This window comes from Aquarana catesbeiana, linkage group LG04, assembly GCF_042186555.1.
Source record: "Aquarana catesbeiana isolate 2022-GZ linkage group LG04, ASM4218655v1, whole genome shotgun sequence".
NCBI lineage: Eukaryota > Metazoa > Chordata > Amphibia > Anura > Ranidae > Aquarana > Aquarana catesbeiana.
In genome coordinates this window covers 91,748,627-91,820,715 of record NC_133327.1, presented here as the reverse complement: position 1 = coordinate 91,820,715, position 72,089 = coordinate 91,748,627, and the positions used below count along the sequence as shown (strand labels likewise).

General features: G+C 43.6%; 1 protein-coding gene across 1 annotated transcript; it reads right to left on the bottom strand.

Annotated features, from left to right (window-relative positions):
* Positions 1 to 31,767: 31,767 nt before the first annotated feature.
* On the bottom strand, positions 31,768 to 62,074 carry E2F6 (E2F transcription factor 6). The gene is made up of 7 exons (XM_073625370.1): positions 61,918 to 62,074; positions 58,327 to 58,378; positions 49,421 to 49,637; positions 40,251 to 40,409; positions 39,747 to 39,861; positions 37,036 to 37,183; positions 31,768 to 34,569 (listed from the first exon to the last, which is right to left on the bottom strand). Exons 1-7 carry the CDS (start codon positions 61,987 to 61,989, stop codon positions 34,565 to 34,567), a joined length of 768 nt encoding a protein of 255 aa, XP_073481471.1. The 5' UTR covers positions 61,990 to 62,074; the 3' UTR covers positions 31,768 to 34,564.
* Between the last annotated feature and the right edge of the window lie 10,015 nt (positions 62,075 to 72,089).

Below are 72,089 nucleotides of genomic sequence, written 5' to 3'. Positions count from 1 at the left end.
ACATAACATCCTTCACCATAACAAAATCCTATAACTAAATATCAATGTGATAATAAATTATTGAACACAATAAAAAAGAGAAAAAAAAAGATGAGATATATTAATGTGATGAACCACAGTGCACAGATATCTCAATAGGACAGCATACTGCTGTGAAGAAATATAACGTCTTTGCTGATTGATGAATATAGACAGATTTCAATGAGTAATCCCCAGTGATAGATGGCTTGCTCATATATTCAGCTGCTCATTAGCATGGGCTGGCTTCTGGCTTTCAAAGAACTTCCACAGTATGAAACAACAAAAAAAGAGACCATTGTGCAGGTATTGTAATATGTAATCCCTATAAACTAAGGGTAAAACTTCACTCACACTTTTCAGCAGAATAAAGCGCAAATGGTAAAGTCAGTTGCATACAGCTAACAGCTGGGATCTCCTCACACGCCTGTTTTACCTACAGAACTGGAAAAACAAGGGCAACATAGGAAATTATACTTGCCCAAATGAAGTGTGTGATAACAAAACCCTGCTTGTTAAATTTGAAGAGATCCTCACTGGATGTGGTATAAAACCTATAAGGCTCCTTTTACATGGGGCTGTCCGTTTTGACGGACTCCGCTTTACTCAGCGGGGGATCGATCCGTTGATCTCCGCTGAGCAGCCAGATAACAGGTCAGTCTCCGCTCACTGTGCAGAGACAGACCTGTCAGAGCCCCGCTCTCCTCTATGGGAGATCAGATGAAAACGGATCTGCCTGTCCGTTTTCATCCAATTCGATCAATAGATGGAAAATAGGGTGTTCATCCATCTGGATTTGGCGGACCGGCTTGGCTAGCCACGGATGTCAGCGAACATGTCACCCAGAGCTGCTGTTAGAAATTATGGGGCCCCGTATAGCCTTCTGTAAAGGACCCCGCAACCCGGCCTCCACCCCCCTGAGGTGCAACATAGCAGCACTGACTTTATCCACCTATGCCCCGAAAAATAAAAAGTCCCTCCTCTGCTTCCACCTTCCGGAGCCACTCAGTTGATGTTTTAAAGCGGGGTTCCACCCAAATTTTGAACAATATCTGTATGTATTCTCTTCCTTGCCTAGATGCTGACATGCCGTTTAAAAAAATTTAAATCGCCGTAATTACCTTTTATTTTTCTATTCTTCTTTGCACTTCCTGGTTCTCCTCCCGTGGGAGTAGGCGTGTTTCTAGCCTCTCCCAGACTCCTGGGAGCTAGTCTCAGGCTTCCCAGGATGCCACTGAGCATGTGCGGGAATGAGCGGTGAATGCTGGGAGCACAGCATTCACCACATCCAGGAAATAAATGCTTGTGGGCTTCAAATGCCCACAATGAAGATGGAAACCGCCTGCAGTGAATAATAGTTATTCTTTCCGACGAAATCTGACACAGGCGGACATATTACACACAATATGTGAGTATGTAATGCTGAGAAGAAAAGTTTGTGAATGAACTCAAAAAAAAAAAAACGATAGATAGGTGGACCCCCGCTTTAAGTCATGGTAAGCACGTAGGAGCGGGGTGTGGCCTAGTAAAATCAATTTAGGCAGAAATGAACAATAAAGCTGCCTTGGGCTCCCCTGTTTAGCTGATGATGCCTTGGCTTAGTACAACAGGACCAGTTGTACTGCCTTACCAGCGACCCTGATGTCAATGCTGACATCCGTCGCTCCATAGAGGTGAATGGAGCATCCGATCAGGTCCGCCTTCAAAACAGACAGGCGTACCTGATCGGACAGCATGTGTGAAAGGGGCCTTATGGTAAGCCTTAAGTATAGCTAGTGTTTATTTCACCTATGTTCACAAGAAGAAATCCCTACATGTTCTGCTGGTGAGGGCAGGTTTGTAAATCTATAAGGTAGGCAGTCTCATGTTTTGCTCTTTGTGCATGTCTGATCCCCTCCTGACCTGCATGCTGCCTAATGGCCCATACACACGATCCGAATATCGTACGAAAACGGTCATCCGAGGAAGGATCATAAGATTTTCGGATCGTGTGTACACTACTTTCAACAGCCAATCATGACCGTTCATCCGATCTTATTCGATCGGGCATGCACGAAAATTTTCCTCGTACAATTCCAGATCATACGATTTTCTGTTAGTCAGTATAGTTGTCGTCCGAAAATTCAATACAAATACATTACAACGCATGACATCACTTCCGATTTTTTTTTCTGTCGTACGAGAATTTTCGTGACTTTATTTAGCTATTCAATTTATACTTGCGACTATTAAGTGAAAACAGTTGTATGATCGATCGTACGATATTCGGATTGTGTGTACGGGCCATAAGTGCTTGTCCCACAATACACGTGATAGGATACTCTTATAGGCCGGACACACGATCCGAAGATCGTAATTTGTTGGTGTTTCATCAATTCTGTACCTCTTGGACCTAATTGACAGGTAGGTGTTGATTTAAGAATTTTCTTGGTCCAGCCAATGAATGGATGTAGTAAAATGTCCATCATGGTTCCAATCAGCTGCTGGCCTCAGCCAATAAAAAGATGTAGTGAAAAATTCAGCGCAGATCTGATTATCTTCCTGATCCACACAAATGTAGTTTGAGATCCAATATGGATCAGAGCATCTTCCTGATCCAGGAAATGAATGGACGTAGTGTATGGTCCAGACTGGATGTGATTATCTACCTTAAACAGCCAATGAATGTGAAAGGTCCAGTGTTAATCTGATCATTGTCCTGCCCCAGTCAATCAACGAATGCAGTAAAAGGTTTGTTTCCTTTCTCTACCTACATAAGCTGCGGGTATATCAATAACATTCTGCATATGACATGTGTTCATATAAGGCAATACTTTTGATACGTTAGTCCTACCTTGGGACCATACTGCATACGAGGGTTCTTCAAGAAGTCTCCACCCATTTTTTTTTTTTTTTTATTTCGCAGCCATCTTTACCACAGTGTGAAAATTCTATACTAAAGGTCAGAAACTTTTTGAAGACCCCTCGTATGATACCGTATTTAGAAATCATACTGCCCTAATTCAGAAACACCTGAATGGTGATGCCTTTTAGAGATCTCCCCAATGGGAAAAAAAAACTGATGGTTTATAACCTTCAACCAAAATGAAGGAAAAAAAAAACCCACAAGTTTTGCCTTTATAGTTACATTTTAAAGAAAGGACTTGTGTTGTGGTGTCACAAGAGGGTAGCAAGATCGGTGGTGAGAACAGCAGAGGCAAGCAAGAAATCACAACTGAAAGAGCCACGATGGTTAAACCCATGACTGCAGATTAAGTTAAAGTAATAAAAGTTTTGGTGTTTCAAAGATTTAATTTTTAAAAGATAAATTAACTAGGGGCAGGATAGAAACCCCACACACTGTCAGCATCATCCTCATTTGGAAACAAGGATGTTGGAATAGACATGGATACACTTCATTGCAATGCCCCACCATGCAGCAGCTGGCTAAGCACTTGTACTTATGGGTCCATAGAAAATTCTCAGCTGCCTATGAGCCTTGGGATACAAAATGCACATTGGTTTCAGTGAAATAGTTATCAGCGTTGAAGTGAAGAGAAGGGGCATGACAAGCTGACAAACTACATGATGATGAAGTGCTTGATTAGCAGTTCAGCCTTTAATTACTTCACCAACTATCAGTCATCAGCTGAGACCAGCACTGTCTGTTCAGGGCATAACAGAGAAAGTTCCCTGGACAGTTATCTCTTTCCTGTCCCTGGAGAGAAAAAGGGGATTCTACGAAACTATTATTAGCCTCAGTCCCTAACACTCTGCATTCTTCTCCTCTCCAAGACCCAGGGGCCTAATGCCTGAATCAGAAGACATTCCAGCTCATATGTAATGTGGCCGTCACGTTTCACTAGACAGGAGAACAATATTCCTTTTTCACTCCTAAGCAAGAACACTACATGACTGTTGTAAAGCTGACCCCATTCACACCTAGCTTTTTGGAATCACAGGCGGGATAAGCACTATTTTGCCCACAATTCGAAATTGTGCTAAAATTAGGGAAAAACGCCCAATGCATGCTTGGGTGTCATTCATTCTTAATGGCACCCCAAACGCAGAGAGATTTTGCTGCGATTGGCGCAAGGCAAAATGTGACTGAAATCAGGCAAAGCTCATAATCCAAAAAAGGTGCAGGAGCTTCTTTTTGTAGGACAAACATATTTGTTTGAATTGGGCTGCCCTATGCAGGACACGAGGAAATATGTGTAAATCACCCCAAAAATCTTCCACTACTTGAAGTGTGAATAGAGCCCAATAGATTTTTGTACAAACATTTAGTCTAGGTTTACTCCTAAGCGGCTGCGCTTGATGCCTTTTTTAAGGCACGTTTTGCGTTTTTAAACCCTCGTTTATGCATGCGTTTTTTTTTTTTCTCTTTAAACACACTGTATATAGCTGGTTGCTAAGGAGGGGGCTGGGAGGCAGCCTCCACGTCCTTAACAACCAATGAGTCATCAGCTGTCAGCGGGATCTTTCCAAAATCCATTCCAGAACCTTATCCGAGCACGTAGCCCGGCAGGTCAGGAAACAAGCATGCACACCCCTCCTCCTGAACAATACCAGTCCACATGCCCTCAAAAAGCAGTGAAATGTTGTCAAACTTTTGTTGACTTTTTTAAGAAGCTGGTGCTGCCTTCTCCCTGAGCAGACTTCTCCCTCCCCGCCAGTTACCCGCCTAAAAACAAAAAAAGACCGCTCTTCTTCTCAGGCTGTCTTCCTCCGTTGTGTTGTCGCCCGCTGTCGGGCATCTCTTATATAGCCATGGGGCGTGACCAACCGACAACATGACCTCCGCCCCTTGTGAGTGCATGTGTCATCACAAGGTTATATAAGAAATGCCAGACAGCGGGCGACAACACAACGGAGGAAGACAGCCTGAGAAGAGCGGTCTTTTTTTTTGTTTTTACCGGGTAACTGGCGGCGAGGGAGAAGACTGCTCGGGGAAAAGGCAGCTTGAGGTTTCTTAATAAAGGACTTAAAAAAGTCAACAAAAGTTTGACAACATTTTACTGCTTTTTGGGGTCAATGGGTAGGGGTACGATGTACCCGATACCCATTCACATTGGGGGGGGGGGGGCAGGATCTAGTGGCCCCCTTGTCGAAGGGGGCTTCCAGATTCCGATAAGCCCCCCGCAGACACCGGCAACCACAGCCCAGGGTTGTGGGGAAGATGTTCATGTTGAGGGCATGCAGCCTGGTATGGTTTTGGGGGGGCACTCCCTTTCCTGCCCTTCCGGGCTGCATGCTCAGATAAGGGTCCAGTATGGATTTCGGGGGGGACCCCACTCTTTTATCTGGTGTGGGGGGTCCCCCCCCCGAATCCATACTAGACCTGAAAGGCTTGGTATGGACATGGGGGGGGGCCACACATGTTTTTTTTCCCCAGATTTTTTGTCTTTACATTCAGCTTTTAGCGGGGAAGTCCGCTGACAGCTTATAACTCATCAGTTGTTAAGGACGCGGTGGCCGGCTTCCCGGCCCCCTCCATAGCAACCAACTATACAGTGTTTTCAACAGAAGAATAAAAACCACAAAACACATCAATAATCGCATCACAAGCACAACACTTGCATTTCTGATGCAATTCCATTCAAGTCTATTACATGGAAGACGCGGGAAAAGAGTCCCCAACCCTTTCCAAAAACATACCAGCCACAAAATGCATAGATGTGAACGTGTACCATAGGAAACCATGTTAAATGGACTGTAGTGCGTTTCTGCAAACTGCAAAACACACTAAAAAGACGCATAGGTGTGAACCTAGCCTGGGTTCACACATATTCGATGCGGGAACCAGCGCTGGTTCCCGCATTACATCTCCCCACAGGCAGTTCACACTGCCCTCTACGAACCGCTGCGAGTGTCAATACAAAGTTAATGACACCGCCAGGTCAGTTCACAGACCGCAGTGTGCACCGTTAATTCATACAAGAATCAGATGGCATGGGTGTTAACCCATGCCATTCAATGTTAACCCATGCCATTCAATTCCAGTGCGGGAAAAAAAAGGTTCCCGCACCTTTTTTTGTGCAAATCCAATGCGAGTTCAGCCACACAAACTGTATGGTTGAACTCACATTGCATAGACATTGCATGTGATCGGCACAGGAATGCGGGTGCGAATCACATGCAATGTCTGTGTCCGCATGTGTGAATACAGGCTGAATGTACTGAGAATTTCTGTCAATGGCTTGAAGGCTGTTGAAAATTGCTTTGCTTTGGAACAAATGGAGCACACGAACCCGGAAGGAAGTCCGGGTAAAGATGGAAGCCCTGTCAGTGATGACAGCACTCCACTGGAGGGCTTCATTCTAAAAAGGTAAGCATTTCATAATGTGCTAGTATGCAATGCCTAGCACATTATGGCACTGTCTTGTAGGTTTTTTTTCTTTTCTTTAACCACTTGAGCCCCGGACCATTATGCTGCCTAAGGACCAGAGGTCTTTTTCCAATTTGGCACTGCGTCGCTTTAACTGCTAATTGCGCGGTCATGCAATGCTGTACCCAAACGAAATTTGCGTCCTTTTCTTCCCACAAATAGAGCTTTCTTTTGATGGTATTTGATCACCTCTGCAGTTTTTATTTTTTGCGCTATAAACGGAAAAAGACCGAAAATTTTGAAAAAAAATGATATTTTCTACTTTTTGTTATATAAAAAATCCAATAAACTAAATTTTAGTCATACATTTAGGCCAAAATTTATTCGGCCACATGTCTTTGGTAAAAAAAATGTCAATAAGCATATATTTATTGGTTTGCGCAAAAGTTATAGCGTCTACAAACTAGGGTACATTTTCTGTAATTTACACAGCTTTTAGTTTATGACTGCCTATGTCATTTCTTGAGGTGCTAAAATGGCAGGGCAGTACAAAACCCCCCCAAATGACCCCATTTTGGAAAGTAGACACCCCAAGGAAATTGCTGAGAGGCATGTTGAACCCATTGAATATTTATTTTTTTTGTCCCAAGTGATTGAATAATGACAAAAAAAAAAAAAAAAAAAAATATTTACAAAAAGTTGTCACTAAATGATATATTGCTCACACAGGCCATGGGCCTATGTGGAATTGCACCCCAAAATACATTCAGCTGCTTCTCCTGAGTATGGGGATACCACATGTGTGGGACTTTTTGGGAGCTTAGCCGCGTACGGGGCCCCGAAAACCAAGCACCGCCTTCAGGATTTCTAAGGGTGTAAATTTTTGATTTCACTCTTCACTGCCTATCACAGTTTCGGAGGCCATGGAATGCCCAGGTGGCACAAAACCCCCCCAAATGACCCCATTTTGGAAAGTAGACACCCCAAGCTATTTGCTGAGAGGCATATTGAGTCCATGGAATATTTTATATTTTGACACAAGTTGTGGGAAAGTGACACTTTTTTTTTTTTGCACAAAGTTGTCACTAAATGATATATTGCTCACACAGGCCATGGGCCTATGTGGAATTGCACCCCAAAATACATTTAGCTGCTTCTCCTGAGTACGGGGATACCACATGTGTGGGACTTTTTGGGAGCCTAGCCGCGTACGGGGCCCCGAAAACCAAGCACCGCCTTCAGGATTTCTAAGGGTGAAAATTTTTGATTTCACTCTTCACTGCCTATCACAGTTTCAGAGGCCATGGAATGCCCAGGTGGCACAAAACCTCCCCAAATGACCCCATTTTGGAAAGTAGACACCCCAAGATATTTGCTGAGAGGCATGGTGAGTATTTTGCAGCTCTCATTTGTTTTTGAAAATGAAGAAAGACAAGAAAAAACTTTTTTTTTTTCTTTTTTCAATTTTCAAAACTTTGTGACAAAAAGTGAGGTCTGCAAAATACTCACTATACCTCTCAGCAAATAGCTTTGGGTGTCTACTTTCCAAAATGGGGTCATTTGGGGGGGTTTTGAACTATCCTGGCATTTTATGCACAACATTTAGAAGCTTATGTCACACATCACCAACTCTTCTAACCACTTGAAGACAAAGCCCTTTCTGACACTTTTTGATTACATAAAAAAATATTTTTTTTTTGCAAAAAAATTACTTTGAACCCCCAAACATTATATATTTTTTTAAAGCAAATGCCCTACAGATTAAAATGGTGGGTGTTTCATTTTTTTTTTTCACACAGTATTTGCGCAGCGATTTTTCAAACGCATTTTTTGGGGAAAAAACACACTTTTTTAAATTTTAATGCACTAAAACACACTATATTGCCCAAATGTTTGATGAAATAAAAAAGATGATCTTAGGCCGAGTACATGGATACCAAACATGACATGCTTTAAAATTGCGCACAAACGTGCAGTGGCAACAAAATAAATGCATTTTTAAAAGCCTTTAAAAGCCTTTACAGGTTACCACTTTAGATTTACAGAGGAGGTCTACTGCAAAAATTACTGCCCTCGATCTGACCTTCGCGGCGATACCTCACATGCATGGTGCAATTGCTGTTTACGTTTGACGACAGACCGCCGTTTGCGTTCGCCTTAGCGCGAGAGCAGGGGGCGACAGGGGTGCTTTTTTTTTTTTTTTTTTTTTCTTTATTATTTTTTTGCTTTTTTATCTTATTTTTAAACTGTTCCTTTCATTTTTTTTTTTTTTTAAATCATTTTTATTGTTATCTCGGGGAATGTAAATATCCCCTATGATAGCAATAGGTAGTGACAGGTACTCTTTTTTGAAAAAATTGGGGTCTATTAGACCCTAGATCTCTCCTCTGCCCTCAAAGCATCTGATGACACCAAGATCGGTGTGATAAAATGCTTCCCCAATTTCCCAATGGCGCTATTTACATCCGGCGAAATCTAAGTCATAAAATGCTCGTAGCTTCCGGTTTCTTAGGCCATAGAGATGTTTGGAGCCACTCTGGTCTCTGATCAGCTCTATGGTCAGCTGGCTGAATCACCGGCTGCATTCTCAGGTTCCCTGTTGAGACAGGAGAGCCAGAGAAAAACACGGAAGACGGTGGGGGGGGCATTCCCTCCCACGGCTTGTAAAAGCAGTCTAAAGGCTAATTAGCCACTAGGATTGCTTTTAAATGAAAGCCGACCGCTGGCTGAAAAGAATGATACCAAGATGATACCTAAACCTGCAGGCATCATTCTGGTATAACCATTCAAAGTCCTGAATGGCGTACCTGAAGACAAAAAAATGGTTAACAATAAAGCACAGTAAACGGTAAAGTATAAAAAATTGCATACCTGAAAAGCAAACATGATCAAACATAATAACAATAAAACATTGCAGAATAGAATACAGTAAAAAAGAGCAGAACAAGAGAGAGAGAATAGAGAGAGAGAGAACAATAAAACGACAACTATTTTTTTTTATTTTATATATATATTTTTTTTTTTTACACTTTTTTTGTAACTAACTTTTATAACGGTAACCGGTTCCAGGTTCGGGTCTCTCAAAATGCGATGGCATCTTGGGAGACCCTGTGAAAGTGTGCCTAGTCTGTGCAATGCTGTACCCTACGCTAATACTCAACTAATGAATGGTAGCGTTCAAAACATTCACCAATGCAAAGACCAGGATTGTCAGGACAGGAGGGACAATAATAGTGGGTGTCACGTCTATATCCGCGCTTGCTGCAGACACAACATCTTTTTTGGGGGGGTTCGTTGGGTAGGGGTACTCGGGAGGACATAAAGAAAATGCCTCTCATGCAGCCGACTGCATTTGGTTGGGGATGTGAATGGGGGGAAGTACGGGCGCTGCAGAAGTGGTGGGTTCCCAATTAGGATTGGCGAATGCAGCAGGAAGGGCACTATGGGCACGACGGGCCTGTGTTTGTCTTCTTGGTGGCAGCGGGACACTACTTGTGCTTGCCACCTCAACAGCTTGAACTGCACTTATGGGACTCGCCACGTCACCAAGTGTTACTGTAGTGCTGGTTTGACTACGACCGGGGTGTACTAGGCTGCTGGTGCTTGACAATTCAATAAAAAGCTACCAAAAAAACTGTTAGCGATCGCAGGGATCAGGCCTGACTCTGCGAACGCTGCAGTTATGCGTTTAGTGTTTTGTAAGTGTCAGTGATCGATCGATACTGCACTTGGGTGGGCTGGGCCGGGCGGAGGGGCAAAATGCAGGTGCTAGCAGGTATCTGGGCTGATCCCGCTAACACTGCGTTTTTGGGAACCCTAAACTGCTGGGCACGCCAGTATAGATCTGATCGGATCAGATATTGATCCGTTCAGATACTATACCACTAAGGGAGGTGTACGGTGCGTGCGTGGGTGTTAGCGGTACTGACGCTAATCTGACGCTGCTTGGGGCTGGTGCTTGCCAGTTCACCAAAATACTACCAAAAAAACTGTTAGCGATCGCAGGGATCAGGCCTAACTCTGCGAACGCTGCAGTTATGCGTTTAGTGTTTTGTAAGTGTCAGTGATCGATCGATACTGCACTTGGGTGGGCTGGGCTGGGCCGGGCGGAGGGGCAAAACGCAGGTGCTAGCAGGTATCTGGGCTGATCCCGCTAACACTGCGTTTTTGGGAACCCTAAACTGCTGGGGACGCTAGTATAGATCTGATCGGATCAGATATTGATCCAATCAGATACTATACCACTAAGGGAGGTGTACGGTGCGTGCGTGGGTGTTATCGCTACTGGCGCTAATCTGACGCTGCCTGGGGCTGGTGCTTGCCAGTTCACCAAAATGCTACCAAAAAAACTGTTAGCGATCGCAGGGATCAGGCCTGACTCTGCGAAAGCTGCAGTTATGCGTTTAGTGTTTTGTGACAGTGATCGATTGATACTGCACTTGGGTGGGCTGGGCTGGGCCGGGCGGAGGGGCAAAACGCAGGTGCTAGCAGGTATCTGGGCTGATCCCGCTAACACTGTGTTTTTGGGAACCCTAAACTGCTGGGGACGCTAGTATAGATCTGATCGGATCAGATATTGATCCGATCAGATACTATACCACTAAGGGAGGCGTATGCTGCGTGCGTGGGTGTTAGCGGTACTGGCGCTAATCTGACGCTGCCTGGGGCGACGCATATCACCGCCGGGCGATCAGGGGGCTAAACCTTTATTCGGTAATAAACGGCGGGTGCCCTGACACTATAAAAAATAAACAAACTAACCAGCGTCACCCGTAACAGTTATACGGTGATCAGTGGTGAAAGGGTTAACTAGGGGGCAATCAAGGGGTTAAAACATTTATTAGATAGTATATGGGGGTCCCTGACGCTATAAAACGCTGACGGCGAACCTAAATATTTACCTCACTAACTCGCGTCACCAGCGACACTAATACAGCGATCAGAAAAATGATCGCTTAGCGACACTGGTGACAGGGGGTGATCAAGGGGTTAAAACTTTATTAGGGGGGGTTAGGGGGGTATCCTAGACCTAAAGGGGGGTAATACTAACTGTCCCAACACTGTAACTGTCACAAACTGACACCAATGCAGTAATCAGAAAAAAAAAAAAAAAAAAAAAACTGCTGGTGTCAGTTTGTGACGGGGGGGGGGGGGTGATTGGGGGGGGATCGGGGGGCGATCGGGGGGGGGATCGGGGTGTTTAGTGTGCCTGGCATGTTCTACTGTGTGTTTAGTGTTTGTGCACTCACATACCTGTCTTCTCTCCTCGGGCCGGAACGGAAATTACCGAGCCGAGGAGAGATGACATCATTTCCTTTGCTGCTGTTTAGCATACAGCAGCAAAGGAATGTTCTCATTGGCCAGTGGCGATCGCGAGGGGGGGGCCACGAACGGATGGCCTCCCCCTCACCTCCGATCGCCGGGGGACAAAAGACGACCGCCTCGGGCACCGGGAAGGGTCCGATCGGACCCCCCACCCGCGGAAGGCAAATCACGTATATGTACGTGATTTTGCCTGTCCGTGCCACCTTGCCGACGTAAATCGGCGTGAGGCGGTCGTCAAGTGGTTAAGGCTGCCGTTTCCTACCGCTTTAAAGCTACAATTTTTGACCAAAATTATACTAGTGTATAGCCATTTTTTTTCAATTTACAATCAGTGTTAATTTCGTCGACTAAAACATTTTAGTCAAAAGACTAAGACTAAAACTAAATAGAAATTTGACTTCAAAATTAACACTGGTCTGTAGTGCATGTTCATACCTCAATACCATAAATAATAACATATTAGATTTTTCACTCCAGCAGTATATGAGTTTGGAAATTGTAGAGAAATGTTAACTAATGCATTACAATTTAATTACACCCATTAGATTTTAGTCAGCTAAAATGTACTGGAGATTTAGTCGACTAAATACAACTAAAACAATTGCGGAAGACTAAAATGGGACTAAAACGAAAATGCCATTTCAGTCCTAAGACTAAGACTAAAACTAAATTGAAATTTGCTGCCAAAATCAACACTGCTTTCAACACAAAAAAATCCACCAAATTTTAGTATTGTTGGAATGAAAGAGGCCACAACCACAATTGTTTTTTTTTTTTTTTTACAAATTAAAATAACAACTTTATAAAAAGATAAAACCTCAAAGAGACCATGTAACCAACTTAAAAGCTTGTGGGTTAAAGGACAGAAAAATTGTGTATTTAAAATATAAAATTCTTGATAAAAGGTTTTTTTTTTTTTTTTTTTTCTTGTTTTTCTTTACTATTAAAGATTTTCTTGCATTGTCCCTCTAAACTTGCTAGAAAATTTGACTATTCCAAAAAGAGTATGTTCTTTAACACAGCCCCACCCTTCCTGTAGGTGACAACAGTGGATCTTGCCTACCTGTGTGTTGAAATGGCCACTTATAGTCTACCGAAAACCTGTGTGCCACTGCAGGAGCCTACAATTGCGAAATAGGGACAGTGTTGTCACACTAACAGGGAGCACCTGAAAAAGGACTTTTATGGCTGATCACTAGGTATTTTTTTTAACGAAAGCTGTAAATTTAAAGGATAAGTTCACCACTGGAACAGTTTACATGTTCCATCTATTTTTAGAGTGGAACATGTAACATGTTCCAGCACCTGCATGCCCCCTCGACCCCTCCCTGCGAGGCAGCGGGCGGGGGATCTTCTCCCTGCATCCACTGCCACAATTTGAAAACAGTGCAGCCATGCGGGACTCGCACGCAGCTGACAGCTTGCCGTTCTGAATGAACTGTGAGGGTGCTAGCGAGTGCTCTTGTAGTTCATTGATCTTCCTGCTCTCAGAAAACTGCCTGCCCATATGTGGTATGAGCAGACAGCTATGCTATTTCTGGCAGGTACCCACTCCTGCTGTGATTGCCCAGGCGATTCCAGCAGCAGTTGGGCTTCCCCCTCCCTGCCCACAACTTCCTGGGACACGTCACAGGTCCCAGGAGGCTTCGGGTCCATTCACAAAGTGCTACATGACTCGCGCATGGGCAGTGGAAAGCCAGTTCTGAAGCCGCAGGGAGCAACATCCAGCTTCTCACACTCAAGATGGTGGAGCCAGGGCCCCGAAGACCGGCCTGGATGAGGACAGTGCTGGATCCTTGGACAGGTAGATGTCCTTTTATTAAACATCAGCAGATACCTAAAAATTCAGCAGCAAAAAATACTGTAACAGACTGAAAAGATCCTCTTTAAAGACTAAGATTGTTGGTAACACAAGGTTTACAATTATGATCTATAAAATAAAAGTCCAAGGTAAAGTTTAATTTAAACCCCTAAAAGGGGTGCAATCAAAGACTTTTGAACTTACATTAACACTTTACATATACTTTAAATGACATACAGTACATGTACAGTATGTCATATGTATATTATACAATTTATACTTGGGTGTCTCTTTAACCACTTGCTGACTGCCGCACGACGATGCAAGTCGACAAAATGGCATGGCAAGGCATATGGGCGTACCTCTATGTCCCTGCCTCCCAGCAGGCAGAGGGCCAATCAATGCCCCCCCCCCCCCACGGTGCCTGTGGCGGTCGGCTTCGTTCCAGGAGCAATCCGTGCTGAGGGGGAGGCCACCGCTTCATGGCCACCCCTTCGCAATCGCTCCTGGCGAATGAGAAGCTTCCCCTGCTTCTGAAATGTAAACAGAAGCAGAGGAAGTGATGTTATCTCTCCTCGTGCAGCCTTTTCGTTCCGGTGCCCGAGGAGAGAAGACATCAATGTGAGTTGCACCAGCAGCACGCTAACACTAGTACACATAGGCACACAAATCACCCCCCAATCACCTGTCCCCCCGCCCGTTACCCCCCGTCACAGTGACACCAAAAGCAGTTTTCATTTTTTTACTGATCCCCGCATTGGTGTCATTTTGTGACTGTTATAAGTGTTAGGGCAGTTAGTGGTAGGCCCCTTTAGGTCTAGGGTACCCCCCTAATAAAGGTTTAACCCCTTGATCACCCCCCCAGTTAACCCTTTCACCCCGTCGCCAGTGTCGCTAATCAATCATTTTTCTGATGGCTGTATAAGTGTCACGGGTGACGCTAGGTAGCCAGTTAGTTATTTAGGTTCACCCTCAGCTTTTTATAGCGTCAGGTACCCCCATATACTAACTAATAAATCACTGCATTGGTGTCATTTTGTGACTGTTATAAGTGTTAGGGCAGTTAGTGGTAGGCCCCTTTAAATCTAGGGTACCCCCCTAACCCCCCCCTATTAAAGGTTTAACCCCCTGACTGCCCCCTAGTTAACCCTTTCACCAGTGATCACCATATAAGTGTTACGGGTGACGCTGGTTAGTTAGTTTGTTTTTTTATACCCGCCGTTTATTACCCAATAAACATTTAACCCCCTGATCGCTCAGCGGGTGATATCAGTTTTTAGGTTTTAGTGTCAGACAGGGTCTGCGTCGCCCCAGGTAGCCTCAGATTAGTGCCAGTACCACTAACACCCTCGCATGCACCATACACCTCCCTTAGTGGTATAGTATCTGAACGGATTACTATCTGATCTAATCAGATCTATACTAGCGTCCCCAGCAGTTTAGGGTTCCCAAAAACGTAGTGTTAGCGGGATCAGCCCAGATACCTGCTAACACCTGCGTTTAGCCCCTCCGCCCAGCCCACCCAAGTGCAGTATTGATCGATCACTGTCACTTACAAAACACTAAACACATAACTGCAGTGTTTGCAGAGCCAGGCCTGATCCCTGCGATCGCTAACAGTTTTTTTGGTAGCGTTTGATACAGTTACTGACAGCCTATGAGCTTTTTTCCTGTGAGTCTCACTAGTGTACCAGTAAATTTAGAGCCCAAAATGGCAAATAGAAGGTACAGTAGTGAAGAGGCCTACACGTTTCTGAGCATGACAGATAGTGAAGAGGAAGTCACTCATCTATCAGATTCAGGCTCAGAATACGATCCTGTAGACGACAGCGGCTCCATGACATATAACTCTGACGACGGAGTTGTGGTCCCTGCCAAGGTCAGGCGTACCAGACCCCATCTTCTTCTGCTATTGTTGAGGTGCAAGAACCGCAGGGCTCTCGTATGGAGCAGAGAAGTAGTAGTGCCGCTAATCCTTCTGGTGAACTGGTAAGCACCAGCGGCCTAGTACACCCTGGTTATACATCCAGCAATGCAATAACACTTGGTGGCGTGGCGAGTCCCATAAGTGCAGTTCAAGCTGGCAAGGTGGCAAGCACAAGTAGTGTCCCGCTTGCCACCAAGAAGATAAAGACAGGCCCATCGTGACCATAGTGTCCTTCCTGCAGAATTCGCCAATCCTAATTGGGAACCCACCACTTCTGCAGCACCCATACTTCCTCCATTCACTGGCCAACACGGAATTTAGGTGGAAACAGTTGATTTTACGTCACTTGATCTTTATTCGTTGTTTTTCACGGAAGATCTGTATAGATCTATTGTGGACCAAAGCAATTTGTATGCTGGTCAATTCATCGCCGCTAATCCCCAGTCCTCCCTTGCCAGAGATTGGAAACCAATTAAGTTTCCGAATTTAAGACCTTTTTGGGCCTATCCCTCGACATGGGCATAACTAAAAAGAGTGCGTTGCGGTCATATTGGTCCACTGACCCAATTCATCATATGCCCATGTTCTCTGCCTCCATGGCCAGGGCACGATACGAGCAGATCTTGCGGTTCATGCACTTCAACAACAATGAACTCGTCCTGTCGTCCTCGTGGAGACCCTGGATACGATCGGCTCTAAAAAAGTTCGGACCCTCGTAAACCACTTCAACAAACATTTTGCAGCCTTGTTTACTGTAACGAGCCCCTTGCTCGCTCGGTTCCACTCTCCCGACACTCCTCTGCAGCTATAGAATCAGATTGCAATGTCTGATGGTTCGGTCATCCAATGCTCCGGGATTAGAACTTTAGCTATGTGCCGTTCTAACCCAGTTGTGATAGCTCAGAACAAACACCAGGCAGGCTGTATGTAAGTTCAAACAGGAATCTCTCTTTATTGACAAAATACAGGATTTTATACACTCAAAGTGGAGGTGCAGACCTCCTGCTCATATTACTCTAACAATACAGCTGTAATCTAATTAACCTAATTAACATGAGCTAATTAACTAATCCCTTTAGACAGCCTAGATGACTCAGACATGACCGTTAGGCCAGACTGGCCGTCTTGTAGTTCAGAAAGTCCAATCAACATTATCACAATCAACATAGACTCTTCTTCACACAATAGCAGAGTTAATTAACACAAATAACAATGGGGATCTAATGACTCTTAGATCCCATAGTAGACTTATTTACAATACACATTTTAGCAGACAATAGACAGACAGATGTTGGAATTTACATCAGCATCTCCTAACAGTATCTGTCCCAACATTATGAAACAGCCACTATTTCAATATGGTAAATCCAGGGTCCCCAGACATACAGCTCACAAAGAGCACCGTTCCCCCAAATGCAAGGGCCCCCGATCGATCGGCAAGAGGCTAGCATACAGTCCCCTCCAAAAGTCTCTTTCCCGGCTAGGTTTGTCACATTTCTCCCCTTTCGGCAGGAGACTAACACAGGAGGAGACCCCAGACGGGTTGACTCCGAAGTTAGTAGTTCCAGTCCTCTAATGCCTGTACCCACACAGTACCCCAAACAAATTGTTCCAAACAAAGTATTACTCAACCAGCCAACCTCTGCCTCTCTCAGAGAACATATCTGCCGCTGGGGAGAGGCCTGGACTGGCCCTTCTCCCTGGAGTCCTTTCTGCCGCTGGAGAGAAGACAGGGTGTCTGGGCTCACTCCGTAATGCTGTTGTGGATCTGGGCCGACTGCCCAGCATCCCTGGGGTATACAGGTGGAGACTGAAGTCCCATCCACCTTCACAGGACATCCATCCTCTGTTAGTTGAGGGCAGAGTCCACCAGTACTCGGCCCTGTTGCCAGCCCTTCTGCTGGAAACCCCACACCATCTGCTCCGACTAACTGTTGGGGAGGGATGACGAACACCTCCTCTCCCTTCTCCCCCTGTATCCTGATCTGCTGCTGGGACGTGACCACCTCCTTCTCACCCTGAGCCTCCGGAACCGCCGCAGGTGTAGGGCAGAGATCTTGGACCCTCTGTCCGGTTGCCAGCGCTTCAGCTGGGGAAGTTCCTTGTGACTTCACAGATACTTCTGTTGGTGCTGGGCAGAGCATAGTGAAGTTTGGCCTTATTAACAGCTCTTCTTCTGCTGGAGGCTCACCAGGTTGTTCTTCCTCAGCAGAAAAGTCTATCAAATCCCCTGTCTCTGTAACTGGTGTCTGGGGATAAAGGTTCACCATCTCCTCTCCGTGGAACCCAGAAGATGCTATCAGTGCTGGGCAGAGGTTAGCAGAGCTCTGCCCTGTTGTCAGCACTTCAGGTTTGGGGACGGCAATCTTCAGATTTTCCACTGCCGATTCTCTGGCATTCTGCTGGACAGGCACATTCCTCCATCCAAGATCATCCAATGCAGAAACAGTTTCATCAAGGTCAGTCAGCACTTGCTGCATCTGCCATAAGACCTCCGCCTCTATAGTTGCGGGTGCAGGTTGGCAAAGCACACCATTACTCTGCCACATTGTCAACTCTTCAGCCAGGATTTCAGAGTTGTCAACTGGTATTTCATGATAGTCCCAGGCAAAGGGAGCACCACCCTGCTGCTGAGCAGAGTCTAACAGCTGTTTGTAGGCGATCTCCAACTCCCATTCCTGAACGGCCAGAAACTCCAAATCTTCCAGTGCCCAGTGCACTTCTGAGACATTCAGTCTCCGCTCTCTGTGCTCCATTATTTCCTTCAAACACCACTCCCGATCACTTCCAAAGTCAGGGTCCCTGGACAGCCTCCAGTATAACAATCCCAGGCCATCGTAGTCAAAGCCTTCCGTGGGGCTGTCATCCGCTGTCCATGGGCACACTTGGGCTACATACCACTGGAGGGCTCTGTAGCTCTCGTCCAACCCCATTTCTACCTGGATCAGCCAGCTTAACTTGGCTGTCCACTCCTGGTTCGGCTGTTCCCCCAAAAACAGCGCTCGCACTTCATACTGCGACCAGTACCTCACATGGACGGAGGGGAGAACTTTTCCCTGGTGTCACTGCTCACGGGCTAGCGCTTCCTTCCAGAGCTCACAGCGGACAGAATCAAACCATCCTAGCAGGACCTGCTCTGATACTGGTCCTCTGTGCTGTATCTCCTCTCGCAACCTCCTTCTGAATTCCTCATCCATGGTGGCTGGTATTTCTCCTCTCCTGCTATCCTGCTACCTTGGATCCAGGTGATGGTTTGGATGTGTTCACGGCAAGGAAGCATGATCCCACCATTCCCTCCACGGCTCTCAAGTAAGTCTTTCAGCGTGGCTCTCCTGCAGGCTGGTTTGGAGTGTCCCAGTAACTGGAGAGCAAATCCCACTGCTGCCAACCAATGTAACGAGCCCCTTGCTCGCTCGGTTCCACTCTCCCGACACTCCTCTGCAGCTATAGAATCAGATTGCAACATCTGATGGTTCGGTCATCCAATGCTCCGGGATTAGAACTTCAGCTATGTGCCGTTCTAACCCAGTTGTGATAGCTCAGAACAAACACCAGGCAGGCTGTATGTAAGTTCAAACAGGAATCTCTCTTTATTGACAAAATACAGGCTTTTATACAAAGTGGAGGTGCAGACCTCCTGCTCATATAACTCTAATGGCCCGTACACACGATCGGACTTTGTTCGGACATTCCGACAACGAAATCCTAGGATTTTTTCCGACGGATGTTGGCTCAAACTTGTCTTGCATACACATGGTCACACAAAGTTGTTGGAAAATCCGATCGTTCTAAATGCGGTGACGTAAAACACATACGTCGGGACTATAAATGGGGCAGTGGCCAATAGCTTTCATCTCTTTATTTATTCTGAGCATGCGTGGCACTTTGTCCGTCGGATTTGTGTACACACGATCGGAATTTTCCGACAACGGATTTTGTTGTCGGAAAATTTTATATCCTGCTCTCAAACTTTGTGTGTCGGAAAATCCGATGGAAAATGTGTGATGGAGCCCACACACGGTCAGAATTTCTGACAACAAGGTCCTATCACACATTTTCCATCGGAAAATCCGACCGTGTGTACAGGGCATAACAATACAGCTGTAACCTAATTAACCTAATTAACATGAGCTAATTAACTAATCCCTTTAGACAGCCTAGATGACTCAGACATGACCGTTAGGCCAGACTGGCCGTCTTGTAGTTCAGAAAGTCCAATCAACATTATCACAATCAACATAGACTCTTCTTCACACAATAGCAGAGTTAATTAACACAAATAACAATGGGGATCTAATGACTCTTAGATCCCATAGTAGACTTATTTACAATACACATTTTAGCAGACAATAGACAGACAGGTGTTGGAATTTACATCAGCATCTCCTAACAGTATCTGTCCCAGCATTATGAATCAGCCACTATTCCAATATGGCAAATCCAGGGTCCCCAGACATACAGCTCACAAAGAGCACCGTTCCCCCAAATGCAAGGGCCCCCGATCGATCGGCAAGAGGCTAGCATACAGTCCCCTCCAAAAGTCTCTTTCCCGGCTAGGTCTGTCACATTTACTCCCCATCAAGTTGTCTGCGTTGATGAGTCCCTGATTAAATTTTCTGGCCACTTGTCTTTCAAACAGTATCTTCCCAGCAAGCGTGCCAGATACGGATGTACAAGATGTATAAGCTCTGTGACAGGGCCACAGGCTATACATATAGGTTTTTGGTTTACGAGGGAAAAGATAGTCACAAAGAGCCGGAGAACTGCCCAGATTACATAGGGAGCGCTGGCAAGATTGTGTGGGACTTGGTGCCACCCTTATTCGGAAAGGGGTACCATTTGTATGTGGACAATTATTACACGAGCGTGCCACTTTTTAGTCACTTGTTTGATCATCAGATTGGCGCATGTGGCACCGTGCCAGATACGGGGTCAAGATGTATAAGCTCTGTGACAGGGCCACAGGCTATACATATAGTTTTTTGGTTTACGAGGGAAAAGATTGTCACGTAGAGCCGGAGAACTGCCCAGATTACATAGGGAGCGCTGGCAAGATTGTATGAGACTTGGTGTCACCCTTATTCGGAAAGGGGTACCATTTGTATGTGGACAATTATTACACGAGCGTGCCACTTTTTAGTCACTTGTTTGATCATCAGATTGGCGCATGTGGCACCGTGTGACCTAATCGCCAGGGCTTACCCCAGAGGCTTGTAGATTCCCGTCTTAGGCTGGGAGAGAGAGCCTGCTTCAAGTGTAATAATTTGCTCGCTGTGAAGTGGAGGGATAATAAGAATGTTTTCATTCTGTCCTCCCTTCACGCAGACACGACGGTACAAATTCCTATGGCGACTAGTGTTGTGGAGAAACCCCTCTGTGTCTACGAATATAACCAAAATATGGGAGGGGTGGACCTCAAAGACCAGTTGCTGGCGCCACACCTAATTGGCCGTAAGGCCAGACGCTGGTACAAAAAGTGTCTGTATACTTATTTCAATTGGCTTTGCTGAACGCTCATGTGCTATACAGAGCTTCAGGACGGACTAGATCCTTCTTTAAATTCCAGGAAGAAATCATCAGAGCCCTTCTGTTTCCAGATGGTGCTCCACCTCACTTTCCCAATCCAAATGTACCTAGTATCCTAGTACCCCTACCCAACGAGCCCCCCAAAGAAAATGTTGCGGCTGTAGAAAGTGCAGATATAGGCGTGACACCCGCTATTATTGTCCCTCCTGTCCTGACAATCCTGGTCTTTGCATTGGTGAATGTTTTGAACGCTACCATACACTAGTGGAGTATTAGCGTAGGGTACAGCACTGCACAGACCAGGACACACTTTCACAGGGTCTCCCAAGATGCCATCGCATTTTGAGAGACCCGAACCTGGAAACGAACAGTTACAGTTACAAATAAAAATGTAAAAAAAAACAAAAAAAATATAAAATAACCAAAAATAGTTGTCGTTTTATTGTTCTCTCTCTCTCTATTGTTCTGCTCTTTTTTTTACAGTATTCTATTCTGCAATGTTTTATTGTTAACCATTTTTTTGTTTTCAGGTATGCCATTCAGCTGCAGCGTGGATTTGTTTATCTTGACAGCAACAGCGTTTCCTCCCACGACTCATAAAGCCGTGACTCCAGTGCTGTAGGAGTTGATTTCACCACCATAGTTAAAAAAAAAAAAAAAGAGCATATATGCCGAAGCATGGGGGCAGCAGGGGTGGAGGAGCGATTTGCTCCTAACTTTTGGGGCGGATGCCCCATGCTTCGGCATATATATATTTTTAGGCACAGGTTGCGTTAAAAAATGTTTTATTTTTTACTATTTTTTGTTTGTATTTGCTTTGCAGGTATGGTAGGTCTTACTGTTATACTGTAATGTTACTTTTATTGTTAACCATTATTTGCTTGCGGGTAAGAGATAAGATAAGATATTGAGAATATAATAGAGAATTTGTATAATTTTATAGAAATTGTATTACTATATATTATGTATAACTGCTTTGTGAAGTGTATGTATTAAATTAAAATAAAAATTTTTTTCTGATAAAAAAAAAAAAACATTATTTGCTTAGCAGGTACGCCATTCAGCTGCAGCATGAATTTATTTATCTTGACAGCAACAGCGTTTTCTCCCACAATACATAAAGCCATGACTCCAGCGCTGTAGGAGGTGATTTTACCACCACAATTAAAAAAAAAACGAGCATATATGCTGAAGCATGAAGGCAGCAGGGGCAGAGAAGTGATTTGCTCCTAACTTTTGAGGCAGATGCCCCCATGCTTCGGCATCTATTTTTTAGGCCATTCAGCTGCAGCACTGATTTATTTATCATGACAGCAACAGCGTTTGCTTCCACGATACATAAAGCCGTGACTCCAGCGCTGTAGGAGGCGATTTCACCACCAGTTAAAAACAAAATGGTGCATGTATGCCCATCATTAGAAGTGGGTGGATGAAGGGAGGTATTCTAATGGTGGGCATACCCACCGATCAATCTCTTTTTTTCATGCAGCCCACAGGCTGCATGAAAAAAATTGATTACAATATATGCCCAACAAGGACCAGCAACGTACTGGTATGTTGCTGGAATTTGAGTGGTTATACCAGAATGATGCCTACGGGATTAGGTATCATCTTGGTATCATTCTTTTCAGACAGCGGTCGGCTTTCATGTAAAAGCAATCCTAGCGGCCAATTAGCCTCTCGACTGCTTTTACAAGCAGTGGGAGGGAATTCAACCCCGCCCCCCCCAGTCTTCCATGGTTTTCTCTGGCTCTCCTGTCCTAACAGGGAACCTGAGAATGCAGTCGGTGGTTCCGCCAGCTGACCATAGAGCTGATCAGAGACCAGAATGGCTCCAATCATCTCTATGGCCTAAGAAACCGGAAGCTACGAGCATTTCATTACTTAGATTTCGCCGGATGTAAACAGCGCCATTGGGAAATTGGGAAAGCATTTTATCACGCCGATCTTGGTGTGGTCAGATGCTTTGAGGGCAGAGGAGAGGTCTAGTAGACCCCAATTTTTTTTTAAAAAAAAGAGTACCTGTGACTACCTATTGCTATCATAGGGGATATTTACATCCCTGAGAGAACAATATAAAAAATAAAAAAAAATGAAAGGAACAGTTGCAAAATAAATAATTAAAAGCACCCCTGTCCCTTGCTGCTCTCGCGCAAAGTCGAACGCAAGCATCGGTCTGGCGTCATATGTAAACAGCAATTGCACCATGCATGTGAGGTATCACCGCGAAGGTCAGATCAAGGGCAGTAATTTTAGCAGTAGACCTACCTCCTCTGTAAATCTAAAGTGGTAACCTGTAAAGGCTTTTAAAAATGTATGTAGTTTGTCGCCGATGCACATTTGTGCGCAATTTTAAAGCATGTCGTGTTTGGTATCCATGTACTCGGCCTAAGATCATCTTTTTTAATGCATCAAACATTTGGGCAATATAGTGTGTTTTAGTGCATTAAAATTTTAAAAAAGTGTTTTTTTCCAAAAAAAAAAAGCATTTGAAAAATCGCTGCGCAAATATTGTGTGGAAAGAAAAAAAATGAAACACCCACCATTTTAATCTGTAGGGCCTTTGCTTTAAAAAATATATATAATGTTTGGGGGTTCAAAGTAATTTTCTTGCAAAAAAAAAAAAAATAATATTTTTTTTCATGTAAACAAAAAGTGTCAGAAAGTGATTTGTTTTCAAGTGGTTAGAAGAGTGGTTTATGTGTGACATAAGCTTCTAAATGTTGTGCATAAAATGCCAGGACAGTTCAAAGCACCTCCCCCCAAATGATCCCATTTTGGAAAGTAGACACCCCAAGCTATTTACTGAGAGTCATGTCAAGTCCATGCAATATTTTATATTTTGACACAAGTTGCAAGAAAAAGACACTTCTTTTTTTTTTTTTTGCACAAAGTTGTCACTAAATGATATATTGCTCAAACATGCCATGGGCATATGTGAAATTACAGCCCAAAAAACATTGTGTTGTTTCTCCTGAGTTCGGGGATACCACATGTGTGAGACTTTTTGGGAGCCTAGCCACGTACGGGACCCCGAAAACCAAGCAGCGCCTTCAGGCTTTCTAAGGGTGTAAATTTTTTATTTCACTCCTCACTGCCTATCACAGTTTCGGAGGCCATGGAATGCCCAGATGGCACAACCCCCCCCCCCCCAAATTACCCCATTTTGGAAAGTAGACACCCCAAGCTACAGTGGGGATCGAAAGTTTGGGCACCCCAGGTAAAAATGTGTAATAATGTGCATAACGAAGCCAAGGAAAGATGGAAAAATCTCCAAATGGCATCAAATTACAGATTAGACATTCTTATATGTAAAAAAAAAGTTAGATTTTATTTCCATCATTTACACTTTCAAAATTACAGAAAACAAAAAAATGGCATCTGCAAAAGTTTGGGCACCCTGTAGAGTTAATATCTTGTACCGCCCCCTTTGGCAAGTATCACAGCTTGTAAACGCTTTTTGTAGCCAGCCAAGAGTCTTTCAATTCTTGTTTGAGGTATCTTTGCCCATTCTTCCTTACAAAAGTCTTCCAGTTCTTTGAGATCTCTGGGCTGTCTGTCACGCACTGCTCTTTTAAGGTCTATCCATAGATTTTCAATAATGTTGAGGTCAGGAGATTGTGAAGGCCATGGCAAAACCTTCAGTTTACGCCTCTTGATGTAATCCCCTGTGGATTTTGAGGTGTGTTTAGGATCATTATTCATTTGTAGAAGCCATTCTCTCTTTAACTTCAGATTTTTCACAGATGGCATCAAGTTACCATCCAAAATTTGCTGAAATTTTATTGAATCCATTTTTCCTTCTACTGTTCCCTGTGCCACTGGCTGCAATACAACCCCTAAGCATGATTATATCCACCCCCATGCTTAACAGTTGGACAGAGGTTCTTTTCATTAAATTCTGTGCCCTTTCTTCTCCAAACGTACCTTTGCTCATTCCGGCCAAAAAGTTCTATTTTAACCTCATCGGTCCACAGAACTTGTTTCCAAAATGCCTCAGGCTTGTCTATATGTTCATTTGCAAAGTTCAAACGCTGATTTTTGTGGGGAGGACGTAGAAAAGGTTTTCTTCTCATGAATTTTCCATTAAGACCATATTTGTACAAGTATCTCTTTATAGTGGAATAGTGTACCACAACTCCAGTGTCTGCCAGATCTTTCTGGAGGGATCGTGCAGTCAAACGTGGGTTTTGAATTGCTTTTTTCACAATCCTGCGAGCTGTTTTAATATTTTTCTTGGTCTTCCAGATCTTGCTTTAACTTTCACTGTTCCTGATGACAGCCATTTCTTAATTACATTCCGAACAGAGGATATTGACATCTGAAAAAGCTTTGCTATCTTCTTATAGCCTTCTCCAGCTTTGTGAGCGTCAACTATTTTCAGTTTCAGTTTTCTAGACAAATGCTTAGAAGAACCCATGGTGCTGATTGTTGGGGCAAGGTCAGTTGAGTCTGGCCATTTAAAACCTTTGAGATTGACATCACCTGGTCTTCCCAGACGATGATTGAGAACAATCCATGACACTGGCAGGTCTCAGCTTTGCAAAAGGGGCAGTGCATGCTATAAGTTCTACAGGGTGCCCAAACTTTTGCAGACGCCATTTTTTTTGTTTTCTGTAATTTTGAAAGTGTAAATGATGGAAATAAAACTTTTTTTGACATATTATAAGAATGTCTAATCTGTAATTTGATGCCATTTGGAGATTTTTCCATCTTTCCTTGGCTTCGTTATGCACATTAATACACATTTTTACCTGGGGTGCCCAAACGTTCGATCCCCACTGTATTTGCTGAGAGGTATGGTAAGTATTTTGCAGACCTCGCTTTTTGTCACAAAGTTTTGAAAATTGAAAAAAGAAAAGAAAAAAATAAATTTTTCTTTTCTTTCTTCATTTTCAAAAACAAATGAGAGCTGCAAAATATTCACCATGCCTCTCAGCAGATAGCTTGGGGTGTCTACTTTCCAAAATGGGGTAATTTGTGCCATCTTGGCATTTCATGGCCTTGAAAACTGTGATAGGTAGTGAGGAGTGAAATCAAAAATTTACACCCTTAGAAATCCTGGTGGTGATTGGTTTTCGGGGCCCTGTACGCGGCTAGGCTCCCAAAAAGTCCCACACATGTGGTATCCCCATACTCAGGAGAAGCAGCAAAATGTATTTTGGGGTGCAATTCCACATATAACTATGGCATGTATGAGCAATATATTATTTAGTGACAACTTTTTGTAAGTTTTTTTTTTTTTTTGTCATTATTCAATCACTTGGGACAAAAAAAAAATAAATATTCAATGGGCTCAACATGCCTCTCAGCAATTTCCTTGGGGTATATAAAAAGTTAATAAAGCGCTACCATCAACCTTAATATAGCACAGTGATCCAATAAATAAGCACTAGCCAGTGCTGTGTGAGCAAGAAAAAAAGCTAAGTGAGGAGACTGAATATATGCAACTGACCTTCTTACATACGATCTTATTGCGGGGCATGTGTGAGTACAATTGTGTTTTATAACCCACATGTTGTTTTTAGTTTATTTGCGCAATGAGGTATGTTCTTTCTTTTATTCGAGAGATATCGATCTATGAAGGATTGAAAGCAATGAAGGTATGAAAGCAATCCATCACATGTGAACAACATCAGAGACTACACACACCTGATCATTTGGAAATCGTTGTCCTTTTGTGTTTTATCTTACAAATGAGTGTCATTTGACTTTTTCCCCAGCATCTCCAGAAATCTACAAGTATTTTGGAAGAACAGTAATTAATTTATATCTAGTGTGGTTTACTGGACACTTATATATGATTAGATTATTTATTCTTTATAGGATCACATCCTTTATTGGATCACCTTATTTATTGGATCACTGTGCTATAGTAAGGTTGATGGTAGCGCTTTAACTTTTTTTTTATATATATTTACATTTTTGTGATATCAGCACATAACACAATAAGCACAATAGCAGTCACTATCATTTGTTCATCTTAATATAATTTTTGGTTCACAATTTGATACAATCATTCACATCAGCACTTTAGTCATTTTTACACAATTTCCTTGGGGTGTCTACTTTCCAAAATGGGGTCATTTGGAGGGGTTTTGTACTGCCCTGCCATTTTAGCACCTCAAGAAATGAGATAGGCAGTCAAACTAAAAGCTGTGAAAATTCCAGAAAATGTACCCTAGTTTGTAGACGCTATAACTTTTGCGCAAACCAATAAATATACACTTGACATTTTTTTTTTACCAAAGACATGTGGCTGAATACATTTTGGCCTAAATGTATGACTAAAATTGAGTTTATTGGATTTTTCTTATAACAAAAAGTAGAAAATATTTTTTTTTTTCAAAATTTTTGGTCCTTTTCCAGTTATATCGCAAAAAATAAAAAAATCGTAGAGGCAATCAAATACCATCAAAAGAAAGCTCTATTTGTGTGAACAAAAGGACGCAAATTTTGTTTGGGTACAGCATTGCATGACCGTGCAATTACCAGTTAAAGCAGCGCAGTGCCAAATTGTAAAAAGTCCTCTGGTCTTTAGGCAGCTAAATGTGTGGGGCTTAAGTGGTTAAAAAACATGGGTTAATAATTCATCAAGGCCATATCAGTTTTTTCTTTTGTCAATAGCATTAACTCAGCAGGGGATGAGACCGGTATATAAATATATTTCCATTATCTTTTTCTGGTGTCAGCAATTTGGTCTCTTATGATCCTATAATAGCAGGCTCTCCCAGGAAGGATTATAGTGAAAGCAGTAAATCAGCAGAGTGAATCTCACCCCCTTAAATAGTGCACACATCATTTCTATTCTAAGTATATGAATGAGGTCTTCCTGGCCTCTAATAAACTGCATGCGCCCACTTGCCTGGATGCTACCATGAGGTCAATGCTTGTCACCACTTTGCAGCATGATATATCACCACACAGTCAATTTACTTCATAACTATTTTTAATAGAACTTACAAAAATGGCATCTCGACAAAGGTTTCACAAAAGACAGGATCTACTACAACCTTTAGAAAAGAGTAGCTGTCTTTACAGTTTTGCTTTACAACTAATACTCAGGACAGGTTAAGGCACAGGGGATGATTTAGAGAAAAAAAAAAACACAAGCAAGTAGAAGCAACAGCGAATATCACCTTGTAGGTCAGTGAATGATCACTAACACCTGACTGATTGGCATGGGCAAAAGCTCTACTTTTCCTTTGCTCAGATTTTTGATAAATTAGCCCAGGATTCCAAACTTTGGCCTTCAGGGATAACAAGTAGGTCACGGCTTGGACAGCTGAAAATACCCAGCTTTGTTATTTAGTGATATTTTTACATTATTTTCAAGGAACAAGAATTGGTTATTTGGTTGAGGACCATCCACATAGTAACACAAGAGAGTACCTACCCTCCTTGGGCAGTCCACAGATGAGTCAGTTTTTTTTTTTTTTTTTTTTTTTAATAAACCAGCTCCCACTGAGGGATTGTATTCTGACAGCAGGGAGACTTCTCTGCCATTAGAATTCACTGATCAGCGTAGCAGGCTATAGCCTGCAGCTCTGATCAAGCGGGAAAATTCCAACAGGGTGGTTGCACAGAAGTCGATTGTTCAATCAAGTTCTGCACAACCAGTGCCCACACATGGATCGAAATGTGGCCAGCCCCTGCTGAACCAGCCAAATTTTGATCTATGTATGGCCAGCTTTAAACAAACTGGTGAAACACAACAGTTCCTGTAGCAAGCCACTGCTTACAACTGCATTGCAATACAGGATTGCACCAACAGATAGCGGTACAATAGCATCTGATAAAAACCTGAGGTCTAGAAAAACCTGTCCTATAAATTCCATTGCAGGTAACATTAAAGTAACCTTCCTTTGCAAAACGGGCTTCCATTCATCTGCTCTGCACAACCACCACCCCATTACACAGTAGCAGAAAATGTATTTCAGTTAGGCTATCTAAATAACTTTATTTTGTTTAGGGGCCACTACTTCCTAATTTTTCACCTAGGCGATGATGTAAACATTGGCTCCCGCTATCTCCAGGGATGTCCACATCACACATCCTTGGAGGCAGTGTTTCACTTGGAGACCAAGTAACGCAGGACATGGCAGCCTTACGACGTATCTGCACATGCATGAGACCCCAGCACATGCACAGATGTGCTAAAGGACCCCTATATCTGGTAGAAATCTGCACGTGTGCAAACAGAAGTGTCACAATGGTACCGTGCTAAGAGTGGGTTCATGGAGAACTTTAGCAACAAGCAAGGCAGCGCTAGACTTCATAGACTAGTGTATATATATATTTTTAATGTCATTTGTTGTTACATAGGTTAAAAATTGTTTTAGCCAGGTAAAGTGACGTTCCTCTAACATTCATATTTATGAATGCCCATGAGCAATAACCAGACCTGAAAAAATAAAACATTTTATACTTTTAGAAAATAGGCTACTCTACAAAAGGCTGGTACAAAGAAAACTGTTGTCCTATGTGCCAGCCCTTGTCGATTAGCCATTTCATGTATATAGTGCTCTGCACCACTGAAAATAGAAATTTACAAAATTTACAATATACATACAATATATACAATAAAGTGTTTGCACTGCCGAGGCTTGACCAGCCCTGGAAATATATTTTTAGTTTTGTTGCATGCGTTTTCTATCTTTCTGTACACTGCAATTACCAGGAAGATTAATTATTATTTAAAAAACTCCAGAACTTCAGAAATGGCAATACATTTTACACTTACTTTGAGCCAGCTTGGCTCTAATGAATGATCCTGACGCCACCTCCATGTGGCCGATTGTTATCAATTTACTTTACAAACAGGAAGCAGCGCCCTCTTCTGGTGGGTGCTCCTATGATTTCCCTCCCTGTGCACTAAATATAGAGCATCTCTTGCTTCACCACTTTTGCCACTCATGAGAAGCCTTGTATTTTTTTTCTCAATGAACACAAGGTTTCCTCTGATTGGCCGAGGTGGAAATCACAATGCTATCCACCCACCTCCAGCCAAACAGAGGAAGCCTTGTATTTATTTAAAAAAAAATAAAATAAAAGGGCTTCCCCTGAGTGGCGGAAGTGTCAGAGCAAGCAATGCTCTATATTTAGTGCGCAGAGAGACGTTGCAGGAGCACAAGCCAAAAGAGGACACCTTTAGACTACAATACTAAATTAAAGATTAACAACCACACAGAGGTGGCATCATGATCATTAATTTCAGTTTTAAAGTTACCCTGTTGCTTTACCAGAAATTGAGCTACCAGCAACCTGTCATAGATTACTGCAACTCCTTTTGTTTAAGAGCCAAAGCTGCCACTAGTATCCAACACTTCTGGGTAGGTCCGATTCTGTACCCCCCACTAAAAACTCTGCTTGCAGCTGCTGGCATATATGTTACTACTGTGCCCATTAGTTAGGTAGTCAGAGCGTGCGGCAGGAGACATATCCAGAAATGTTGGATACTAGTGGAGGACCTGGCTCTGGAAGAGAACAGGCAAGTATTGGTAATCTTTTTCCACAGTCTGCTGCTAGCTTTATTTTTCTGGGCAGTGTCTTCAGTGCCTTAAGGGTTTATGCACATGGATTCAGTGCTTTCTTTAGTTTTTTTTTTTTTACACCTCTGAATGCAGCCAATGTACCCCATGCATATTCTGACATTTAAGACTGGATTTTAGAGCAGTGTTCATGGGGCGGGGAATAAAAAGGAGGAACATATTGGCATAATGTGCAATATACACACATGTAAATGTTAGCATGTTCAACGAAAATGTATTCTAATGAATGCCGTCGCTCAGGGCCACCATGTAAATATCAAGATGGTTATACCAGTGGCGCCAGCTCCACTAATTACATACCACTGATTTTTAAATGTTGGCTCTGAATGAGTCAGACTGGCATTTGTGGATGGAGCTGATGCTCTTTGAATATACTGCATGGCTATGGGCCATTCTTTTGGCAATCAGTTCCTTGTCAGGTCTGCAATCAGGATGGGGGGGGGGGGGGGGGGGGGTGAAGTCAATGGTTCTCAGCATCATGACACAAATATTTTCACAATGCATTAAGAGACATGGAGGAGGGTGTACTTAGCATGGTTTAAGGTGCTGTGGTTCCCCATCAGGGAATGGTGGGAGGAACCCTTTCTGCCTGTGTATACTTGATTGGCACAGACAAACTGCTCCTTCCATTGACAGTCAGCGGACCTGATGCAGAACTGCAATACCACAAACCCTGTTGGCTCTGCCCCCATGTCCATTCAAGCATCGTGAAAACAATGGCATCAGGACACCGACAACAGTGGACTCCACCCCCTTATCCTGAATGCAGACTTGACTGCCACAAGAAAGGCCCATAATATATAAGGGGAGAACTAGTTCAGTTAACATTGTTGTTATGATGCAGGCAGCTTGAGCCGCCTAACGTCCCTTGTTGCAGGATACAGGCAGCATGTGCCACCTAGTATCCTAGCAGCCAATTGGGCAAATTTTCACTGTACGCGTGTACACACTACAGAAATGTTTACATGAATACAGTGTTCAGACATTTTACTTGGGATCTTGTTGCCAGCCTCTACATTGTTAGGGGCATGGTATTACGGCCATGTGCACAAGCCCTTAATGCAAGATACAGCTCCTTTTCGTATCTTAGACATGAACTACTATGTTATGCGAGCTATGGGCATTCGGAAAGCAGAAGCCAAGTAGTACCCCTGCTATGAACCAGGACATACACAGCTCTGTCTAAAAAGTTGACTATTGCACAGTTTAGGACAGGAAAGTGAACTGGGCCCCTGTTCCTAGATTTTTAGAACAAAAAGGAGAACAGTTTATTGACTAAAAAAACTTTAATTCAATAAACAGAACTTCATCAATGACAAAATAGTTTTTATTTAACAGTAAAAGAGGAAAATCCCTTTGAATTCTAAAATAAACATAGAATTACTAACATGTAACCAATATCATTTCATAGCTACACTTAGGATACACACAATAGAAGTTAACAGTATCAAAAGTATTCTAACAAAAATAATATCTGCAATTCAAAACCTGTTTGGCCAGTCTCTTAGTATATACAGACAAAACAGAATTTATATTTAACTATGTACACTGTACATTAGAGTGAGCCACATTCCATATTAGCCAATAGCTGGAAATGCAGCTGGGACTTTTATTTCCTCAGATGGAAAGACCCATCCTGCTGTACAAGGCTATATATGATATAACCAGATCTAGAGGAATCCCAGGAAAACTGGGATGTTGAAATATACCTGCCAGGGAAGAAACCTAAACTAATTTTCCAAAAAGTGCTTACGGTAATTGTCAAGTTATTACACATCTAGCTGTCGGCTGAATACATATTTAATTTGTCCGACAGCTAGATTTATATTATCCTTATGATTAAAGTAGAATTCCAGCCTAAACCTAATTAGTCTTAAAAGTATTGAAACTGCTCCCTTCCCCTCCTAACAGCCATACAGTGTGCTGCCTAGACTGTGTAAAAAAAAAAAAAAAAAAGGCACACACTTTTACCTTACTCCTATTTTCAGCCTACTCCAGTCTGGTCACCTGATCCACACCTTGGGCTCCTCAGTGCCAGTCAGCGGCGGCTGCAGGGGAGAGAAGGGAGCACAGACAACGGCTGGGCTGTGGGGACCTATGGGTGACGTCATTGCTCCCAGAATTCCCCAGCTGTTGTCAAGCACTCTCTCCTCTCCCCTGCAGCCGCCAATGACTGACAGGCGATCATGTGACTGGACTGGAGCGGGCTTAAAATAGATAAGTATATGCATTTTTTTTTTCACAGGTTAGTCTGCATGGGCGTAAGGAAGATAAAATGAAAATTTTTATTACTAGTTAGGTTTGGGCTGTAATTGTACTTTAAGCACTTTGTGTGGAACACATCAAGGTTTCTTCTTTGGTATCTTAATCTATGCATGCCTGTACATCTTTACAATAAATCTTACAATCAAACAAGGCAAAATAAGAAAATTTGGTGGTTTCATTTTACAGGAATTTTGGGGAATATACCAGACATGGTCTGAAAGCCATGATTCTTGAAGCATGGTGCATGTAAATCGGTATCCCTTGTAGTGGCAAAATCTTGTCATCTTGAAAAGAGTCTTGTTGCAGAATTTTCAGTATCCAACACACTTCTGGGTGTGGGATGCCCTGTCCTCTGCCAGACCCTACATCACTATCTTTATACTGTAATATATGTAATTTGCTCATTATTTTATGTACACTCTGAAGCCACATTTGCTCATGATTTATGCTGCACAACTCTTATGCTGCTGTAACTCACAATTCTTGTCTAACTGGAAGTCTATGGACCGGGTCTTTCCACACTTTCTATTTTGCCAAGACTATCTCACCATCCGTGATCAGCGTGGGGAAATGAAAGACAGAGAACAACTAGAAAGAATATATAACTCCCCATATGTAAACACAGTAAGGGAAATTTGGAACAACACGTACAATTGTAAAACATCAAAAAATTAATTTAAAATAAAACACAACTAGAACATAAAATGTTCTCACTGAAAATACATTAGACCAAGTTCTCATATTTGTGTCATTTTAAAACAGCACTCTGGATCCACATCCCAATGAACTACTACAGACCAACATTTTAGATTACTTAAAACAAGTTGCGAACAAAAAAAAAAAAAATTAGGTGTACATTTATGTGCAACAGCTAATTAAAAATTTTGCTACAGATGCTCATTAATGAGCATCATAACTGTATGTGCCCACACCGCACACTTCTGTGATCCTAACATTACGTTTTTTCCTAAACCAATTCTACATGTGAATATAACCGGAAAATAGAAAAAAAAAAACTTAATTCTCCCTGACATTATTTCACTAGAATTAGTATACCAAGTACAAATAGCTGACATCATTTAGTGTAGAATACAATTCTAGGGTCCAAAAAAACCTAAATGGATTGTATATTATCCCTTACTTCCAAACATCTCATTGCTCTAAAGTACCAGCACTATTAGAGAATATAGAAGATGGATGAAGACCTGACTGGAGAAATAGGTTTGGAAAAGGTGCTGGAGGACACAGAAGGTTATCACCTGGGAGGAAAGGTTTTATAAAATTCTGTGCAGGCTGCACAATATTCCATATTTATTTGTCCACCAATGAAAATGAAAATTATCATGAGCAAAGCTTATGACTCAGTTTGCCAACAGCCATAATGACATCAGCAGCTTAATTTATTCAATTCCCAGTTCACACACTGCTACATTTTCAATGGTCCTAAAGAACAGTGTAGACACTTCTGATTTACATCTGCCGATGATCATGATATGAGTCAGATATTTGTATCTGTGATCACTGCAAGATTATAAAACTTTTTACAAGCATCAAAGTCTGAGGAAAGTTAAGACACTGTAGACAATGCCAAAAAAGCCAGATTTGATCAGAGCAGGCTTCTTCACTACAGCTCCCCCCAAACTCCCCTAAAACAGGACATTATCGTGCGTGTCTCAAGTGAGGCGGAAGATATAAAGCTCCTTTCTAGAGCCTTGGACATCCATGACCATTAAAACAGGGATGTTGTTTTGTGCGATATAAACAGCACCTCCTTTTAGAGTCTGTGACACATTTATAAAGTCGAGCTTTATCCCATCAATATCGATAGAAGCCTCCATTTATCAGTCTGTAAGACAAAAGGAAACACAAGAGTCAGCCACAATAAAGAGACAACGGCTGTGAATGCCTAGTAATGTCGGTTAAACAGATTTATGAGGGACTGGTCTGGAATTAAGCTTTCCCACATTTGATGTTGCTGCTATCTGCTTCAGGCAGATGTTCCGAGCCAGCTTTCATTTGTTTCATAGAAAAAATGGATTATAGTGAACACAAGGACAATATGGTGCAGACATGACACGGCTCTGGGCAAGCACATGCTATAAATCCAGATGTTTGTGCTATGCATCCCAGACAGTGTGTGGGTTGAAGGAGACCTGGTTCTGCTATATGGCTTGATTTATACAACTTACTAGGAAAATCAGCTGGTACCTCTGTAGACGTTTTAGGTTGAACTTGTAACCAGTTTGAAGTAGGCAACCAAGTCATCACAAACTGAAGCGGACACCTCTTTAACTAAGGAAGTAATGCAAGTGCTGCATAAGGCTTTCTTCCAATTGTCTCCCATTTTGGCCTTGCAAGAGGGGCATTTTCTTTTCCCTGAATCAGAGTTTTTGGCCTAAGAGAGAAAAAAAAAAAAAAAGGGGGGGGGGGGGGGGGTTGGGACGACAGGAGGCCTTTACTAAGACCTAGTCCCTGCTTGTGGACCATCCCCAGGTGCACTTTAAAGGCAGAAAATGGAAACCCAAAGTGCCCAGACAGGCCTCCGCCACCAGGGGGAAAAAAAGGAGAGGACTGGAATCCCAAGTAAAGGAAACGGGCAGATTTAAGCTGCCCCCTACCTGGGCCTTGCTGGCGCCTGTGCCTGTCCCCACCACTGTAGAGCCCACTGAGTCCTCCATCGCAGCCATACAGCGTTTCACTCGTGGCTTAGTGCTCCGCTTCCAGACTTCCATAGTGCCACTGCACTGGACAGGAAGCGGAAATAGATGCCAGCATCAGCCCTGCCGCCTCCTCCTCGTGTCCGGCGCCGGAAATGACGCCGACCCGCACATAAGTGACATCACTTCCGGTGTGGCCGAGACACTTCGGGGGGGCGGCGTATTGTTACCGCTGTACAGCCTGGGTAAACCAGGGAGGGCTGAGGTCCTAATTAAAAGGAGGAAAAAATGAGGTAAGGAACCCTGTCCCCCAGGAGCACCTGAGAGATCATGGCTCTCCCTCACCTCCCTCATTTTGGCCAGAATCGTACAGCTCTAGTGGAAGTTAACATCAATTGCTGAAGAATAAATATAACATTTCCAGATGTGGCAGAGAGGATGGCAGTGGTGGCAACAGGGAAGTTGGACCTTTTACTGCTGGAGGAGGTAATCTTGGCAATTATACCTACACATAATGTACCCACATAACCTATATAGCTGGAAGCATCACTTTAATATTAAAGTGGAACTTCACTATCTCAATCAGCATTGACTTTTTAATCCTTATATGCTAGCATCAGTAAATAGAGAGCAAAGTGTATCATATTTACTTGTTTTCATTTTTTTTTTTTTTTTTTTTACATTTCTCATCTAAGCACACCCTTCTGCCAGCATGCTTGAGCTAATGGCAGATGGATTCCAGGAAGTATATGCTACATGAATCATCTGCCTTTACTCAAAATGGCCACATCTAGAAATGCTAGGCGGTGTTTTCAAGGCGATTTCGCAGCAAACTAAAGAATAAAGACACGAATGGATGGGGTAGTTTCTTTGAATATTAAAGATGAGCTAAATAGTGTTTGTGGTGCTCAGATGCAGTGTAGTTTTGCTTTAAAGTGTTTCTAAAGTTTCGATTTTTTTTTCAGCCCTTCTGGCCCCTCCCCGACGCCAAGTGCCCCCAGAGCAAGATGCTTGCTCTGGGGGCACTCATGTGTACTCACTCTCAAGCCGGCTCTGTGTGTCTACACAGTGTAGCTTAGTCCCACCCCCGACTCTCTCCTCACTGCCTGTGATTGATAGTGATTGTGTCTCAACCAATGAGAAGAGAGAGACCCGGGAGACCTGCTGCTCTCGTGCACATCACTGAATCGGGATCAGGTATTAGGGGGGCTGTGGGGGAAGCTGCACACTGAAGGTTTTTTACCTGCATGCATAGAATGCATGCAGGTAAAAACCTTCACCCTCTACAACCACTTTAAATAGTATGACTGCAAATCATTAGAAACAAAAAAACAGTAAGTAGACTTTGTATTTCCTTCCAATTCATAAAGAAGACAATGTTCGACAGACTTGGGAACCAGCTTTTGGAGGAAAACCCTTTCAGTAACTAGTAACCATCTTCTCTGGTGTGCCATTTCCAAGGTGTTCAACATTTTGTCAGATTGCTATCTTAGGTCTACGGGAAGTTTTACAACTTACGAACACTACCAGGGCAATAAACAGGCAGCACAATGAAAGTGCATTATCCTACAGCAACCAGATTTCAAAATGTACATTATTAAAACATATTTAGACATTGGTCTTATAAGGTTTAACTGTATTATATGCTTTTTTACCATCTTCAATTAGAATTGGTTCTGGATCCATTTTAAGAGCCTTTGTTAATCTCCGAAAAGATTTCCTGCCTGTATCTTCATCCTCTACTTCACAAAGATAAACATCAATTGGCCCCTTTGAACTCTTTATATGAATCTCTATGCAATCCTGCAAAGAATGCAATGCAAACATGAGTCAATAACATGTACTTCCCAAAATATAATTAGAGATACATGGCAAAATTTGTAAAAAACAAAAAAAACAAAAAACAAAAACAAAACAAACAAAATCAGTAAAGAGAATGCAAGAGTTAGATCAGTCTTTTCATGTCTTTTTTCTTAATCTTAAATAAGAACAAGTGTATTCCAGTACGTTTTTGATGCGTTTTTCAGTGTTCCAGTATAGTCCAGTGCAGGAAAAATGCAGCATGTTCTACTTTTTTTTATGGAACGCATCTGGAACTGCAAGCATTGGTGTGAACTATGCCATCGAAAACCATATAAAACCTACTTTCAATGCGTTTTTTTTGCAGAAAAAAAAAAAAAAAAAAAAACACGCACTGGACTGCATGTGGTGTGAACTAACTCCAAGAGTAAATATTAAAACCTCTATTGGGATAGCATTGCTGTTAAAAAGTCACTTAAGGAGATTACTGTCCAGGTATTTGATGTCAGGCAAAACAAGAAATGAGGAGAAATTAACAGGGACACGCATGCTATGTAAAACTATTTAATAATAAAAATGTAAAACTCTTTAGAAAGCAAACAGCCACAGCAAAAAAAAAAAAAAAGCCGGCTCCCTGCCACAATGCTGCAAAGAAGAGCCCTTACTCTGTGAAAGCAATGGTCTCTCTGCAGACATCTGACACAACCCCTGCTGAGTCAGAGCTAGAGCTCTCCAAATCAGAAGGAAGCCCAAACAATTTTTTTTTCCTTGCAGTGCAGCTGTGCCAACACTGCACAGGTTAACCGCTAATTTTTTTTCTAGGGAAGAGGAGAGCAAAATATACTGGGCCTCCCAGCACGTTATCGGCCTGGCCCCCCTGTACTCCAGCAGTCTTGAACAGTGGTCTGATGTCACCACACCTAGAACAGGATCCATAGACCAGGAACAGTCCACTACCGGACCATGGGGGAGCGCCGTTTTTCGTAGGATCGGGTGAGCATATGCTTTCTGTTCACCCCTAGACAAAACAAGCAGTAGACCACTGCAGTGCGGGCACAGCCCCACTAAATGGGGAAAAAAAAGGTTTCTGCCCAGAGTTGGGCTTAAAAGAGTATCTTCAGTCAGTAAAAAAATAAAAAAATAAAAAAAGTCAGCAGCTACAAATAATGTAGCTGCTGACTTTTAATAAAAGGATACTTACCTGGCCAGTTCTTTGCTGGTCTTCAGGTCCCTGGCATCGACATATTGGATGTGGGAAGCTGGCTGCAACTCCCTGCAGCTTCCCACTGCAAAGTTGTGCTGCGCTTTGTGAAGGGACTCGCATTCTTCTGGGATCTGTGACTTGTCCCAGGAGGTGGAAACAGAACTTCCCTGTTAGGTTGAAGTGCCACTTTAAAGTGGTTATAAACCCAGTGAAGTGACTGGCCTCAGGTGATACACCGAGATGAAACAAATCTTCCTACATAAATTTATTTATTTATCTGCAGTTTTTGTTTCTCTACATCTGTTCAAAGTTGAGAGTTTATAAAGCTTGTCTGAGCTGTCTGGAAAAAAACAAAAAGAGACGGAGAGCTGAAGCCACACTCAGCAGAGCTAACCAATAAGAGCTCTGAGAGCTGATTAGTAGGAAGGGATACACCCCCCCTTCACACGGCACACAAGAATTGAGCTGAGGCTGTCAATCAGCTGAAGCTCCCTCCCGTCACCATTTTTCTATTGGTGTCAGGAAAACTTGTCAGAAGTGATTCATGCAGAGGAACAAAGCAGCAGACAGAAATGGCACTTAATTCTCTGGAGACAAGTACACACTATAGAGGTATATGCTTTGTTCATATTTCATGTCTGAGGTTTACAACCACTTTAAGCTTTGATGAATGCAGTTACAGGTTTGAGACCACTGCTTCCATACAGAGAACAAGGGCAGCTGCTGACAGGCTTTTTTAATTATGCTTTGGCTGCTTTCTAAAGAAAGCACACTGTACGACATTGGATACCACTGGTTTGGAATGTATTTAGCAGATTTAAACTGATAGTTCCATTGGGCTTTATATGCCATAACCCACAGCAACCAATTAGTAATAATTCTGTTGAAGCAAACAAGTTAAAGTCTGATTGAATACTTTGGATTACTGGAGAAAGGCACATCATGTGACTAACCAGAGAACATTTAAAAAGGTAATTATGCCTCAAAAAAACAATAAATATGTGTGTGCGAAGGTGTGATTGGGACTGAAGACAGACACTGTCATCATTTTCAGAAATAGCCCAAAGTCAGCCCCCATATTTCTCACGTGGAAGACTCACTTTATGGAAGCCAAAACTGCTAGTCTTGGATGAAAAGGTTTGCTGCCTGGCTGTCAAACTGAAACAATGGCCCAAAACTAACTTGCAGATAAATGTTCAGACTTCCCCGATTTGCATGCTTTTTTCAGGTCAGAGACTTGAAGTACTGAAATGCAAGTTACAACCAGGCAACTAGCATTTTTAGAACATGGTCACCCATGGTAGCCTCCATCTTCTCTATCACGATGACCTTACTTTAAGTGTGCAGTCATAAGGTACTTGCCTCACTGGGAGCTGGAACCTCTAACTTGGTTTCCTCTGGGGCTTTCACAGCGATGACAATCTGCTCCTGGTAATCTTCAATACTGTGGAGGTCTTGGTAAGTTACATAGGCCAATGTGTTTCTTAATTAAGGATAGTAAACTTTAGGAATCGGCCCCAGGAATTCCTGAGGAATCAACAAACACTGAGGAAAAAATAAATAAAAAACTAGCACATGGTACTTCCTAGGCCTGTAAAAGGAAATGCTGTCTGACACAATGCTGTTTCTATATAGTCATGAATACATCTAGCCATTTCATACAATTCAGTCTGATATAAGAGTTAAACCTGTGCCAACATGCCCAAACTGCTCCAACTGGGAACAAGCACAGAGCTGCAATGGACAGTTCATTCATGTATTGTAAGAACTCAAAATAATTTACCCAATTTGTATCATTTTAGAGTAGCAAGCCCACTGGTAATTTTTCTATGACGAAGATTCTGCTACATTAGACATAAAGGATATCTCCTATTTGTGCGGTCATCTGTTAGCCGGAAGAGTTGATGAGCGCAATCTTTGATTAGGTCATCCAACGCTTCCTCCATAGCTGAGAGATCGCTGATGTCATTGCGGATCCGCTGTTGCTCTGGGATCTCCGTTCCTGTGTGATTCACGTCTGTCCCCCTTCAATGAGAATCACTACATTAGAAAGAATGCCGAAAAGAGCATACAGCTCTTAACACAATGAACACAACTTCAATCTACAGATACTGCTTTGTGGGTTATAGTTTAATATATTACACCCCATTCACGCTTGTGCAACTTGTCACGCGACTTTGGACATCAAACTCCCATAACAACTCTTACGCCATGTTTTCCAATGATAACCATTCATATATGTGTGTGACTTAAAGTCACTGCAACTTCATAGTAGTTCATGCTCTACTTTGGTCTGACTTTCATGCAGCTTGAAGACCATAGACAGACTTCAATGTTAACTCTCAAAAGCTGTATGAAAGTCGTACCTGAATGTTTTACATGCAACAATGGGTCAGAATTTGCAGGAGGGACAACCAGTCACATCCAAGTTACACACATCCACAGTTGCATCAAGGTTGCAATCCAAAGTTGCACGACTTTGGAGTCATATAAGAGTAAATGGAGCCTTAGCAGGTAAAGAAAAACTTGGGTCAAACAGACATAACCAGTAGAATTTATGTATAAACCTGTCCCCTAGATATTAAAGCAGAGCTCCAGTCAAAACTTAACATATAGTTTATTTAGATTTTCACAAAACAAACATTTATGTCGAGTTGCAAAAGCTTACAGACAGTAATCACAGTTTTTCTTACATAGCAGAACAAATAAAACTGTAGCAGCACAAGTATCCATCAGTTAACAGGTTCCTTGCATCAGATAACTAAAAAAAAACTACAAACATAGTTCTAAAATATTACCCTCGGGAGGGGGGGGGAGAGGGGTCTCGTTAAGTACCCTCCTTACAACCTTAACCATCTCATAAACAAGAAAGTAAGGTCAGGGGACAAGCGGTGGGAGGAACTCAAGATAGTTATAGTGGGTAGTGGTCCACAGATCTTACTCAATAGTTGGATGTTTCGCCTTCACCCATGCTGCCCAAATCTTATCAAATTTCTTGGGATAATTTCTTCCCAAGTATGTTAACTTATATAACGGTAATGCTGCGTTTACTAATGATTGCCAGAGTTGTTTAGTGGGCGGTTGGGGCTGATTCCATTGCATTAGTATTGCTTTTCTCGCATACAGTGTAGTGTAAAGATAAACAATGTTTCCCCCCAGAAGACTTCTAGGAAGTCACAAATACCCAATAGAAGAGGGACTGGGCTGTATGGGATCATCAGATTCCCTACTGAGTTAATCTCGGTTAGAATACTTTTCCAGAACTCTACCACATGAGGACAGGTCCAGACCACGTGAAAGAAATCAGCTCCATTCATCCAGTCAAAACTTAGATATGAATGAACATCTCACTGCTTGTATTAAAAAATAAATAGGATTTTTTACTTACTTGTAAAGTCCTTTTCTATAACTCCTGCCACTTCTAGCTAGTCTCGGTTTTGCAGGAAGCAATAGAGATATCATAAGGAGCAGAAAGAAACGACTTTTGTCCTGTACTGTATTCCAAGAAATTGGTTTTACAGGCAAGTCAAAAATCCCATTTTCTTAATAGTACAGGACACAACATAAAGGACAAGTTCACTTTTGCAATAGATTACATGTTGCACCCATTTTTAGAGGCGGGGGAAGCCGTCCCTGCCGGGAGAGGACAGTAATTATTGCTAGCGGTTATACTAGTTGCTAGTGATAAATCGCATGCAAAGGCCGGCAGGCTGGTTGTACCGAAGTTGATTGATCGATCAACTTGGTACATTCAGCCTCTTAATACATGGTTAGAATCTTGGCCGGCTCCTGTCTATGGATGGCCTTACATCTTAAAACAGTCATCAGTGAGTACAAAAAAGCAAAAGAAAAGAAATGGCAGCTGAGGGATAAACTCAAACAATGAAAGGGAAATATTCCAGAGAATGTTCCATTAGCAGGACAGAGAGAAGGCTTAGTCAGAAAGAAGAAAAAAATAAAAAAATACCCTAGAACAAAAAACAAAAACAAAAAAGGTCCTGCCTTCAAAAACAACCTTGTCCTCAACTAGGACGAGAAAAAGGATCAGCATCAAGGAAGACTACCAATTTGTACTGCAGAAGTAATAGAGACAGGAAAGCAATCACTGGAGTAAGGCTACACAGGGAAAACTCCCTGTTACAATTCCAGAAGAAGTCCAAAGAAAAAGGAAAAAAATAAAAAATAAAAAAAAAAGTTTCTAAACTTTGATCAGAGGATAAAGATTCTTAGACATATGTGGGAGAGACGCATGCGCTGCACACCCCGAAACAATAATAGTAAAAAATGGACAGTTTCCCCAGTGGGGCTTTAGACAGCAAAATCTTGATATTCAGAAATAATAAAAAAATGTATAACCAGTAAGTGCTTTTATTGAACCATGAACAATTGTAATGCTATAATTCAATTGGCATTACAACATAGAGCACTGGCCAAGTAGTACAATACATATTCCACAATATAAAGTCGACACATCTTTTTCTCTTTATTACTGAATTTTGGGTGGTTAAACACCCCTTCCCCCCTATGACACATGAGAGACATGGCAGGAGCTTTGTGTTGCTCACACGGCCCTTCAAACCCTCACATGTCTAAAACCTCTTTTGATACGATACGCATTTTGGGGGTGACACTTTGTTTGCCTCTTGCGGAGGAAACGCCCCCCAAAATGGGGGAGTAGATCGTAACTGTATCTTTCCCCACCTTATGCATCAGGATAGATCTACTTTAGACTCCCTTATTGCAGTAGATCAGATGTTTAACTAACACCTGCTCTGTAAATATACATGTTAGGATCTAGGGTCAGTGAGCTATCACTCAGCTCCTGCATAAATTCAATGATTACCTTATCATCTACAATTTAGTGCCTACTGCATTTACATATGTACTTTAGATTATGGCCGTCATGGATCATGGTGGACCTCTGCCGCCCCTGTCGGCTTCATGGAGGTGAGTCCTGGTCCAATTGAAGGCTTCCCGGCAGGGTGAGAATGTGGGGGTGATGCAGGATCTGAGCTCTCCCCCCCATGCTCTGATTGACGGACGTTTGTATTCATCGTCCGCCGACGTGAGCTTCACTCTGCCGGCGGCATCCCTTGATCACCTCCGGATGAGCCGCGGCGAGGTGCGCATGTGCGAGTTACTTTGGCGTGTGCACGGCGCCGCGACATCTCGCGGTTTGCGGCGGAGTTGACGGCAGCTGCCGGGGTTTGTGTTTTTTTTTTTTTTTGCCTACAGGGATGCCGGGGGAGCCACATGTGGGCTGCTTACTCTGGGGGGGAGGAGATCAGCACCTGTGCCTACTCAATTAATTGCCTACTTTAGGCATATATCCATGATCGGCTGCCTGTGAGTCTTACTATGACTCCACGCAGACCGTAATGGATGGCACTGCACAAATCCTTTTTTTTGGCTCCAGCCTTTTACCTTTTTTGCTCCATTGCAATTTGGTTCATACAAGTCAAACTCTACTACATCAGCCACACTGTGGCACAAGGTAAATTATTATACTATACATATACCCTTACTACTCTAATATTACAACACTACACTCATACTCCTATTCCTATAATCAGTTTAGATCTTCCACACATGTTTTTGATTGTTTCATTTGGTTTTATTCATTCACACACTCTCCTTTTGATTTGTTTTTCACTTTTATTCCACCATGTGTTGGCTGACACTACACACTCATTTCATTCACCTGGACATGGCACTGTAGTCAGCATTGTGCTGGCCATCCATCTAATTTTACTTCATCACTCAAAGGGTTTTTCATATTCCTAGTACCACATATCACTTCCCACTCACCTGTGTTTACACACCACACCACTCAAACAACCCTATAACTATACAACCATTTCTTTTATGGTTGTGCCACTTTCTATATAATTAATTACAATCATGAAACCTTAGGACACCAGATCAATATATATTGATCACTAGGATTGCAGTTAGCCCATACACTTCTTACTTTTGCCAATGTGCTGAGAATCATTTTGACTGATTGGGTATTTGTCGCAGGTGCTGACTTCTCCTTCCCCTGGAGGGCGTCTATGTGGCTCCTTGTAAGCCCCTTGGGCTGGACTCATGCGCTCTGGGGAGACAGGGGCGAATATGGGGGCCCCCCGGATCCATTTACGGCTTTTACTGGCCAAAGGATTATTCCCTCTACTTTTCAGCGGTAAATATACTACCACTTTTAACCTTACAATGAGATTTATGATGACATGTTCTTAAATTTTGAAGATATTCAATGTATTTTATAGAACCAACTATCCCCCTGATGATGACCGTACACAGGTCGAAACGCGTCGGGGATTTATGCCGTCAACAGCCCGGAAATGTATGACTGTATATAATTTTGTGTAAAGATGTGTCGACTTTATATTGTGGAATATGTATTGTACTACTTGGCCAGTGCTCTATGTTGTAATGCCAATTGAATTATAGCATTACAATTGTTCATGGTTCAATAAAAGCACTTACTGGTTATACATTTTTTTATTATTTCTGAATATCAAGATTTTGCTGTCTAAAGCCCCACTGGGGAAACTGTCCATTTTTTACTAATAAAGATTCTTAGACAACCAAGACCTTGGTGCCAAGGACTACTCCCCTGACCAAGTTCAATGAGAGCACCAACCAAGGAGTTGAGCAGAGAAGGGCCTCTTCCACGTCTAAAGAACGAACTCCAGGGTAAGCTTGGGACAATCCAGAAACTACACCCTCATGTCCCCTGCTATCAGAATAGTGAGCATGAACAACTTAGAGTGAAAATGAGGATATGGGACTGGTTTAAAAAGACCCATCAAGCCCAAGACCCTAGTGCAAAACACAGGGCCGGTTTGCTCCTGGGTCCCAAAGTCAGAATATGGGAGCAGCGAGCCTAGGGCTTAAACAAAGCTGAGACTAGGATCAAGCTCAGATCCTCCAAAGTGAAAAGACAGTTTCAGTTCTGGAGGATAGGGATGCTTCCGGATCACAGACTGCACAGTCAGACGAACACTGAATGAATGTCTGAAATGACCACGCCTTCAGAGAATGGTTGTCCAATATCACACTGTCGAAGCAGAGAAAAAACATGGGCTAGTGCCATGGGAAGACTCAAGGTGCAAAGCAAGGGCTACAAGAAGAGCCACACTCAGAAAAAGGAAGCACATGACTACCAGTAAACTGCCGCAATGCAGAAGGCATCTGAAGGTAACTACCTATAACCAATGGTTAAGGCTTTATCCTAGTAACAGGATAAGACTTATCCTGTTACTGTATGACTAAATTGATATTGGGATTGAGATTGGGGTAGGGAGTTCCAGGGGATGGAAGTGGCTCTGGAGAAGACCTAGAGGCAAGCAAGGGAGGAGATGATGCTGGAGCTAGGAGAGTAGAAGGTCCTCGGAGGAGTGAAGAGGAGGGTTTGGGCGATATTTTGGGATGAAGTTGGTGATGTAGCTGAAGCAGAGTTGTGGATGGCTGTGTATGTTGCTGTTAATATTTTGGATTTAATTCACTGGGTGACCAGAATTTGGTGGAGGGAGTGACAGACATTGAGTGTTTGGTAAGCTGGACAAGTATGCCAACAGCTATCACAATGGACTGAAGGGAGATAGCCTGTGTAAAAGTAGGCCAATGAAGAAGGAATTGCAGTAGTCAAGGCGAGAGAACAAGGGAGTGACTAGTATGGTGGTGATATCATTGTTGAAGAAGGGGGTTACAGAGGTGACTGTAGCAAGATTTGGACCATGATTGGAAGTCAAGATTACAACCAATCACCCTGTTGCGAGAGGAGGAAATTATGTGTCCTTTATATCTGACTAGAACAGTCTTTGTTAACCATTTGTTACGGAGACCTAGGGTTCCTCCTGAGGGTTCCCTTAACCAGACTGCAGTTTTGTCATATTTGTTCAACAAGTGCAAAAAGAAAAAAAAAAAAAAAAAAAGCTGTTCATCCAGCTAGAAAATCTTGGGAGCCAAAACCTGTACTCTCTGCATCTGGACTGTTATTAGTTAGCAATGTTCACCACTATCTCCATGGACTACAAAACACCTCCCCCTGTTATGGAAAAGAAAAAAAGAGAGGGAAGTATTATGCAGTTCTAAAAAAAAAAAGCGTTATGCAATACGAACACCCCCTGTCCTAGGGGGACAACACTGCTCAGTATGGCTGTTACCCAAGAACAGGAAGGGAGTTAAGGGCAGGAATACAAGATTAAAAGAAAGAGAAAAAGTGTGAAAATGAGAACTACTGCAGCCAACACATATAAGGACAGGTAAGCTGCAATACTATACTATTTTTTTTTTATATTTATATATTTTTTGTTCTTTGGTTTAGATGCGCTAGTCTAGTGCACCATTACCAAGTTCCACGTTTTAACCATCCCAATACGAGCACGTTATTCCATTTAAAAAAAACTGTGGCAACAATGAGATCACCTCTTGGGTGTAATATGTTCCAAAGGTGAACTTAGCCTTTATAGTAGAAGTTCACCCTAAAACTAAAGTCTGTATATCTACTGGCATCCACAATCCAAGACTAACTTATATAGCCCTGTAAAGAAGAAAATCGCTATACATACCTTTTTTGAAGCTGCTCCGGTTCCACGCTGAGCTGTCAGCGGCAGCTTCTCTGTGTAGGTGGGTGCAGAGGAGGCAGCCGACAACGGAAGCCCCATAGTAAGTCTATGGATGACGTCACTTAGCAGCCGTTGTCGGCTGTCTCCTGCAGAGCTTCCACCACTAGAGACTGGATCGGCTTCAGAAAAGATATGTATAGCAATTTTTGCTATACAGGGCTAGAAAGGTTAGTCTTACATTGTGGATGCCGGTAGATTTACAGATTTTAGTTTTATAGGGTGAACTTCTACTTTTTAGCAATTCATTTATATTTTTGTAATAGAATTATTTTCTTTTTCACTCAGATTGTTAATTTTTGAGCCTGTCTTCAGATTTATTACAGAAAAGTACCATCTTTTATCTGTGATCCTTAAAATAAATGCCCTCCTCCAGTCCTCTACCTTCCCTAGTATTGGATGACTTATATATCATGGAGTGTGTGGAGAATTAACAGTAAATGAGTTGTCTTTCTGGGTGCAATCCCCAGCATGCCCTGCTAGCAGCTGGACAGAGATCTTGAAAAAGTGGACATTACAAACATTCTAGCTACAATGCGATATCCAGGATTCATGCTACAGACAACAACACTGTGGAACACAAATTCATTATGTTATAATATGCATTTGTTTATTCCCTGTAGATACCCATCGGCCGTTAATGGCTTTTAAGACCATTATCATTACAAAGGCATCTCCCTGAACACTGCTCCACTTCAACTGATTGCATTATAACCACTAATCAATCCCATTAAAAGGCTTTTAACTAGAAGACAATGCTTTTGTTATGCACGATGATGCCATTTCTTGGTTATGTACTGGAGTAGGATTGCCAGAACATCTTGTGTAGCTTTACAAGGATTTTCTACACAAAAAGCAAAAACAGCAATAATTTAAGCACGCCAACAACTGATGTTTCAATGAAGACAACGAAAAGTGGGCTGACTTCAGCAGCAGCAAGATTATCCTTATAGCATTTTGGCTATATTCTCACTCACCTTGTTATGTCACTCCTTATACTGTACCTGTGGCGTTGCTAGGGGGGTGGCTTTTGGGGCTATAGCCCCAAATCTGGGGCCCATAGCCCCGAGTCCCTGCAGGGGTCCCTGCAGGGGAGGGGGGGCTCTCTGGGGTCCCTGATTTAAGGGGGAGGCTATCTGGGGACCCTGATTTAAGGGGGAGGCTCTCTGGGGACCCTGATTTAAGGGGGAGGCTCTCTGGGGATACACACACACGTATATTATATACATGTGTATGCCCACCCAAGTGACTTTCTTTACTACGCTGCTATGGGCTCTAGCCCCAGATCTTTTGTAGACCTAGCAACGCCCCTGCTGTACTACTAAAATTATATTCTCTTTCCACCTGGTTGCAGTCCCCACCGTGGAAAGCTTGAACTTTCAACTTTAAGTGTAACCCCCTCCATCAAGCAAGATGTCTCCTTCTCCATCCAATGAGAGTGCTTTGATAGCCAAAAAAGAACTTTCATTGCACAGGGGGCTAGTGGGTGGGAAGGATTATATCTCATGACAGGCGGAGCCTATGCTCAAAAATCTAACCTCCAACGCAAAATAAAACTAAAACAAGCATGTTAAAATTTTACTTTTTTTTGTGGAGTAATTTATGGCGAGGACAAATAGGGGTTGATTTGCTAAAAACTATATAGTGCAAAATCTGGTGCAGCTCTGCATAGAAACTACTGAGCTTTCAGGTTTGTATTGTCAAAGCTAAATTGAACAAGCTGAAGTTAGAAATTAGAAGCTACCATGCAGAGCTGCACCACATTTTTCACTGTCCAGGTTTTAGCAAATCAACCCCATACTGTCAAGAGAACGGAAAGAACTCTGTCCTCAAACCAGCATACAGGGGACTGCTGTCAGTCCCATTTTCATGTATGCAGTTGAAACAATACAGCCCCCCCTTTCACCCCAAATCTGGGGCTCCAGGCTGCACTGAGGGTGGTTGGAGGGGTTTGGAGTCTACAACTGGAGGTATGTAGTTAGTGTCAGCTATGTTTTACCAGTGCTAAATTCATTTTTTTTTTTTATTAAGCACAGAGTTGTTTTTTTCCCATTCAACCTGAATTTTACATTTATCGTCTGGATTTCAGTGTGTTGGGGACTCCTAGGTCTTGAGGGGTCCTGTAAGGTGGCTCCCTCTTGCCATAGCAGTAAAATTTAATAAAAGCTGTATTCCATTCAATATCACCTGATTGCAGTTGATTTCGCCAAATACACAGGGAATGCAGCAAGGAAGCTGAAAACATGTATATGAGCACAGCTGGGTCAGCGCACGTCTCAGGAAGGTGCATCAGAGATGTCCATTTTCACAAACTGCCAGGTGATTGAACCTGTCACAGTCCACCCAATACAGAGCTATTCATTTTCGGAGGACTAATCTTTTAAAGTGAACAATTTTTCGACTACTTACACCCATTGGACCAGGTTTTTGGACCTCTTCTGAATAAGCCGAATACCATCCAATACATTGGTGATATCATATACTCTTCTTTTCCTCACCCCCAACAGTTTAGCAACTTCATTTAGATCCACAACACCCTCTGGAGCAGACTTAATAATGTCCATAAATTTGCGGGTTAAGTGAAACAGCGATACATCAAACCGAGGCCGTGGCAAATTCAAAGATTCTGTAAAACAGAAGAGCGCAGGAAACATAAGGGAGGATTTTACTAGCAGACTACAACTAGCAGAGCTACAAAGGTATAGAGGTGCATGGTACAAGGCAGCCAAGATACTATCCAAAAACCAGGGCATGAACACTAAATTTCACTCAGTGAACAACACTTGCAAGATGTGGTTACATTATTTTTAATTCACTGGTTGTTAAGAGCGCTGGTGAGTGCCGAGCTAGTAATTGTAAATATTTGTAAAATAGTGCGTTGCTAGACCACAACTCATTTAACGAATGTATGCGTTTAGTTTTCTTTTTGTGAATTGACTTCTGACAGGTTTATGCTACATTTACCAAGCGTTTCATGAATTGAGGTTTTCCATACTGCATGCAATAATCGGATACAAGACCCAAATATCACATGCAATATCCTTTAGTGAATTGAGCCCAGGGTTTCATCATATTCACAATGAATGGGTTATACTGCCATGTTAAGGTGAATGAACACTGGCCAAAGAGAAGAAAAACAAAAAAATAAAATAAAAAACAGTGGGATCCCGGGTGTCTCATTTAGAAAAGGATTTTACGGGTAAAACAAACATACCAATCCTTTATTTATACATTACAAGACACAAGGTTTCATATCCATAACAACTGGGATGTTCCAAAGAACTATAAATGTGGAGTGAGCAAAACAATAACAAGCCTAAAACAACAGAAGACCTGCCTTAGGCCGGACATACGCGGTTCGAATCTTGGCCAGTTCAGCAGGAACCAGCAGGGATTCAAACCATTAATGGGGAGGCTGAATGTACCAAGTTGATTGATCGATCAACTTAGGTACAACCAGCCTGACAGATTCTCTTGCAATTATCGCTAGCAGCTGCTATAGCCACTAGCGATAATTACTGTCTTCTCCTGGCGGGGAAGGCCTCCCCCGCCCGCCTCCGCTGGGAGCAGAGCAGACAATTTCTCAGCAGGAGGGATTTCTCCTGTCAGAATGATCTGGGTTGATGGGGAAATTGTGCAAATTTTCTTTCCTGCAGTCCATGGTTGCAGGAAAGAAATGTGCACTGTGTATGGCCTGCCTTAAGCCTCATACGCAAAATGAGAATATTGAACGAATGATTGTCTTTTTTTAGTTTTCCTGCGTTCTAGTCTCATAAATCGAGAATGAAGAGGTTACTAAACTTATGAAAATTCTTGTACAACAGAATAGAACTTTGGTAGTGATGTATTGTGTTGTATTGTAATTTATTCTTTTGTTTCCAAGCATATGTGGTATTGCTCTGCCAATTTTTTCGGACGAATATTGTACCGATTAAACGAAAATCAAACGTTCTGGTATCGTACAAGAAAATTGTTTGTGTTTGTCCCTTCGGATCATTTTTGGATGAACTGTCGCGATCAGCGCTCAAAAGCTGTGTACCAATGATCAGATTATCCTACGATCGCTTCAAAAGCGGTATTGTTTTGTCTGATTTTCTGATCGTGTGTACTAGGCTTTACAAACTTGAAGCTTGATGCTGAATTGTCCAGAAAGCACTGACACTACTAGTAGAATGGTCTTTGACTAGAATAGGAGGAACTTTAAACTTAAAGAGTTAATTAACCTTTACAAAAAACCTGCTTATAAAGGGGCATCTGTAGATAAAAACAAACTGTGCAGCTCTGACTAAAGATGTATAATGCCCTTGGTATAGATATAGGCCATTTAGGTACCTCCTGAAGCCTGACTGGAATACTCCCAGGACGTTGCTAAGTATGGCCTAGTCGTTACTGCTCACTTCCTGCCATCAACGGTTTGAGCTCTTAAACAATGAGCTCAGAGCTACAGTGTTGGGATGGGGGAGAACATGTGATGGGTTTGAATCAGAGAAAAAGCTCACTCCTGTGATGGTGGAGGTGAGCAACAACAACTAGGCCTTACTTAGCAACGGCCCAGCAACATCCTGGGAGTACTCCAGACTTTGAGAGGTATGTAAATGGCCTACACTTATAGCAGTGGCATTATTAATATTCAACTTTTAAGTGGTTGTAAAGGTAAAAGTTTTTTTTTACCTTAATGCATTCTCTGCATTAAGTTAAAACACCTTTTAATGGTAGCAAGCACCCCCCCTTAAATACTCACCTGAACCTGATCTGGATTCTGCGCTGTGCCCATCTGCAGCAGCTCCTCTCCCCAGTCCCTGTTCTCAGAGGCTTGGCTGAGAGCAGCAGGAGACATTGGCTCCTGCTGCGGTCAATCAAAGCCTGTCAGCAGAGAGCGGGGCCGAGCCATTGGAAGAAGGTAGGTAGCGCTTCCTATGGGGGCAATTGGCGGGAGGGGAGGAGTCAGGAGCACTGGCAGGGACCCCAGAAGAGGAGGATCAGGGCTGCTTTGTGCAAAACCGTTGGACTGATTTAAAAAAAATAAATAAATAAAAAATAATATAATAACAATAATAATAATAATAATAATAATAATAATAATAATAATAATCCAAACGCTTTATTGAAAAAAGAAAAAAAAAGTGAGGCATGTACAAGGAGCAGTAGAATAGACACCAGTACATGATATTACAGGAGAAAAAAAAAAAAAGTACCCACAGGAAACATACCGAATATCCATATAAGGAGGAATACACAAAATAGTCTTCCAGTATTGAAATCCAGTCATGTTTTAAACGAAATAATACATGGCATGCGTACAGTCAGGATTATAAAACACGTAGATGAGTGATATAAAACACATATTACATGTTGTGCATGTACAATAGAGAAAGCAATGAAATCATAAGGTTAGGACTCACACATTTTCAGATTCATCATCAACAAAGCAGGTAGAAGCTTGGTCTAGTCACCTGTCCCAAATCTTATATTTAGCTGGGTATCTTCTATGAATATAAGTGACTTTTTATAAGGCAATGTAAGATTGACAGCCAATATACATTTGTGAACTGTTGGAGGTAGAGCCCTCAGCCATACCTTGGCAATCATCATTCTAGCAATAAAAAGTGTTTCCTGTAGGAAAATGTGAGGTGTTTATCACTGTCCCGGCCATGGGAGTAGACCCAGCAGACATTGTTTGGGGCATAGGGTTAACAGGGAGCCCATGCAATCATGCAGAAACTGGACCACCTGTAGCTAATAGCCTTGGATGACTGGGCATGACCATAAGTGGTAAAAAGAACCGCCAAGTTCCCCACATCTAGGACAGGAAGGGTTATACTCCGATCAGTACCTAGATAAACGGATAGGAGTTAAGTAGGTTATGTGCAGTATGTATAGATGAGTGAGTCGCTCAGAAGGCTTTGGGGAAACTAACTTACAGGATTGCAGGACATCCTCCCAGTCTTCATCCTCCAGCACCCCCACATCCACCACCCATTGATTCTTCAACTGGAAGGATAAGTCAGCCGCTGCTGGTTGAATATATAAAATAAATATATTATATATAAATATAAAACTAAAAAGGTAGACATCAACTTTTTTATGGTCAGTACCCAAAAATATGTGTAATGGGAAAAGGGAGGCTAGGTTTGAGACAAATTGCACTCAAAGTACCTGGTGAAGCTGGGGGTAACAGACGAACATAGAATTAGGTAGTTCAAATTTTGATTTAAGATCTTGAAATGACCCAACACCAAGGCTAGTGTATAAATGACCCCTCGTGCGACCCACAGATCAAAATCAGGCACAGTAAGTAGTTCTGGCAAACAGGAATTACCCCACAGGGGTGGATGAGCATGTATAGATGGAGCTTACATCTTGCATATTGCCAACTCCCAAACCTTACAGTGATGGTAAACCAGTCCCTTATGGCCTCCCAAGAGAGCAGGATCATGAGTATCCCTCAAGAGGATCTGTTAAAGATAAGTGACCATGCCAGAAAACTGTGAACATGCTAGCGTATTGTAATGCTTCTTATCCCCCTTTATCAAAAAAAATATATATATATAATAATAAAAAAGACAACGAGCAGCTAAATAGTACAAGTTGAGATGAAGAAGAGCAGTATCTCCCATTTCCGTGGCATTCAAGGCACACCAAGATAATTTAAGTCTAGATTTAACCCATATAAAAAGAATGAAGAGAATGGGTTTACATAAAATTGGAGCAGCAAGTATACAGGGGAATGCCAGAAAATGTAGAGAAACTTGGGCAGCAAGATCAACTTTACTAAATGTATGCATTCCATGTCCCCGGGGGGAAGATGGGACAGTGGCTGAGTTTTGGTCTTGAGTGTTGCGTATAGAGGTTCCAAGTTGAAATAAATATAATCGTCTGGAGAACGGGTGACCTGGAAACCCTACTATTTGATCCAACTGGCTCTTAACAGGGGGAGGGAAACTTGCACAGCATTTTGAGCCTCAAGATCTAGGGAAAAAGTTGGGACTTTTCTTAATTGATTTGTAATCCTGAAAATTTCCAAAATGCTCAATAAGCATTCTGCCAAATAGCATATCATCTGCATATAGATTAATGGTTTCAACCAATTGCCCCGAAAATAAACCTCTAAATTATCTGGGTGCGTTCTGATGGCAATTGCCAGTGGTTCCACTGCCAAGGCATAGAGCAATGGGGGTAGTGGGCATCCCTATCTATGCCTAGATAGAGGAAAAGGGTTGGAAACCCTACCATTTACCTGAATCCTAGCTTAGGGGCCTGGTACAGGAGCTGAAGCCACTTTATAAACTTTGGACTGAAACCATATCAGTGAAGGCATTCCCATAAAGAAACCCATTCAACCAAATCGAATGCCTAATGCCGCGTACACACGGCCAGACTTGCGGAAAAAGTCTGATAGGGCGTACACACGATCAGAATGTCCGACCGAAAGCTCCCATCTGACTTTTTCTGTCGGGAAGTCCTGCCGTGTGTACGCGGCATTAGCGACATCCAAACTAACCACTACTTTTGACCCGACTGCAAGTTCATGAAGAGCAGTCTTGGATTGAAAGCAATGTTTTTGTTGGGCATGAACCCAATTTGGTCAGAATTGATTACATTAAGGATCACTTTGTTGAGGCGTAGAGCCAGAATTTTAACATCCAATTTTAAGAGGAAGATGGGGGCGGTATGATTTGGGGAATAAGGAGTCACATGTTTGATATTTTTTTAAAATAAATACCAAACCTTTTCAAATCACTTTAACTGTAACCCTTTAAGGCCATAGGTCAGAAAAATTAGTTGTTGAATACACCAAGAAATAGTGCATCATGAAGTAGCCCATCCCTTGCAAGAACCCACAGGCAGAAATATCAGGGAATTAGACTCCTGAGCTCATATATACCTTAACAGCACAAACCACATTCAAGGAGTAAAACGCCTTCACTTTAGGGCGTTTAGGATTAGGGCAGAAAGTAACTCAATGTCCTAGTTTAGATGGAAAGAATACACCACTTTGGCAAAAAAGACTGAGGCCTCAACACGACCTTACCTCAGTGAAGGATGAGGAAAGGCTCCATACAAGAGAGTAAAATCAGCTCAGGTGACCCTATGAGCCAAAGTAATGGCCACAAAAAAGACAACCATGCATCGACATGGGAGTATCCAGAATAGGTTAAAACGGAGCAGGCTGTAAAACAGACAATACCAAATCGAGGTCCCACATCGACAAGGACCGGACAGGTGGAACAATCCAATGAGTCAGCAGGGCATCCACTGCAAATGTCTGAGGACCCTGGTCCAGGGGACAAACTTGTCCAGCCTGCTGTTAAACCTGGATGCCAGAAGATGCACATCCTTCAGCAAAGAGCTTTAAATACTTCAGAGTGAAGGGTGCACTCTCCTGAGTTCCGCTGCTGTTAAGTGAGGAAGTCCGCTTGCCAATTTTCCATGCCTAACGAAGAGAGCTGGGAACATGCAGTACCACCCAGGTCAAGATAATGTTCTCCTCTGTTCTCCTATGGCACTCTGGTGATTGATATATGCCACCACCATGGCATTGTCACTCAAACTGAGTGACCCCCCTAAAGGCAGAAAGACCAATGTTGAAGAGAGATTGGCAAAATTTGCTCCTCAACTTCCCACGTTCCTTGAACTGACTGGTTCTCCAGAACACGTTCCCATCCGGACAGGCTAGCATCCATCCTCAGAACCAGAAGGAACATATTTCCAGCATCCAATATCTGAGGAGAGATCCACCACTCCAGAACTAACCTGGTCTTTGGATTCAGATGCAGATCTAGGGACTGGGGACTTTTGTCCCAGACCAACAGAATATTAAGCTGCAACTCCCTGGAGTGGAACTGGGCAGATGGACCACATTGAAGGCAGAAACCTTTTTCCCTATTACCCCAATACAGAAGCAGATTGAGGGGTATTCCAGAGATCTCAGGGAAAGACACTTTTCCTGTGGGAGAAACACCTTGGACTGAGCTGTGTCCACAACTAGGCTGTCGTGTCGGGACCAAGGCTGATTTTTGGAGGTTCAATATCCAACCAAACCACTCCAAGACGACATCTGAAAAAAGTATGATGTCAAGGCCTGAGCAAATTGCTCTCCAAGAAGCAGGTTGTCCTGCAGTGGATACCATGGGTCGTCAGCAACCCTACACCTGTTAAAGCGGAGTTCCAGGCTTTTTTTAGTTTATTAAAAGTCTGCAGCTACAAAAAGTATAGCTGCTGACTTTTAATAAACAGCCACTTACCTGTCCCATGGTCCAGCGATGTAGGCGCATGGAGCCTCGCTCCTTCCACAGCGCCGTCATTAGAACTGTGGGCACCCGGCCGTGACAGCTTGTGGCTTCACGGACGGGTGCGCACTGATCGAGTCTCGACGAGCTCTGAGTGGACAGGCAATCTTCTGGAACCTGTGACGGGTCCCAGAAGATTGCCTAGAGGGAGGGGCCACCTAGGGGGAGAGTCGCCGCCTAGGCGGCCTGAAGGCGGAACGAGGAAATGGAACGGGAAGTCCTACTCTAAAGTAGGTGCCCACTCCCCCCCCCAAAAAAATTACATGCCAAATGTGGCATGTAAGGGGGCAAAGGGTACTTAAAGCGGAAGTTCCACTTTTGGGTGGAACTCCACTTTAAGCACTCCAGGAGCAGTAGATAGACCAAAAAGCAAAACCAAAAACTAGTAGAGACAATCCCCCACAACAAATCTTAGAGAGCTTGGTGAGGCTGGAAGAGCAGAAGGCATCCTTAATATCCAATGACAGCACGAAGTCCCTTGTTGAAGTGAAGCAATCGTCAAATGGGTGGACTCCATCCTGATTTTTTGCATTCACCAGAATCTGTCGAGCTTAAAACCCATTATAGGTCGAAGGTATCCGTTTGAAACCATAAAGAAGTTTAAGTAGAAGCCATGACACTGATGCCATTCCGGAGTGGGTGCGATGACACCCTTAATCAGCAGCCTTTTTAGGGCTGCAAAGAAAACTGCTCTTTTTTGAGGCTACAGAGAGACATTAGAGCACATAAAGCATGGAGAGCGCAAGCTCTTGGAATTCTGGCTTGTAATCTTGGACACCAGCTGTCCAAGGACAGCTGTTTGATTTGCTTCCTACAGAGGAGTTCAGCAGACCAGCACTTTAGCCACAGGATGTTTTCAGCAGCAAAAATACCTAGTGGCTTAGCAAACCCCCTCCACCACAATGCTTGCAGAAAAATAGTCTGGTCAGGATACCACCACTGTGCTGCGAGGGGAGAGATGTCTGGCTGCAGGAGCTATTCCCGCGTGTGAAGAGATGCCCAGGGAATTCATCAATACAGCCTTGCACATGCTGGCTGCAGGGCTATCAAAGAGCCCAATCTTCAGCCATCATGGCAGGCATGTCTCAAAGGAGGTTTTCAGGGACACAACTCCCCCTTGGGCGGATCACTACCCAAGAACTTTAAAGAAACCTGCCAGCATAATTACAAGATACCAGGTACCCTGGTTTGTGTTGCTCGCAGGCTACAGTGCCGACCATCAACCTTGCAGATCATCACCGATCTTCTGCAGCACGGTCAGAGTACTGTCCCTCTAAACCCAGGGCTGTAGGTGACCGATCCAGGTGAAGCCTTCCTTTCCCACTTCAGGAAGTATGGAACAGGCAGAAAAAAACCTAAGGCTAATGCCCAGAGAAGGAAAGTCTTCAGTGAGACATCCATCACACCCCAAGACACTAGAAGAAAACTGAGGCTGTACTGCTCTGGGTAGGGTTAGGTCTGGGCAGGGAAGCCTGCTTTTTTGGCCAGCGTCCATTTACCAAAAGGTGGCATCACAACCCATTTGTTATGGATATGACGAAACCCTGTGCCCTGTGAGGTAGGATTAACAGACTTTTTGTGTATAGCGTAGGCAATGTCAGATTAATTTTTGCCATTGGTGTCTCATTGAGAGATTTTCCTCTTCTTCCTGTCATGAAGACACGACAAAAGGGAGAGGAATTATTTCCAGTGAAGTAAATTCTTTGTAAGACAGTGGTTACCTGAACAAGAATCCTAACTGGAAGATATCTCCTCAGCAAAAAGAAACCTGAAAAGGTTTCTAACCCTTCTCCACATTATCCAAAACTAAAAAAAATGATATCTAATACACTTTAAGTATGATCATAATATATGGACCAGGTGTTTGACCAAGCTCCATGAAGAACTGAAAGTGTGATCAGCCCATTATGGAAATAGATATTGCTCTAAGGATATTTCTGACAAGATACACGATCATCCAGCAGGGCACTTTGCAGCATTAAGCCACATTTTGATCCAAAGAAAGAATTACAGTGCTTCACTCACTTTTCATCTTGAAATCATCACTGGAAAGGTTTAGCCTGGCCTGGTCTACTGCCTTTTAAAACAGAAAGGGAATATATTAGTACAGGCTCACAGAGACTAAACTTCAGCAGCAGTAGGTCTGATAATATAAAACTGCATTTATACGATGTCAGCAATCTATATAAAGGAGGAATAACACCACCACATATGGGGATATCACTTACATTCATGCCACTCAATATAAGTAATATCTGCAAAAAGCTACTTAGACACCAGGTAGGTACTTACCTGGTCAACTTTATTGTACAATGCCAAGAAGGGAACAACTACAATAGGTTTACAATCAACTTATTTATTTCAGTGTTTACAAAAGTGATGTGAATCTTTTCATTATTTGCATAAACTATCTTTTACAAATAAAGATTCAACACAAGCTCGGCTCTGTGTATTTATGAAATTCCAAGGCCAAGTGCTGTCTTCAATGCACATGCACTCTCCAGGTAAGCCCGGTCTCTACGAGCAGTGGTGGTGTCCATAGTCTAAACTAAACTTCCCTCGCAGTGCTAGACCAGTGGGGTTCCTGAAGTGACCACAATAAATAACTTCAGAGCAAGATCCAAGTAGCAAAGCAAAAATTCAACACCACTCCAGTATGTCTGTTTCTATGATTTATGGTGAACACTTTGATAGTCTCTGTGTGGCGCTGAGGAAAGAGACCCCGAGAACCCCTAAAATGTTGACAAACTGACCCAAGTGTCATTAAAGTGGTATTAAAGGTTTGGCTTTTTTTTATTAGCAAACAGGTTATATTTACCTGCTCTGTGCAGTGGTTTTGCATAAAGCAGCCCCAATCCTCCTCTTCTCAGGTCCCGCGCTAGTGCTCCTGGCTCCCCCATGACAAGTGACCCCAATAGCAAGCCACTTGCTATGGAGGCACTGGTGTATGCTTGCTCCCAAGCCCTGCTCTATCTGTCCGTAAGACACGTAGGGGTTGATTTACTAAAGGCAAATCCACTCAGCACTACAAGTGCACTTGGAATGCAGTCGCTGAAAATCTGAGGGGAAGATCTGAAATCAGGGGAAGCTCTGCTAATTTTATTATCCAATCATGTGCAAGTAAAAATGCTGTTTTTTATTTTCCTTGCATGTCCCCCTTGGATCTACAGCGAGTGCACTTGTAGTGCAAAGTGGATTTGCCTGTAGTAAATAAACCCCCCAGATTCACGGTTCAGCCTCGCTCCCTACTCTCTCCTCATTGGCTCACTGGCTGTGATTGACAGCAGTGGGTGCCAATGGCTCCCGCTGTCTCAGCCAATGAGGAAAGGGAGCCCGAGGACCAGTGTTAATTTTGTCGACTAAAACATTTTAGTCGACTAAATGAATACTATTTTAGTCAACTAAAATACGACTAAAACAATTGAGATGACTGAAATACGACTAAAACGGCATTTTAGTCAAAAGACTAAAATGGGACTAAAACTAAAATGGCATTTTAGTCAAAAGACTAAGACTAAAACTAAATTGAAATTTGACTTTAAAATTAACACTGGTCTGTAGTGCATGTTCATACCTCAATACCTTCAATAATAACATATGAGATTTTTCAGTCCAGCAGTATATAATGAGTTTGGAAATTGTGGAGACATTTTAACTAATGCATTACAATTTAATTACACCTATTAGATTTTAGATGACTAAAATGAGTTTGTCGACTAAAATGTACTTAAAATTTAGTCGACTAAATACGACTAAAACAATTGCAGAAGACTAAAACGGGACTAAAACTAAAATGCCATTTTAGTCCTAAGACTAAAGCTAAAACTAAATCGAAATTTGCTGCCAAAAAATTAACACTGCCCAGGACAGTCGAGGCTCTCGTGCACACTGCTGGATTGAGAGGGGGCTCAGGTGAGTGGGGGGGGGGGGCACCTTCATGCATAGAAAAAAACCTTTAGCCTTCACAACCACTTTAAAGGATAAGTTCACCTTTCAGAGTATGCTATATGCATAATTTGGGTGCAACATGCCCCACACCTGCCCCGTCACATTTTAAAAATAGTGCAGCTATGCAGGGCTCTGCCAACACAGCCGTGTCATTCATTCACAGCGATCTGTAAATGAAAGAACTACAAGTACTGTCAACCATTGCTAATAGTTCTCAATGAACTTTAGTAGTTCATTCACAAGCCCTGCAGCTTGTGCAGGGGAGAAGAGGCTGCAGGGGCCAGTCTTACAGCAAGGAGAGGGAAAGTAAAAACTTTTTGCTATGCTTATTCTCCTCGCTCTAAGCCAGCATTTAACTGTTGTGGCACAGGGGCAGCATTTTTGTTTTCCTCAAAAATTCTACTTTAATGTCTCCTATCAAGCAGCTCATACTCACCTTTCCTCTCTCCCTCTATTACATTCAGCCACAAGGATGGAGTCTCTCTAGAACAGTGGAAGGGCACAATAACGACCCCCAGCTTTGGCGTCAGTGAGCACAATAACGACTCCCCCCCCAGCTTTGGCGTCAGTGGGCACAATAACGACCCCCCCCAGCTTTGGCGTCAGTGGGCACAATAACGACCCCCCTCCCAGCTTTGGCGTCAGTGGGCACAATAACGACCCCCCCCCAGCTTTGGCGTCAGTGGGCACAATAACGACCCCCCCCCAGCTTTGGCGTCAGTGGGCACAATAACGAACCCCCCCCCCAGCTTTGGCGTCAGCGGCCACAATAACGACCCCCCCCAGCTTTGGCGTCAGCGGCCACAATAACGACCCCCCCCAGCTTTGGCGTCAGCGGCCACAATAACGACCCCCCCCAACTTTGGCATCAGCGGGCACAATAACGACCCCCCCCAACTTTGGCGTCAGTGGGCACAATAAAGACCCCCCCCAACTTTGGCGTCAGTGGGCACAATAAAGACCCCCCCCAACTTTGGCGTCAGTGGGCACAATAACGACCCCCCCAACTTTGGCGTCAGTGAGCACAATAACGACCCCCCCCAACTTTGGCGTCAGTGGGCACAATAAAGACCCCCCCCAACTTTGGCGTCAGTGGGCACAATAACGAACCCCCCAACTTTGGCGTCAGTGGGCACAATAAAGACCCCCCCCAACTTTGGCGTCAGTGGGCACAATAACGAACCCCCCAACTTTGGCGTCAGTGGGCACAATAACGACCCCCCCAGCTTTGGCGCCAGTGGGCACAATAACGACCCCCCCAGCTTTGGCGCCAGTGGGCACAATAACGAACCCCCCCCCCAGCTTTGGCATCAGTGGGCACAATAATGACCCCCCCCCCCCCAGCTTTGGCGTCAGTGGGCACAATATTGCCCACCATTGCTGTGGACAGAACTTACCCGGAACTCTCCCTGCTGGACCAATCACCAAGCGTCATCACTGTCACATATGCTCCTTCATACCCGGAAGTACAAGGTGTTTCTTTCTGGCAGGTGAAGAATAGGTGAGGGTGTGCTTTGGGGGGAGGGGTTTACAGTGAACGTGTTGCGTTGTGAAAAAGTCGAGGTTTGAGCAACGATAATACCGATCCCACAGCTCCAAATTATTACCACGACAGGCCCTCTTTACACCACAACACCCCGTGTGTGAGAGTTCCTCCTCCTCACTCACCTCGGTGTCGGGGTACAGCGTACCGTCCTCGGATAATAGTTCCATACACTCCGGGGACGGAGGAGAAGCCATCACCCAACACTACTACGACCAAACCAGCGGGAAACAGCGCCACACCCCTTCACATTCACATGATACAATGACTACCGACACAACCAATCAGACGCAAGGATTCCCGCTGATGACCTTCGGTCTAGCGTTTGGTTCGGAGATAACCAGCTACTGATTGGTTAGAAGACACGTGGTTTTAGACACTAGAGGACACATAATAGCTTAGGAACTGTCCCCGGGGAAAGAGCCATGTTTGTGGAGACTGATTTGACAGTCTGCAGGCAATCCATCTGCTAGAGCAGATCCTCCACTGTAAAAACTTCCTGCGCACGGGGCTTTAACCACTTAAGGACCGAGCCTCTTTCTGAGATTTGTTGTTTACAAGTTAAAAACAGTTTTTTTTCTAACACCCTAGAGAATAAAATGGCAGTCGTTGCAATACTTTCTGTCACACCGTATTTGCGCAGCGGTCTTACAAGTGCACTTTTTGTGGGAAAAAAAAACACTGACGTAAAAAAATAAGGACAACAGTAAAGTTAGTCCAATTTATTTTATATTGTGAAAGATAATGTTACGCCAAGTAAATTGATACCCAGCATGTCACGCTTCAAAATTGCACCCGCTCGTGGAATGACGACAAACTTTTACCCTTAAAAATCGCCATGGGCGACGTTTAACCACTTCAACCCCGGACCATTTGGCTGCCCAAAGACCAGAGCATTTTTGCAATTCGGCACTGCGTCGCTTTAAATTACAATTGCGCGGTTGTGTGATGTGACTCCCAAACAAAATTGATGTCCTTTGTTCCCCACAAATAGAACTTTCTTTTGGTGGTGTTTGATCACCTCTGCGGTTTTTATTTTTTGCACTATAAATAAAAAAGGGTGACAATTTTGAAAAAAAACACATTATTTTTTACTTTTTGCTATAATAAATATCCCCAAAAAATATAAAACAAAACATTTCTTTTCCTCAGTTTAGGCCGATACGTATTCTTCTACATAGTTTTGGTAAAAAAAAATCGCAATAAGTGTTTATTGATTGGTTTGCGCAAAAGTTATAGCGTCTACAAAATAGCGCATAGTTTTATGGCATTTTTATTAATAATTTTTTTTTTTACTAGTAATGGCGGTGATGAGCAATTTTTATCGTGACTGCAACATTATGGTGGACAGATCGGACACTTTTGGCGCTATTTTGGGACCATTCACATTTATACAGTGATCAGTGTGATTAAAAATGCATTGATTACTGTGTAAATGTGACTGGCAGTGAAGGGGTTAACCAATAGGGGGTACTGCAGGAGTTAAGTATGTCCTAGGGAGTGATTCTAACTGTGGGGGGGGGGCTAAGTGTGACAAGACACTGATCACCACTCCCAATCACAGGGAGCTGTGATCAGTGTCCTGTCACTAGGAAGGATGGGGAAATGCTTGTTTACATCAGCATTTCCCCGTTCTTCCTCTCTGTGAGGCGATCGCTAGTATCCCCGCAACCTTTGAGTCCGCAGGACCCGCAATCACACTCACGGAGGTCGCGGCGGGCACGCATGCCCACAATGCCACGTCTTAAAGGGCAACATACAGGTACGTTAATATGCCTGTACCTGCGAAAATGGGCGTAGCTTACATGGAAAGTGGACGTGGTTTATGTGAAAAGTGGGCGTGGCTTACGTGAAAGTGGACGTGGCTTAAATGGGCGTGGCTCAAGAGGGTGTGGTTAGAGTCTGAGATGAATGAGGGATGGAGAGGGAAAGGGGGAGAAGGAAAGGGGGAGAGGGAAATGACGGGACAGCAGCCCCAGATCCCACACAATAGAAATATGTGTATTCTAGAAAGTTTAACAATCAGCAGATAAAGATACTCCAAACGCCTGGTGTTAACGCTTCAATCATCCCGGCACCATGGTTGTTATGGTGTCAGGATGATTGAAGCGCATTATTTCTATTATTACATTGTAATATAAAAATTAATCATTCAACTCACCATAATGCCGAATCAGTGGGATCCCTGAGCGTTTCACCTGCCACGTCGCCTGCCACCAGCAGAGTCTGTCCTTGCATCAGGTGCCCCCGGCAGAGTCTGTCCTTGCATCAGGTGCCCCCAGCAGAGTCTGTCCTTGCATCAGGTGCCCCCGGCAGAGTCTGTCCTTGCATCAGGTGCCCCCGGCAGAGTCTGTCCTTGCATCAGGTGCCCCCGGCAGAGTCTGTCCTTGCATCAGGTGCCCCCGCCAAAGTCTGTATAGACCCCCTCATTGCAGACCCATTCCATCAGTGCAGATCCCCTCCATCAGTGCAGACCCCCCCTCAGTGCAGCCCCCCCTCTATTATTGCAGCCCCCCCTCAGTGCAGCCCCCCCTCTATTAGTGCAGCCCCCCTCAGTGCAGCCCCCCTCTATTAGTGCAGCCCCCCCTCTATTAGTGCAGCCCCCCTTCAGTGCAGCCCCCCTCTATTCGTGCAGACCCCCTCTATTCGTGCAGACCCCCCCTCAGTGCAGCCCCCCTCAGTTAGTTCAGCCCCCCCTCAGTTAGTGCAGCCCCCCCCTCAGTTAGTGCAGCCCCCCCTCAGTTAGTGCAGCCCCCCCCTGTTAGTGCAGCCCCCCCTCAATGCAGCCCGGCCCCCGCTCAGTGCAGGAGCGGCCGGTGTTCTGCAGGGAAAGTTCCACTCGGCAATGGAGGACCCCCTGTACTGCGCAGGCGCAGCGCTTGCGCAGTACGGGGCTGGGAGCTTTCAGCAAGACACGGCGACGACACCATGTCTTCTGCTCGCTTCAGTGGAGAGGGGAGGGGCCGTGCAGCTAAAGAAGGCGCTTCATTGGCTGCACGGATCGAGCCCCCTTCCCCTCTCCACTGAACACTAGAGGAAGAGAGAGCGGCGGCGCCGGCCGCCATTTTGCTGGAGCCCGCTGCTCCAAAAAAAAAAAAAAAAACAACATTCCCGATTTTCCTTATGGAAAATCCCGATTCGGGACACTCTCCAATCGGGACGAGGGTCCCAAAATCGGGATTGTCCCGGGAAAATCGGGACTGTTGGCAACTATGAGTGTGTGTAACGTGGGGTGCCCACGTGTCCCGGATTGCCCGGGATTGTCCCTTATTTCAAATTTGTGTCCCGTGTCCCGGGCACCTTCATTCTGCGACAATACAGTGTCCTGGAATGAAACAAGGACACGCAGCCATCCTGACATAACATTGCCGAACTGGTTGCTAGGGCCTCGCATCTAGCAACCAGTGACGTCGGCTGAGCGAGTGAGGCCTTACCCAGAGCTGCCCTGTGCAGCTCTCCGGGTCCACCCACCTCCTCTCCTTCTCCGGCCGCACCACAGCAGCAGAGAGAGCAGCCAGTGAATCCCTCAGCCCAGGCCAGAGGGCATCTTCTGTTACTGTATCTTCTCCTCCTGATTCCTGACTCCAGTCCAGTGGCATTCTGCAGTGCTGGCAGTGGTACTGCTGGTAAGCCAGGATCGGATCCACGGCAGCCTGTGCCCAGTGCCTGCCAGTCCTGGCCGAGGCCAACTCCCTTCTGCCTGCAGCGCATTGCCACCATTTGCCAGCAGCCCGACTTCTCTCCTGAGCCTCCTCCCACCCACGAGGGCCGTGACCGTCACCCGAGCCGCCCAACTGAGTGCCTGAGGGGGGCCCCCCAGCCAAACGTCCAGGTTTGTACTACTCACTATATTGAGAACATGCATGCTTGCACTGCAATCATGTATTGCTTTTAACAAGGATTACAAAAATCGTTGTGTGTGTATATACAGTATAAGATCCCTTTCACACTGGGGGGCGGTGCGAGCGCCGGCGGTAAAACAGCGCTACCGTCGTTTACCATCGTTTTAGTGCCGCTATTCGGCCGCTAGCGGGGCAGTTTTAACCCCTGCTAGCGGCCGAAAAAAGGGTTAAAACGACCCGCGCTTTGCCAGCGGTTCTGCATCAGTGCCCATTCAAATCAATGGGCAGGAGCGGTGAAGGAGCGGTGCATACACTGCTCCTTCACCGCTCCAAAGATGCGGCTTGCAGGAGTTTTTTTAACGTCCTGCAAGCGTACCGCTCCAGTGTGAAAGCCCTCCGGCTTTCATACTGAAGAGACAGGAGCGGCTCTTTACAGGCGCTATGCAGGCGCTATTTTTAGCGCTGTAGCGCCTGTAAAGCATTTTTATTATTTATTAGTTTTTTTTACTAGTAGTGACAGCGATCTGTGATTTTTATCGGGACTGCGACATTATGGCGGACACATCGGACACTTTTGACACATTTTTGGGACCATTGTCATTTATACAGCGATCAGTGCTATAAAAATGCACTGATTACTGTATAAATGTCACTGTCAGGGAAGGGGTTAACACTAGGGGGTGGTCGAGGGGTTAACTGTGTTCCCTCAGTGTGTTTCTAACTGTAGGGGGAGGGGACTGACTAGAGGTAATGACAGATCATTGTTCCTAGCTATTAGGAACTCACGATCTGTCACTCCTCACAGAACAGAACAGGGATTTGTGTGTTTACACATACACGTCACTGTTCTGCCTCTCGTGCCCGTGATCGCTCGTGGCCGGCGGTCATCGCGACCGTTGGGCGCGAGCATCGGCACCGCCGCAGTGCAGCCTGCTAAGTTATCACAGAGGACTACGCGGTGATGTGTTGATGCACCTTATGCCGCCACGTTCCACATGATAGCTATTGAGCAGGTGTAAAGCACCACCCAGCCCCCACAGGCTGGCCACATCATAGCTTAAAGTGATAAATAATAAAGGGGTTCTAAAGCCTTAAGGTTTTTCACCTTCTGTGCTGCAGTCCCCCACTCCAGCCCCCCCCTTTTTCTTACCTGAGCCCGATCCAATCCAGTGATGTGCATGAGAGTAGCGGCTCTCGCAACTGTCTCTCCTCTCATTGGGCAGATTGATAGCAGCAGGAGTCAATCTTAATCAAATGCTGCGACAAGAGAGCAGGGGGTGGAACTGGGCCACCCGCTTTGTGTCAATAAGCGCATACTTTGCAGCTCGGGAGCGAGCATGCGCAGGTGTCCCCTATGGATAACGGCTTTCCATGGGGGCACCTGCTGAAGAGGAGAGGCCTGGAGTGCCGGTGGGGGACCACAGAGGAAGAGGATCGGGGCTGCTCTGTGCAAAAGTATTGCACAGAGCAGGTAAGTATAACATGTTTGTTATTTTAATTTAAAAAAAAAAGCACAAAGGTTTATTAACACTTTAAAGGTTCGATTCTTTTTCTAAAACAAACATGTTATACTTACCTGCTCTGTGAAGTGCTTTTGCACAGAGCAGCCCCGATCCTCCTCTTCTCGGGTTTCCTGTCGGCCCCCATCAGTGCTCCTGGCTCCCCCCCCCCGATCAGTGCCCCCAATAGCATAGAGTGTTCATAAGACACTCCCGTCCCCGATCTCTCCTCATTAGCTCACTGGCTGTGATCCTCAGCCAATGAGGAGAGAGAGAGGGAGACCAGGGACAGCCTAGGCTCCTGTGTACATTGCTGGATCAGGAGGGAGCTCAGGTGAGCATTAGGAGGGCTGTGGGGGAAGCTGCACTCTTAAAGTGGAGTTCCACCCACTTTTACAACTCTTCAGCATCCCTCACTAAACTGCACTGTAAACAAATTGGATTTTTTTTATTTTTTTTCTCAGCACCTACTGTATATCTGCTGTATTCATTTTTCACTTCCTCCCCCCTGGCCGTGGCCCATCGCATCATTTCCTGTTTGCAATGCCTTCTGGGAAGGGGCGGCAACTTCCTCTGAAACTGCCGCTGCTATGGAAACCGGACCTGAAACCTATTACACTGCTTGTGCTGCACTGAGCATGTGCGAGATCTGCAAGGATGAGATCCAGGAAGAAATACAGTCTGGCTTCAGATGCCCACACTTAAGATGGCCACGGCCTCCTGTAAGTTTATAAAATAACAAACTACTGCTATAAACTAACAAAACAGACCTTAGTTTACAGACTAACTTTACTAGAGTACATTAAGCTTGTGTATTATAGGGGTATTTTTATTTAAAAAGTATAATTTCGGCCGGATTACCACTTTAAGCTTTTTTACCTTCATGCAAAGTATGCAGTCTTTACAGTCGCTTTAAAGAGGGATTTTGCATGAGCTTTTGTGATCAGGAAGGATTTTTATTGCAGGAGATACATGCTATGATTGGCATTGCCAATTAAAACTACAAACTACAAAAAGTAAGGATAAGTTTTGGTTTAAAGGAGAATTTCAGGCATCAGCATGTCATACAGTTACATTGGTTCAGCTTGGACCAATTTAACTCTATATATATATATATATATATATATATATATATATATATATATATATATATATATGTAGCGCCACCCCCGAAGGAGCCGCTTGGTAAATTTGGGTTCTCTGATCTCCGCCTCAACCCCAAGAATGACCTCAGCCCCTCTGGCACACCTGGTTAAATTAAATTACTGCAAGCACATTTAACCACTTCAGCCCCGGAAGGTTTTACCCCCTTCCTGACCAGAGCACTTTTTACAATTTGGCACTGCGTCACTTTAACTGCTAATTGCGCGGTCATGCAATGCTGTACCCAAACGAAATTTGCGTCCTTTTTTTCCCACAAATAGAGCTTTCTTTTGATGGTATTTGATCAACTTTTTGCCCTATAAACGGAAAAAGACCGAAAATTTTGAAAAAAATTATATTTTCTACTTTTTGTTATAAAAAAAATCCAATAAACTCAATTTTAGTAATACATTTAGGCCAAAATGTATTCGGCCACATGTCTTTGGTAAACAAAATGTCAATAAGTGTATATTTATTGGTTCGCGCAAAAGTTATAGCATCTACAAACTAGGGTACATTTTCTGAAATTTACACAGCTTTTAGTTTATGACTGCCTATGTCATTTCTTGAGGTGCTAAAATGGCAGGGCAGTACAACCCCCCCCCCCCCCATGACCCCATTTTGGAAAGTAGACACCCCAAGGAAATTGCTGAGAGGCATGTTGAGTCCATGGAATATTTTATATTTTGCCACAAGTTGCGGGAAAATGACAATCTTTTTTTTTTTTTTTTGCACAAAGTTGTCACTAAATGATATATTGCTCAAACATGCCATGGGCATATGTGGAATTACACCCCAAAATACATTCTGCTGCTTCTCCTGAGTATGGGGATACCACATGTGTGGGACTTTTTGGGAGCCTAGCTGCGTACGGGGCCCCGAAATCCAAGCACCGCCCTCAGGGTTTCTAAGGGCGTAAATTTTTGATTTCACTCCTCACTACCTATCACAGTTTTGAAGGCCATAAAATGCCAAGATAGCACAACCCCCCCCCCCCCAAATGACCTCATTTTGGAAAGTAGACACCCCAATCTATTTGCTGAGAGGCATGTTGAGTCCATGGAATATTTTATATTTTGCCACAAGTTGCAGGAAAATGACAAACGTTTTTTTTTTTTTTTTTGCACAAAGTTATTACTAAATGATGTATTGCTCAAACATGCCATTTGGGAGTCTAGCTGATCCCCCCCAAATCACCCCATTTTGGAAAGTAGACACCCCAAGCTATTTGCTGAGAGGCATGGTGAGTATTTTGCAGCTCTCATTTGTTTTTGAAAATGAAGAAAGAAAAGAAAAATGTACTCACCATACCTCTCAGCAAATAGCTTGGGGTGTCTACTTTCCAAAATGGGGGGGGGGGGGGGGGGGTTGTGCCAGCTGGGCATTCCATGGCCTCCGAAACTGTGATAGGCAGTGAGTAATGAAATCAAAAATTTACACCTTTAGAAACCCTGAGGGCGGTGCTTGGATTTCGGGGTCCCGTACGCGGCTAGGCTCCCAAAAAGTCTCACACATGTGGTATCCCCGTACTCAGGAGAAGCAAAAGAATGTATTTTGGGGTGTAATTTCACATATGCCCATGGCATGTTTGAGCAATATATCATTTAGTGACAACTTTGTGCAAAAAAAAAAAAAATTTGTCTTTTTCCCGCAACTTGTGTCACAATATAAAATATTCCATGGACTCGACATGCCTTTCAGCAAATAGCTTGGGGTGTCTACTTTCCAAAATGGGGTCATTTGGGGGGGTTTTGAACTGTCCTGGCATTTTATGCACAACATTTAGAAGCTTATGTCACACATAAACCACTCTTCTCACCACTTGAAAACAAAGAAAGCCCTTTCTGACACTATTTGTTTACATGAAAAAATAATTTTTTTTTGCAAGAAAATTACTTTGAACCCCCAAACATTATTTATTTTTTTAAAGCAAAGGCCCTACAGATTAAAATGGTGGGTGTTTCATTTTTTTTTCACACAGTATTTGCGCAGCGATATTTCAAACACATTTTTGGGGGGAAAAACACACTTTTTTAATTTTAATGCACTAAAACACACTATATTGCCCAAATGTTTGATGAAATAAAAAAGATGATCTTAGGCCGAGTACATGGATACCAAACACGACATGCTTTAAAATTGCGCACAAACGTGCAGTGGTGACAAACTATATACATTTTTAAAAGCCTTTAAAAGCCTTTACAGGTTACCACTTTAGATTTACAGAGGAGGTCTACTGCTAAAATTACTTCCCTCGATCTGACCTTCGCGGTACATGTGATACCTCACCTGCATGGTGCAATTGCTGTTTACATTTGAAGCCAGACCGATGCTTACGTTCGCCTTTGCATGAGAGCAGGGGGGGACAGGGGTGCTTTTTTTTTTTTTTTTTTTTTTTTTTTTTTCATTTTTATTGTTATGTCAGGGAATGTAAATATCCCCTATGATAGCAATAGGTAGTGACAGGTACTCTTTTTTGAAAAAATTGGGGTCTATTAGACCCTAGATCTCTCCTCTGCCCTCAAAGCATCTGACCACACCAAGATCGGTGTGATAAAATGCTTTCCCAATGGCGCTGTTTACATCCGGTGAAATCTAAGTCATGATATGCTCGTAGCTTCTGGTTTCTTAGGCCATAGAGATGATTGGAGCCATTCTGGTCTCTAAACAGCTCTATGGTCAGCTGGCCGAATCACCGGCTGCATTCTCAGGTCCCCTGTTAGGACAGGAGAGCCAGAGAAAAACATGGAAGACGGTGGGGGGGGGGGAGCATTCCCTCCCACTGCTTGTAAAAACAGTCTAGAGGCTAATTAGCCGTTAGGATTGCTTTTACATGAAAGCCGACCGCTGGCTGAAAAGGATGATACCAAGATGATACCTAAACCTGCAGGCATCATTCTGGTATAACCACTCAAAGTTCAGCAACATACCAGTTTGTTGCTGGTCCTTGTTGGGCATTTATTGTAATCTTTTTTTTCATGCAGCCTGTGGGCTGAACGAAAAAAAGAGATTGATTGGTGGGTATGCCCACCATTAGAATACCTCCCTTCATCCACCCACTTCTAATGATGGGCATACATGCACCGTATATATATGCCAAAGCATGGGGGCATCCTCCCGCAAAAGGTAGGAGCAAATCGCTCCTCCGCCCCTGCTGCCCCCATGCTTCGGCATATATGCTCTTTTTTTTAACTGTGGTGGTGAAATCACCTCCGACAGCACTGGAGTCACAGCTTTATGTATCATGGGAGTAGACGCTGTTGCTGTCAAGATAAATAAATCCACGCTGCAACTGAATGGCGTACTTGCAAGCAAATGATGGTGTAGTGCTGGTAGATTTGCGATCTACCATATGTTAGGTAAGTTTAGTAACTTGTTCGTTAGGAAGGTTAGGTTTGCCTCTGTTCCAGCCTGGCTGACGTTGTGTGTGTTTCCATAATGACCGGTGGGTGTCGCTGTTATCACTGGTCAGTGTTGAAAAGGCAGCGTGTCGAAGCGTATGGATGCTCTTCTGTCCCGGAGACGACTCGGTAGAGGTGGTCCTCCGAGTTGCATTCTGGGCGAGGGTATTTATGGGACAGACGCCATATTGTGGGGTTCGTTTTACAGCCACCTGCTGGCCCTCCTGGCCGACAGGTATGCGTTAGAGAGCAATCTTGTGGTCCTCCGTTCCGGAGGCCCACGTCGCTGCGGCGCAGGGGTGGGCCCAGAAGCTTGTCTGGGGCCTACCACAGCAGCCGAGGAATGGTCCTGAGCTGTCTATCCAGAGGGAGGAAGCTGGACAACCGAGGAGATCCCAGGGGAGGACCCATC

Bases quoted from the DNA above. Each gene is read 5' to 3' on its own strand.
- E2F6 (XM_073625370.1), bottom strand. From the start codon at position 61,989: ATGGCTTCTCCTCCGTCCCCGGAGTGTATGGAACTATTATCCGAGGAC. The intron at 58,379-61,917 runs GTGAGTGAGGAG...CTGTTTTAAAAG, and splicing joins CGCTGTACCCCGACACCGAG to GCAGTAGACCAGGCCAGGCT. The intron at 49,638-58,326 runs GTGAGTGAAGCA...TCTGTTTTACAG, and splicing joins TGATGATTTCAAGATGAAAA to AATCTTTGAATTTGCCACGG.